Raw genomic sequence first — 53349 nt, 5'->3', positions numbered from 1 at the left:
TACTTTGCCCCAGGCATGGGGCTGAGGTCTAAGAAGCGGTAGGACCCTGGGCAAAGGCACCTTGGCGCATGCATGACGCTAAGGGGGCTGCTGGGCCTCTCTGGGGTTAGCGGTCAGCTCTGGCATGGATGTGACCAAACCCTCATGTAGGCGAGGTCAGGAAGCTGGAGGGCAGAGGTCAAAGTCAGGCAGTTCTTACGGAAGCTAAAGCCAAGGAGGAATGCTCAGGAGGCCAGGAACAGTTCACCCCTTGAGAGGAAAGCGCTCTGGATTCCCCCTTGTCTGCAGGATGCACTTGGCTACCCTGGGCTGGGGGAGGCAGCAGACACAGGCGCAGAAGCAAAGTAGGTTCGGGTTCCTGGGGACCCTAACCCTGGCCAACACCTGTCCTGTGGTGATTGGTTGGCCTCCCTGGTTCAGAAGGAAAGGAGTAGGGCTTGGCTTCTGGGCATGTGAGGCTCCCCTCCCGCCCTCGCAGCCCTGCATACCCACCTGCTGTGTCCCAGATTTGGAGGTTCAGGGGTTTGCCCTTCATTTGCAGATTAACGGTGACCCGCTCAAACACAGTGGGGGTGTAGCTCTGAGGAAGAAGGGGACAAGATGCAGGCTGTGAGGACAGCTTCTGAAGCAGGGTGGCCCGCACTGCCCAGGCCAGAGAGAGTCCACGAATGCCAGCAGCACAGCTCCGCTTTGGGAGTCTGACGGTGTGAGGGAGACAGTCTCCGGGAAGCAGGCTGTGGCCAGCAGGGTTGAGGCCTGGAGCTGCCGCTTCCTCCTAACTATTTGCCCCAGCAAGGCCCTGAACCTCCCCGGCCTTCTTGACGGTGAAGTGGGAATATTAAAAGCACCGAATGCAGGGTGCTGCTGTAGGGATTCAGTGAGAGGCTCTGTGCAGAGCCTGGCACAAAATAAGCACTCTACACATGCCAGCCACTGTTATTTTTATCTTTGTCCCCCTGGATGGGGGACTGTCCCATTTCTGAGTCTTCCTTCATTCTGTCCCCTCCTCCTAGAATGACATTAACCTACATTTGTTCGTTCGTTCATTCATTCATTCGTTCGTTCATACATTCATTCAGTAAACATCAGCACCTTCTCTAGCTCTGGATATTGGGGAACAAGTAATAAACAAGGCTCACTGTGTGCCCTGGGGAGCTTGTAGCTTTTGGTGGGGGGGAGGGTCCCTGCTTTGTCTCTCAACCTCTCAGGCCCCTGCCCCATGCCACGTCCCCCAGGATGCCTTTCTGGAACCGTTCCCACACCCTCTCTATTTCTGCCTTTCTTATTTGCCCTGCGGGCATCAGGAGGAAGTCACCCAGACCACATGCCCTTCCTGCCCAGGCCGAAAGCCTGACTGCATTCCTTCTCCATAAAGGCTGGGTGAATGGAAACAGGGTGGGTTTTGTGCACGGACAAAATGCAGAAATGAGAAGGGGAAGCTTTTACGGATAGGGTCTGAGCAACAGGTGAGGAGCTTGTCAAAACTCTACCACAACACAAGCCCTTGGCTGGAGTGGGAAGCTAGACCAGCTACGTCTTGGGTCCCCAAGCCTCACTCGCTTGCTCAGGGTTGGTTGGTGGGATCACAGCATAGGGAGACCCTGTCCTCCCCACTTCCAATGCCAGGTGGGGCCCCCAGCTGCCTGTGACTCAGGAGGACTTCAGGCCTGCCTGCCTGTCTGCCCACTGGCATTCTGAGTCAGGCCCTGGCTGCCTGGAGGGGCGGCCCCTTAGTGGTGGGTCAGTGCGGTCCTCCAGGCCACGTGGGAAGGCACAGGGGGAGGATGGAGAAAGGTGAGTCCCAAAGTGGGCAGATGGGGAAGTCGAGGATGACCCTGGGATAGGGGTTCAATCCGCCCTGGACCCTAGCCACCTGTCACTCTCTCTACTAGTAGGTACAGACGAGGGCTCCACCCACCTCCCCAGCACCCCCCTGCCCTGGCCCCCTCCCCTCAGGCCCTTTGTCTGGTGGGAGGCAGCGTGACTTGGTGGCTAGGAGCACTGGCTTTGGAATCAGATGTTCCCGGTTCAGGACTGGCTCTGGCCCTCACCGGCTGTGTGACTTTGGGCCCGTCCCCTCTCTGGTTAAAGAAGAGTGTCCCTTTTTAGTGTAGGGGAGACCGGCTGGCAGGTAAGGCCCAGCATAAATGCCCACTACTTAGAAAGCTGGTCGCCAGGGGCAATGTCCGCGCCAGCTGCCATCCATCCCTCTAGGTGATGCGCCCCTCCCCCACCTATCACCGTGGAGGGCACTGACACCTGCTTCCACTCACCCACTCACCTGTGGCAGGACCCCTCCTGATGTGACGTGGAGGGCAACCTGCCACAAAGCTCTTGGGAGACACGTGTCAGTACCTTGCAAATGCCTGTGGAGATGACAGCGTCGTGCACATTTTCTAGGCATCTACTACGCGTGGCCCTCCATGCGTACTGTCCCTGACCCTTGCATCCTTGGGAAGTGGGCACTATTCCCATTTTCCTGATGAGGACAGAGGAGGGAAGTGAATTGCCTGAGGTAACATACTAGACAGCTGGCTAAGGATGGAGTCAGGTCTTTCTGGCTCCAGAGGTCCCCGGTCATGTGCCTTTTCCTGAGGTCACCGACTCTCTGGCCCCTGGTGCCAGGAGTGGGTAGGAAAGCCCCATTCCAGGCTTCGTGGCTGGGTTGCTCCCGGGGCTTGGAACTGTCACAACCCTCCCCCCTACTCTGCAATGTCATCCTGGAGACTTTTACACCTTCTGTTGTGTTCTTTGAACCACCAGGCAGGGTCACTCTGACCATTAAGTGCCTAATCTTATCTGTTAAGCTGTCCTCAGCCAGGATGGCAGGGTGAGGCCTGAGCTAGACTAGGGCGGAGATGACTCAGGCTTGGATCTGTCCTCATGGGGCTCACAGACAGACAGACGGGTCATTATAGGACAGGAGAACGTAGGTCGAGAAGAGAGTCAGGGGTTTCACACCCATGAGAGTCCCTGTGTGGACCAGGAGGGGCTCAGCTGGTTCTGGAAGGTAGGGCTGGTGCTCTCTGCCCCCTCCCCTCCCCACTCCTCCATGGGACCCCTGGGCTTTGGAATGGTTGCTGAGCCAAATGTCAGCCGGGACTGGGCAGAGGCTGGTGCCCAGCCTGGACTTCCTCTGCCTCAGGAGCTCTCTCTACTCTGTTCCCCTGCCCCAAGGCTGGGCCACAGACAGACAAGAGTCACTGAGGCCCCTTTAAATCCCAGCCTACTCTCTGCTCTTTGGGGGACTCCAAGTCTTCTAGCTGCCGGCTCCCATAGCTTGGAGGGCTGCCAGGAGGAGGAGTTCAGGGGCAGGAGCAGAAGGCTGGTCTGGCAGGCAGAGCACTGGGGGCTATGAAGAGTATTCTGGTCAGGGGCGGGGAGGACTGGGCTCCTGACCTGCACTGCCACCACTGGGCTCCCTAAGGCAAGACTGTTGCTCTGGCTTCACTTTCCCCACCTGTAACATGAGGCCTTTCCAGCACTTGGACCTTGTAGTTCTCTTAAAAGGAAAGGTCTTTCTTGGGCCTGGAGACAGAGGGGTCCCTAAACAGATGAGGACAGGTCAGGTCCATCCCCCTGGTGACAAGCATGTCCTCCCTTCTCCTGGCCAGCTGCAGCCTATCCTTCAAAACGCACATTCCATCAACTTCCAGACGACCATTTCCACACCGCCACCTCTCTGGAATCAGGATGAGCCTTGCCATCAGGGATGTCTCAGAGCCCAAGATACTCCTCCCAGCTGGTCTCCTGGACCCTGGCTGGCCTGGTCCCTCTGCGGGCACTCTCCCCACCATGTCGTAATTGTTGGGTTCCCATGCGCAGCATGTGGGGGCCCAGAAACTTGTCCAACCCAACTTAAAAATGTGACTGGCCAGCGGAGGTGACGTCAGCTCCATAAACCACAAAGCAAAAGTTGGCTCGATGCTGCCACAGTGGAAAGGAAGGTCTGACACTTTTACCAGGCCTGGCCCCTCCTGCCTCCCCCCTTCGGACTCCCACGGCTTGAGCAAACCCAGGGGTTTGGAGGATGCTGGGACAGGCAGGAGGGAGAAGAAATGCTGGAAGCAAACCCCCGGACTCCCAGGAGAACTGGGCTGAGAGGTGGCACAGTGAGTGGGTCCAGCCCCTGTCCTGGTGCCTGTGAGTCCGCGTAGACAGTCAATGAGCATGCTAGGGAAGGACTGAGGGCCCACGTGCCCAGAGCGTCCAGGATGTGCCAGGTACACAGGGGCTGTCTCTCAGCCTTACCTTAATTCTGCCTCGCCACCACTCTTAAGTCTCCTGCCCTATGAGATTGTGTGAGGAAACAGAGGCTCAGAGAGGCTAAGCAAGTTACTGAGGGCCACACAGTTTGTTAGAGGACAGCTGAGGTGCCAAACAAGCTGCCCGACCTGAGTCTGGTATGCTTTGGCCCTCCAAGACAGAGCCCACGACACGTCCGTTGTACAGGCAAGAGCTGGTGGAGAAGAGATGACATCTGCCAACTTTCGGTGAGTCTTTCCTGTCGCCGGCTCAGAGGTGAGCCCTTGATCCGTACTAACTCACCCTTCACAGTGACCCTGGAAGGTGGGCACCATCCTTATTCCTCTGATGCGGTTAAAACGGGCACAGAGAGGGTAGGGGACTAGCCCAAGGGTGCACAGCTTTAGGTGGCAAAGTCGTAATTCGAACCCGGGCAAGGGTGGCTCCAGTGTCCTCAGTCCCTCCGAGCCATGCCGCGCCACCAAGTGCTCTCTTAGGATCTGCTGGGTACCCAGCTGGCCCGAGTCCGTCCCACGACACCTCTCCCAGGTAGGTGCCATTCTTGCCACTTGGCAGATGACACCACTGAGGCCCTCGCCGCCGATGGCGGAGCGAGAAACGCCTTGGCGCCCACACTCCGCTGGGAGACCCCTTGGGAGGCCGGGGTTGGGGGCGGGGAGCGCGCGAGGCGGGGTTGGGGGCCGCCACTCACCTCGGGGAAGGCCCCCTCAGTGAAGACCATCAGCAGCGACGTCTTCCCGCAGCCGCCGTCGCCCACCAGCACCACCTTGACGGACCGTGCGCCCGGCGGCGCCTCGGCGTCCGCGGTCTGGGCGGCCTTCATCGCGGGCCGGCGGGCTTCGGCGGGCTTCGGCTCGCGGCGCGCGGGGCGGCCGGCGGGGCAGGAATGTGGAAGGGGCGGGGCGGCGGGAGGAAGTGCGCGCCCGCGGCCGGGGGGCGGGGCGCGGGGCCAGGTGAGAGCCCGGAGGCGTGGCGAGCGGGCGCGCCGGCCCCTCGGGACGCCCTTCGGCAGCCCCTGCTGAGGGCGGGGGCGGGGGCGGGGCCCGGGGCCGCGGGAGGGGGCCTCCCCCACACTCTGCCTCCGTCCTCGGGAGGGCACCCGGGGCTGATGCGGAGAAGACAAGGAGCTGGACAGGGTGTGGGGGCGGTGTGGACGGGGAAAGACGAAGGCACCTGGCCCCCTTCCCCTGGGAGGAAAGCGGTGGGGGGCGGGGGTGGGGTGGGGGCGGGGGTCAGCCCGGTGGGCCTACCAGCTTTGCAGGGACCGGAGGTGGGGCACCGAACAGGAGCCAGTGACTTTGGATGAATGAATGAATGAATGAATGTGCATTTCCCCCAGGGCTCTGGAATCAGAGCACACCACAATCCTCCCTCCAGATATTGAAGGCCAGGTGGGAAGGGGGTGACCCGGCCATGCCCTAATGGGTCAGTTGCTGGTGCTGCCAGGCTGGCCTGCCCTGCCCTGCCGTAGCCAGCACCAGGAAGTTTCGATGCAGGTGGCTGACCACCTGTCTCACCCCTGGCTGTGGCATAATCTAAGGAAACTGAGGGAACCTTCCATCTATAAACTGCGTAGAGGAGCAGGGTCTCGTGCATGGTTGGTGCCATGTGTGAGTGATCCCTATTGTTTAACCACCACTGACGCCCAAGGGCCTGGGGACCCTGAACTGTTCAAGACGAAGTCCCTATTCTGAGAAGCCCATGCCTAGGATGGGAGACAGGGAGGATGTCGGTGTGATTAGAGCTACAACAGAGATGGGGACAGGCAGCAGGACAGAAGCAGGGAAGAGGGGCTCCTTATCCAGGTGGGGTGGGGGTCAGGAAACCCTTCTGAGAAGAGGGGGCTGAGTGTTGAGGGGGAGGGAGAAAGGCGTTCCAAACTGAGGGAGCGGTACATGCATAGTGTGGAGGCAAGAGAGAGGGGGCACCTTGGGGGGTTTGCAGACCTTCCCTGTGACGGAAGGTGAGGTCGGGCTGGGCAGCTGGTGTCAGGAGAAGCTGAGGTTCAAATGGGGCCTGGATAGTGGAGCACTCTGGATGCTGGGAATAAATACAGAACTGAAATGAAAACTCACTGTCCCCCGACTGCCCACCCCTGTTAGCAGCCAGAATTGAAATCTTTTGAAAATGGGCACAAGGGTCTCCCCAGGGTCTGGACTGACTGTTTTCAGTGAAGCTCAAAGGAACAGAGAGGGTAGAAGTCTTTGGGTTTCGCACCCCCTTCCCCACGCAGGTCGTGACGTCATCCCTTGTGGTGTACAAAACTGGGCAGGTGGAAAAGCACACGGAGCCCCCATTGGACCTCACTGTGGACCAAAGAGGCAGCTGGGGCAGGAGTCACTGTCTTCGTTGCACAGAGGTAGAGCCCAGACCCCTGGCGCTTATTCCAAGCTCACCCAGGGCCACAGGCAGCAGGTTGGATAGAGCCTCACCTGGATAGAGAGAGCATCTCATGAAATCCCCACCCTTTAGGTGCCCTTTCCTCCCCGAAACTGCCAAAGGGCTGAGCAGTGACTTGGTGCTGAGCTGGGTGTGTAGCTACGGAGCAGGGCTCCCCGCCCCAAGGAGTGGTTGGGAGGCGCCCAGTCCCCCAACGATCAGCTGTCAGCCTCGTCATCCCCACTGATGCTGTCATCAGGCTTTGGGTGGCAAGGCTAGGAGGCAGGTGGGGCCAGACTGGGGGTGGAGGGAGCTGAGAGTCAGGCAGAGGCGTTTGGCCTTGGTTGCTATAGGGATAATCATTCTAATGATATCCTTGACGTCTGTCATGCCTTACAGTTTCACTGAGCACTTCCTAATAATAACAGCGCCCATTAATGGATTGCTAACCCTGTGCAGGCACTGTCCCTTCGCAGGTGGGAATCCTTAGCCCCATTTGACAGATGAGGAACCTGGAGGCCAGAGAGGTTCACTTCCCGTTTGAGATTCACAGCTAGTAAGAGGTAGAACTTGAATTGGAACCCGAGTCTGGGCACGCAGCAGGGCTCTCTCCCGACATCATACCTGGTATGCAGTATTTCATTCAGCCATCAGACTGTGAGGTGGGCAGAGCAAGGGATCTGCTTTCTTCATTCTACAGATTCGGGAACTGAGGCTCAGAGAAAGGCAGTGGCTTGTCTCAGCCTAGCTAGACACAGTCAGGATTTGAACCCAGATCTCCTGATGTGAAGCCCCAGCCTTACCTCCACTTTATGCTCATGCTTCTGCAGGAGGGAGCTTAGTTACCGGGTAAGGGGAATCTGCTCTGGTTGGCCAGGGATTTCCCTGAATCTCAGACACTGCTGGGCCCTGGACAGCACCATTTTCCTGGGGCTTACTTTGGAGGTGGCCCAGGTCACAGTCTGCCTGGCTTACTGTTTACTGTTTTCGGGGGGGGGGGCTATCCTTGAAGGCCTGTGGGTGTCTCTGTCCCTTGAGACCCCACCAGTCCCAAGTCCAGAGCTCTTCTGCCACTCTGCACAGTGGGCAACTGCCTCGCAGACCCCAGAACATCAGAGGTGGCCAGGCTGGCCCTCGGCCTGCCATGGGATCCTCTCCTGGGGATGCAGGTGGCCAGGCAGGATCTTCCAGCCCCCAGCCTTGAGCACCTGAAGGCCAGAGACCAAGGCCAACCTCTGTACCCCTAGACAGCAGTGCCTGCCCCAGGCTGGCACCCAGCTGTGGCTCAAGATGCTATGTCCAATTGACTGCCTGGTTGGACAGAGGGGAAAGGAAGGAAAATGGGGCAGAGAGGAGAGGAAGGAAAGAAGGAAGATTGGTTGACTCAAAAGAATAGACAAACTTGGAGAAATGAAAACAGGAACAAATGATCGCATAGTTGAGTAAATACAGTGCATGACCTGACTGCAGGGTCAGCAGACAGGTGACCACCCTCCAGCCTCCATCTGCTCAAGCCCACCTGGCATCCCACCCCATCCACCCTGAGGCGGGGAGTTCCCTGGGGCCCCAGCCGAGTCTCTGCTGCCGCCATGTGGCCGCTCTGCTCCCTGCACCATCATCATGAGGGCTGTGGGCTCTGCCTGGAGTTCCTGCCTTGGGGCGTGGGGTGCGTATGGGTGGTTGAAGGAGAGGGAACGTGGGTGCCGGTGGTGGATGGAACTTCAGAGGTCCAGTTATGCGCCCTTGGGATGCCTTGGTGGGATCTTTGCTCCTCCCGCCTCCCTATGTGCCCTCCCCTCCCTTTCATCTCAAACACCAGATCCCAAGAGGTCTTGCCCGTGGCCACAACTCTTTCACCCAAAACCCTGGCCGCACGTTTACTGAGCATCTCCTGGGTGACATACACTTGGCACGTGTACATTTCATTCCATCCTATTATGTATTATTCTTATCCTTTGACAAAGGAGGAAACTGAGGCCTAAAGAGGACAGATAATTTGCCCAAGATCCCACAGCTGATACGTGGAGAAGCTGAGATTCTAACCAAGGCATTTGGGGCCTTAGAGCTCCTCCACACAGAATCCCCAAAAGTCAGAGGTGTGGGGAGCCTTTAGAGTTCTTCTTGTTAAGACAAGAAGGGGACGAGATGGGGGAAACTGAGGCTCTCAACAGGAAGGGACTTGTCCAAACTATGGCAGGTAGAACCCAGAAGTGCCTCTTCTCCCAAGGTCCCTTCTGTCTGGTCTCCCCCAGATCAGCTCAACTCCAGCTACCATTTAACTGGACTTCAGGGCTGGGGAGGCAGGACTCCTGCCCTTGCCTCCTCTCCCCACCTCCCCATTCTCGATCCTTCTGGGTGGAATGAGGTTGATAATGGGTGAGGGTGGGCAGAGGCTGAGGGGCCCTCGTGGCCCAATCTTAGTGTTTATTTAGCCTTTCTGTTTGTCCCTTTGGGTGTCTGCAGGCATAGATGACCGGGGCAGGAGAGAGGAAGTGAAGGTCTGAGCGGCAGTCGGCTGCGGATGATACAGTGGCTCGCCCTGCCCCTCCACACGCAGGTGTGGCCCAGCCGCTGCCGAGGTCAGGTCACTGACCTCCATACCTGTGCTTTTGGGTGCGGCTCGGCTGATCCCTGAAGGCTCCCAGATGGAGGGGGCCTGGGACACTGGGGGCAGGCCCACGGGCCTAGGGCTGGGAGGGGGAAGAATGGGTGGGGTGGGGGGTATAGGCAGAAAGAGAGGTCAGTAGTGCACTCTGGGCTGTGCGGAATGAACCTGAAACGGAGAAGCAGCTCAGACTGCCCCGCGCTGACCAAGAGCAGCGCTCGCCGGTGTCCCTGCGCATCACTTCCAAAGCCGCTCAGAAGCCTCTTCCTCCCTCCCTCTGACCTGCTCCTCTGACCAGTGGCTGTGTGACTGTGTGGCTCCCCGGACACATGCAACACCAAGTAGTTCCCCTGCCTGGGGGTCCCTCTCTCCTCCACCAGGTGCACTGTCCTCCCTACACTGCAAGGCTCATGCTTTCGTCTCCTCCAGCAAGAGGGGGAGTCCACGAGAGCTCTTCACAGGCTTCCTGGGGGCGGCTGGTAATCCCCACCCAGATCATCCTCCAGCACTTGCTGTGATCTTCCAGGGCAGGGGAGGGAGAAACCAGAGCAGCCTGGGATCTACAGGGGCTTCTCCGCTGCCCCTCAGCCCCACCTGGAGGACTTGGTGAAAGGGGACAGTGTAGCTTGATGGTTAAGAGCCTGAGCTGTGGAGCCAGGCAGCTGGAGCTTGAATGCCTGCTCTGAGACTTTCTGGCTGTGTGATCTTGGGCTAGTTGCCTAACTTCTCTGAGCTTCGGTTTCCATCTCTGCAAAAAAGGGGATGACCACAGTACAACGGTACCTCCCTCTAAGTAGGTAGGGTTGTGGCTGGTACCAGCACGTACTGACCTTGCACGACCCTCCTCCCCTCTAAGCCTTTCTTCTGGCTCCCTTCTCCCCAGCCTCCCCCAACTTTGCTCTAGCAAGGTTGACAAATTGGCCAAGTTTTTGCCCACTCCTGCCCTTTTGTGCATGTTGTTCTCTCTTCCAGGAATGCTTTTTAGGCCTTATCCACCTTTTTCAACCTTACACTTCTTTTTGCCCTGAAGACAACTCAGCGATACCACCAGGAAGCCCTCCGTGATATTCCCTAACGCTATCCTCCTCGCCAGACCTGACTCAGGGTCCCCCTCTTAGAGCTTCCCAAGCAGTCTGATGGCATTGGTCCCTGTGGTGGTCTCCTTTCCCTCTGGGCACCCAGCAGCAGGGTAATCTACTCAGAGTAACCCACGCAAGTCCCTGATTCCTGGAGAAGAGACCAAGGTGATTTGGGGCTGAGCAAGGCTCCCTGGAAGCCCCCTCCTTCCTGCCCCAGCTTTATTTTGGTTCTAGAATCATTCCAGTCAGCAGACTTGGTCCCCACCATGCCCATCTCGGGTACACAGTCAACATTTCATGCAGTTAGAGGGACAGAAAGAGGGGGAAGAGAAGGTGGGAGCAAATGGCCTATGCTGCGGAGCCACTGGGGCAGAAAAGAGTCTGGCGTCTCCCCGGCTCCAGAGGCTCACCAGCTGTGTCCCCGGACCCTGTGCTGGCCTGGGCCGTGCAGACCTCCTGGTATGGGCCACAGGCCTGGGCCACAGCTGTGTTAGGTGGGGAGAGCCACAGTTCTGACTCCAGCCCATGACCACTCTGGGCTCCCGCAGCATCACTGGAGATAACTGGTTGGGCCTGGGTCTCTATAGCTCATCAGGACCAGAGGCAGCCAGCCGGAGGGCCCATGTCCCGACCTGAGGGTGGCCCCTGGGAGCAGATGCCACAACACGCCCCGCTCCCCACCCCATCCTGATGAACCAGCAGGGGCACCCACCCCTCGGCCGCCTGCTTCTCTGGGGCTGCCTTTGGCGGATGGGAGGCGCCTCAGCCGGCGACATCTGGAAGGTATGCGCTCTTCCTCCAGCTGGGGTGGGGTAGTAGCCAAAGCCCTGTGGGGGCAAAACGGCCCAGCCCGTTTGCTTCTGGGCAGGACCCCTGTGGGGTGCTGGTCACAGAGCTCCTCCATCAGACTTCAAGCCATCAGCCTGGAGCTAGACACTCCTGAAGCCACAACTTACTTAGCTTCTGTCCCTGCTCCCTGGCTTTCCTCTCTCCCCTACAGTTTTCTCCAGAGGGCTCCCTGCCTCCCCCCACCCCCACCCTGCATAAACCCCTCGCCTGAGAATCTCAGGGTCTGCTTTTGGAACTCGACCTAGGACACCCAGTGCCACCTCCTTCCCCGTCTGGCATTCAAACCTGCCCCCACCCCACCCTCCATCCGGACACCCCTCCACTTCCCCTCAATGCCCCAGCTCAGGCAGCCCCTTTCCTCCAAGGCCCAGCTGGAGGGCCTCCTGCTACACCACGCACGGGCAGCCCACAAAAGCCTCTCCCATGGGCCCCCTGCAGTCTGTATTCTGGCCCTCCCACTGCCCTCCAGCTCCCTAGAGGCCGAGGCATCTCTCTTCCCAACAGGGCCTAGCCTGGAGGTACCCCAACAAACGCCGTGGAGCCAATGCCTAATTCAGCTGGGACCGAACACAAGGACCTGGCTCTGGGCCTCTTCAGACCGCTGGGCTTTGCAAGGGTCACGGTTCAAGGGAGCAGATTTCATAGAGCGTGATTCCAGAGCCAGTGTTTGCCGCACCCTGCAGGCCTCTGCTTGGCCTGGTCTCCTGGTCACTTCTCTTGCGCAGAGAAAGGCCCTCGTGTCCACTGCAGTAGGACAGTTTGTGATACGGAAGTTCATGTCCCTGCCTTGCTGAGGCTGGCTGCCTGCCTGGGACACATTTAGTTCTTTCCCTGCCCCTCAGGGCTCGGCTCCCATCTCATCCTAGCAGACCCCGGAGCCCTCCCAAGTCCACATTCAGCACTGAGCAGATCCCCAGGGCAGGGGTCTTGCCCTCCGGACATGCTAGGGGCTGTGTCCTGTTCATGTCACGACTGCTGGTGCCTAGCACAGCACCTGGCCCCCAAGACTCACTCGGTTCCTGCATGTGGCCGAGCTTGGCACTGGCCTCCCAGCAGCCTGTTGGGGATCTCAAAATGGGGGCACAAAGGGCCAGTGCCAGGCTGCCCGTTCCTGGGTCACAGCCCAGCCACAGCTGGTCCTCAGTGGGAGAAAATCCTGGGTCCCTAGACACCTGGCCAGGCCTGTTCCTCCACTGCAATCTGGGCAGACGGACCAAGATGGCTCACGGGGGCTCCAGTGGGGGACCCCAGCATTTATGGCTCCTGCTGGACTATGGAGGGGCATCAGAGCGGAGCTTGCGCCGGGCCCCAGGCAGCTCAGTGCCCACCCTGGCCCGTTTTCCAGCTGCTAGTTTCGCCGAACAGGGTGCCACATGGACACGGGCCTGCGCAGCGTGGCCAGCATCTGGTTCCAGTGCGTGGTGCCCATGCCACTGGCTGACGGCCCGATGATGACATGGCCCACGTTGTCCCCTCGGCCATCGCTGCTACTCTCAGCCACCGTCACACGGAGAGACAGGTCCTAGGGAGGAAGTGACATGGGTGCTGGGGACCGGGGGCAGTGCCGGAGGCCCTCTGTGGCTCCCAGGACCCTGTCTACAGGTGCCAGGCCCCAGCGGGCTGCCAGGAGTGGCTCCCTGAATCTGTACCCCTGATCTGCCTATGCCCACAGGCTTCTGCTGCTGCCTCCCGCCACAGTGGCGGCTCTGGACTGCCAGGTTCAGATGCTGGCCTCACCACCTCCCTTGCCGTGTCACCTTGGGTTCTTCCTACTTAGCCTCCCATCTGGAGGATGGTAATAATCATAGTTCCTACCTGTACCAGGAACAAAATGAGTTAAAATGTGTCGACTGCTTAGAATAGTGCCTGTACACAGAGCATCTCAGATGTCTGGTTATTCCTAATATGATCACATGTTGGACTCACAGCTGAGGAAGGAAAAAAATGTGCTTGAGATCGAAGTGGAGAGGTTGAAAACCAAACCCAGACTGACCCTCTCTCTCTTCTCCTCACCCCCGCTCTCCCTCCTCCTCCACCGCCGCCCTGGCCCGAAGAGGTCTCCCACCCTCGGAGGCTGTGGACTAGTGGCGCTACAGCCGCTCCGAGGGAAGTAGGGGACAGATGGACAGTCTGTCCCACGAGGGTGGCAGGACAAGGCAAGGACACCCAGCACCAACTCCAGACACTGGGATGTTTGCCTGGATTAGGAGCTTCCAGAGTAAGGCAGAGTTCTGGGCTTTCAAATTCAGATGGGGTGTCAGATTAGGTGGGTTCTGTACAGCCCCGTGACTCAGGGGCAGGTTTTGGCTCAGGGCACAAAAGGACGTTCTCACTGGCAGGAATGCCCCAGCATGGAAGGAGGTAGTGAGGGGAGGTGGTAAGCTCCCCATCCTCTGAGGCATGCAAGCAGGGCCACCGGTGTGGCACAGGCCATATCCTCTGTAATCCCCCACCCTTGGTCTGTGACATCTGTGCCAGGAGAGGGGTCTCCCTGGGGCCCATGACCTTCTGAAAGCCATGGAGGTGTGGGGAGCTCGGCAGGGTCTCTGCAGGTAGAGTCTCCAGAGACTTCGGGCCAGAACTGTGGGCCCTTGGGCTCCCCTGGCTCATCTCCAGGCCTTTGCAGCTCCTTCCACTGGGAACCGGCTTCCCCCAGATCTCGGCTTAGCTAACCCCTCTCGTAAAAGCCTCCCCGGGCCGCCAAAGTCTGGCATGCGCTTAGTGGATTAGGATTGTCTGGAGAGGCGCCTGGGTGGCTCAGTCAGTTAAGCATCTGACTTCAGCTCAGGTCATGATCTCATGGTTTGTGAGTTCGAGTCCTGCATCAGGTGAGTATGAGCCCCTCTTCGGGTGAGCCCTGCTTCCCTCTCTCTCTCTCTGCCCCTCATGGGATTCTCTCTGTCTCCCTCTACCTACCCTCGTTCACTTGTGCTCGCTCTCTCTCTCTCTCTCTCTCTCTCTCTCTCTCAAAAAAAAAAAAAGGATTGTCTGGGGATTTTCCACCTTCTCCTTGTGAGCAACAAGGAAGCAGTGCCTGTGTCCCAGCACTGACCACAGGGCTACTACCTAGTGGGTGCTCCATAAATGCCTCTCAACTAGAAAGGGGAGGGCTTGAGACAAACCAGCGCCACCTGCAGGAACCCTAAGAAGCTAGGCCGAGGGCCTGGAGTGGCCCCAGAGCCCAGGAGCCACCTGGCCTGGCCTCCACCCCTGAGCCATCCCCCCTCACCTGGAGCACGATGGCTGGCACCGAGAAGATCATGGCTTCGTTGAACACTGGGTTGGGGTCATCCCTCTTCACGGCTGTCTTCTTTTTGCTCATCTTCCTCCCATCCTGAAGCAGGTACACTTTGACGAAGGGGTCTGTGGGTGAGCAAGGGGTGGGGGTCAGGGCCAAGGCCACATCCACTTGGCATAGCTCTGCCTGGTCCTCGCAGCCCGCTGGCTCCAAGTGCCCCGAGCCTTCTCTGTTGCCATTATCTCCTACAGTCCTGCCATTGGGCCTTTATTTCTTTCCTATTTTACAGATGAGAAAACTGAGGCTCCTACACGAGTCAGGAGAAGAGCTGGGCCCTGGGCTCAGGCAGCCTGCCTCCCGGCCCACACAAGTGCTCCCTTCACGTGACGCTCTGGGGAGTGGGAAGGACCCACCGCTTCTCATTCTATAATGAGCACAGACGTCAGGCCTGAGTCACCCTGCGCCCGCTCAGTGGAGCCCGACTCTGAAATAATGAGTCCCTCTCTACTTGTCACCCTCCCCGCACTGGGTGTCCTTGCTGTACCTGCCTGGACCACGGATCCCCCGAGGCTCCCGCTAGGTCGTTCCCCCAGCCCTTGGTTTCTAGTTCTGCTCCTGTAGACTAGGGGCATCAGGTCCTGCCTGGCACCCACACCATCCTGGTGGCCCTGGCCCCCATGTGGGATCTGGGATACAGTCCAATTTCTGGGAGTGGAGCTTCTGTCATGAATTCTAGTCCTGGGAAGCGGGTGTCTGTCTACCGTGGTTTCTTCCCAGCACCCCAGGCACCTGCTCTCAGACTCCCATCTCCCCCACCATCCCGAACTCCTGAGCTCCTGGCTCCTGAGCTCGGCCAAAGCTGGGGGCGGAGGGGCCTGGTACGATGCCCCACACCTGCTGACGCCTCCCGCTGCCCTTGGCCTAGCAGCTGGGTCACAGCTCCCACCAGCCACATGAAGGAGCCAGCCAGCCAGCAGGGCCTTACCTGCCGTGGTCTTGTCGTTGGTCCAGATGAGATTCTTGGCCTTCACCACCACCACAGTGAGGCGCTCAGCCGTAGGGAGGTAGCTGAGGGACAGCAAGATCTCGCCCACAGCGTCGGCAGCCTGGAGGACAGGTGACCGGCTCAGAGGGCTTCCGAGGCCCCCCTGAGGACTTGAGAGGTCCAGGGAAAGGCAGGAACTTCCTTCTCCACTGAGAAGTTTTTACTCTTGCCCTTACATGAGGCACCAGGCTGGTGGGATTGAGAAAGGGACCCCACTGCCCGCTCCACGAGGCATGCGCCAGCCCTCCCTCCCACCAGGCCTGGGTCCTGCCTTGGAAGGAGGACCAGAGGTTGCCTGTGGCAACCAGATGCAGTCCCTCATTCCAGCCCAGGGAAAACATTCTGTAGTAGTAGCACACAGAGGTCCAAGTGGACTGGGGTTCGTATATCATTTGCTTAAATAGCAACGACAGAAGAGTGGTAAACAGTAATTAGGGCATTTTTGCTTCATGCAGTAAACAGTTTCTGTGAATGTGGCTCAGGCCTCTCTCTCTGTCATTTCCTAAAGAAGTCAGGGCTCGGGCTGTCGTGGAGGACAGTGGACTCCCCGCTCGGAGACGGGTGCGTGTGACGCTCTCTTCGTGGGTGGACTGACCTTGTTCTGGTCCTGTAGGTAGAGCCAGCCGCTGAAGGGCTGTAGCGGGAGGTCGAGCACGGAAAGCTTCAGCTCCACCACGCCCGTGCTGATGTTCCGCTCGTCCTCATCGATGCCAAACACGGAAAAACGCAGGCTCTTCTCCTCCAGGGCTGCAGGGTCCAGGGGAATGGAGAACTTCTCGTCAAAGAAGATGGAGTAGGCATTCCTCTGGATCTGCACAGAGAAAGGGACGTGGAGGGAGCTTCAGCTCTGGGGAGGAGGTGGCAGCCAGACGCCCGTGAGGCCATGGTGGGGAGAGAGCACCGGACAGAGAGTCCAGAGGCCTGGGCTCGAGTCCTGGCTCTGCTGTCCCACGACCTCAATGCCAATTCTTTCTTTGGTGGCTCAACCTTGGGGATTTTTTTTTTTTTTTAAGTAGGCTCCACCCCCGACGTGGGCCTTAAACCCCCAGCCCTGAGATTTAAGTGTCGCGTGCTCTACTGACTGAGCCAGCCGGCCACCCCAGCCCTGAGGATTTAAAAGCCCCCTGTCCTCCTCTCAGTGGCGGCCTGGCATTGGAAGCTTCCACACCCTGACACCAACTAATTCCCACCCTCAGTGCGCACGGCTCCACAGAACCCTCGCGATGCCCAGGAGAGACTGGTCTCCTCTTTGTCGTGTGTGTTCAGGTCCAGCCTTGGGCCAGGCGTGCAGTAAGTACAGGTAATTGTGGAGTCGAGAGCCGCTGATGTCCCGGCCCCCGCAGAGCCTGGCCCAGGATGGTCTGAATGTTGTGGGATGGATGGACGGATGGAGTGATCGGGCGAGGCTGGGAAGACTCCACTTCCAAGCCCCGTCCTGCCTGGTGGGTGCCTCTGGCCTCCTCCCAGGAAGCTGTGGGCAGACCCCCCCCCCCCCCGGGGAAGGTGTCCTGGTGGGCACGGCTCCCCTTTCCCATTGGGGGTTGCCTTAGTCACTGCCTGGCAATATTTAGAGAGGAGCTCTCATCTCTGGCACTTCGCCTGAGGCTGGGGGGCTGCCCAGCCTGGGGGCAGCCACCTACTTGCTGGGACTAGCTGGGCTAGGATGCTGAGAAGCCTGCCTTCCTGGGAATGAATCTGCCAGCACCTCCAGGCGCACTGAAGCACACTCTGGTCACTGCCTGGCTCGTGGGAAGGTTCCTCTTCCACTGCTCCCTGGGAGCCACGTTCCCCACCCAATTGCAAGATTGAGGACCTTCAAGGGCTCCTTCCCCTGTGGGATTAAGTCTACCTCCTGATCTTGACCTTGGCATTTAGGCTTTTCATGATCTGGCCCCATCTCTCCCTCCTCCTGCCACATGAGTCACTTTGTGACGAGCCCCCTCGTCCACAGGGGCTCGGGTTCCCGAACTATCCATTCTCTGTGTGTTATGTTTTATGAGCACACAGGTGACGGGAAATGGGAACCCCCGGGCCAGGTCCTGGGGATGTGTTGGGCAAAGCACTCTCCTGAACCTGTTTCCTCATCTGTAAGATGCCCTCGGTCCATCCCACTGGGGCTAATGAGAGAATCACGGATGGGTGGGCTCTGTGAACCAGACTCTCAGCACACATCAGGCTGTGGTGGCTGCTGTCTGCTAACGTCCCTTCTCACGAAAGGTGTTCAGAACCACCCAGGATCTTCTAGGCAGTCCAGGCCATAGGCAGCGTGGATCCGGGCTCAACAGGGACACTTCATGGTCCTGATACACAATCTGTTGATCACTTCCCAGGGACTGGGCTGAGGACTTTGCATATAGTAGCACACCCCTTCCTCAAGAATTATGTTGCTCATATGACAGATGGGGAAGCTGGGTCGCAGAGAGCTCACGGACTTATCCAAGGTCACGCTACTAGGAAGTGGGACACTGATATTTCAACCCAGAGGGTGAGGTTTTAGGGTCCTGCTCCTTACCACTCACCAACTGCCTCTCTTCGGCCCCACATGCACAGGGTTGTGGTCAGTTGTTGACCATCCTGGGGTGAGGGAGGCAGGGTGGGCTGGGAGAGGGATGATGGTGTCCACCCCCGAGGGACAGCCCGCTTCAACACTGTAGAGTGACGGGACACAGGTGACTCTTCAGAAAGCACTAGGTCCTACAGACCCTCAGGCTCCACCTGCTTTGGTTAGAGGCCGCTGGGTGTCAACCTTACCCACCTCAGAGGACTCCCCACCATGGCATCTGGGCCCCTGCTCCCCCTAATCCAGCCTGGAGTAGAATGTGTCTCATGAAGGCTTTGCTCCCTCTCTTGGCGAGACAGAGGGACCCATGGAGGGGTAGCCTGGTGGGGCAGGTGCTGGGTGCCTTCCCCACCCTGTTCTCACCCCCAGGAGCTGACCTCCATGGGCTGATCAACAGGCTCCTTCGGCCTCTGGCTTCTGGTGGGGTCTGGGGTCGGACAATGGGGGTCACTCCAGGGAAACCAGAGGACCCAGGGAGCTGGGGGTGCTCTTTCCCTAGGTCCTTCCCTGCGGTGCTGCTGTGGTCTGAGCATGTCCCCTGACCAAAGGGCACAGCGCCTATCAATGTGGCAGCCCCGCCACGCGCCTCTCCCCTTTGGCCTCCCCTTCCCCTCGCCCCTTCAGACGAGGGTGCCGCTCCATCCCTGAGGCCGCCCCACACCACTGTTAACAGTCCTGTTATTAACCTGTCCCCAAATTAGCCAACTTGGACATGTCACCCCTTTCCTACCCGGACCCCAGGCTGACCCGGGGGACAGGCATGGGAACGGACAATTGCCACCCACTGGATATACGTGGTAGGATTGCCGAGAACCGCGCACGGCGGGAGTCGTCAGGCTGGTGACACCTCCGGCTCTGGGATTAGCACCCAGAGCTGTCGCGTAGCACCCTCCTCACATCCGGCCCGGCCCCGCGGGCCTGGCGGCCTGGGGAGGGCTCCCCGAGAGCCCCACGCGTGCCTCCCCTGCCCCCACTCACCCGGGAAATGCCCACGATCTGCTCATCGGGCAGCAGGCTGACGCGCATGAAGCAGGACTCGAAACCGGCTTCTTCGCGCTCCAGGAGGTCCTTGCCCTGCAGCACGGCCACGTGGAGGGTGTGGGAGGCGGCATCGTAGTCCATGCTTACTTCCACCTGGCCCAGCGTGAAGTCCTGCCCGAAGGTGTTGCTCACGGAGGAGATGGAGTTCAGGGAGTCGGCCGACTGGGACTTGCGGAGGGTCCCGTAGGGGGCCAGGTCCAGCTCCCGGCCCATCAGCTCCAGGGGCCCCAGCTCGCTGATGCTCTCAAACGTGTCCTCGATGCTGAGGCTGCCTTTGCGACTGGGCGGTCCCCGAGTGCTGGCCCGCTGGGCATTCCAGGCAGGCACTCTCTGGGGGAGAGAAAACGGGACGTGGGAGCATGGCAGATGCAACAGGCTGTTGGTTGGTCTCGTAAGCCCTGTTCATTCAAGGCACCTCCTGTTCCCTGTGTGCAGAAACGGTGCCTGCCCTAGTCAGGAAGTTCTTTGTTTAATGCCATTTCACATCACTCACCTTTCTCTCCCGAACCCCGAGGAAAGAAAGCTTTTTCTCAAAACGCTTCGTGATATGGACTGAGTTCCACGCACAAAGATGTTCACTGCAGTGACGTTTGTAAGAAGGAAACGTAGTAGGGTGCCTGGGTGGCTCAGTCGGTTACGTGTCTGGCTTTGGCTCCGGTCATGATCTCACAGTTCGTGAGTTCGAGTCCTGCGTCGGGCTCTGTGCTGACAGAGCTTTGGATTCTGTCTCCTTCTCTTTCTGCCCCTCCCCCACTTACACTCTGTCTGTCTCTCTCTCTCAAAAATAAACAAAAACCTTAAAAATTTCAAAGGAAAAGTAGTTAGCAGGGAGAACGGGTAAGAATAACTAGACGATAGCTACTCAACAGATAACTGAGCAGCCTCCGAGGATGTTTACCAAAATGTTCACAACAGAAGGTTTTCGTGTTGGGTAACACTCATCCTAAAACTCAAATTTTCCTTTCACTAAGTTGACCTCGGGATTTGGGAAAACAAAAGTCTTTGTGCCACAAGCATCTCCCATGCTGTTTCATAGCCCTCATAGCCATCATTAAAAAAAAATGTTTTTTAACGTTTACTTATTTTTGAGAGAGAGTGACAGAGCGTGAGCAGAGAAGGGGCAGAGAGACAGGGAGACACAGACTCCAAAGCAGGCTCCAGGCTCTGAGCTGTCATCACAGAGCCCGAGGCAGGACTCAAACCCACGAACCGCGAGATCATGACCTAAGGTGAAATCGGACTTTTAACTGACGGAGCCACCCAGGTGCCCCCCATTACTATCATCTTAAAAATGGGCCACCAATTTGTCCCTGAATGGACAGCTGTGATTACCTTACAGACCCCCTACTGTTGGACATTTATGTTGTTTCTCATTTTTCACAAATATAAATAATGCAGAATCAAATAGCTTTCTTAAAATCCTAGCTCAGAGGACACAGTCCTTTCGAAAGCTGCTGACACATGTTGCCAAAATGCTCTTTGGGAAAGTTGTGCCAATTTACAGTCTCCGCCTCTCTCTCCCCTCCTCCCTCCCTCCCCCCCCCCCACCAATGGGAGATAGCCCCTTCACACCCCAAACGAATGAGCATGTGGGGCTGCTATCTGGTAAAAGATTCTGGCTGTGCTCTCTGGAACTCTATATGATACTAGAAAAATTCTCTGCCAAGTGTCTAATGATGAAGCATTCAGCAGTATATATTGAGAGCCCTAAAAGTGTTTGTAGTCCCTGACACAGTAATTCCACACCTGGGCATCCATTCAAAGTACATAACCCTAATGAAGACAAAGTTTTACATATACAACATTCACTGCATTATTTACAATGGCATTTAGTAAATCATGGCACGTACATAAAAAAGGAATCTGACGCTAAAATAATACTTATGACGGGGGCTCAACACTATGGGAAAATGCTTTCGGCTGGGAAATGAAAAGAGCAGGGTATAAAATTCTGTGTAGAAATGACACCCGTTGTATAAAAACCTATGCATGGAGAAAAGACTGGAGGATACATTAAAAATACCGGAGAGAAAGAAATCCAAATGTTAATAGTTAAAATACAGTTAACAGTTATTTGCCACTGGGTGGTGACATTTGGGGAGGGGTTTTGCTTGTTTTTTTCCTGTATTTTTCCCAGGATGGTTTTTAAAATTGAAAACTTTCAGTCCCTCACCGAGTATTCACTGATTTCACAGCACTGGGCTATGTTGGAAACGTGGAGGAGGACCAGGGTGTCTGTTCACAGGAGGAAATTAACCGGGAGAGAGCAAGGGAGCGGGGAGGGAGGGGAGGCCACCGCCGGGACAGAAGCCTCACCTTCTGCTTGGCCTCTGCGTAGGTCTCGCCATACTTCTGCTGAAGGTACCTATAGTCGTAGTTAGGGAACGGGGAGGGGCTGGGGAAGCTCCCCGATGTCCAGAGCTTCCACAGGCTCACGGCCGCAATTCCCAGCAGCGCCAGGGCCCCAGCGGTGTAGACACCCACCTCCCAGCCAGGAGGGCTCTTGATGACTGCAAGGGAAAGGCAGCCTCTCATTAGTAGGCTCTGGGGTCCCCCAGTGGTTACAGACTCCCACCCAAGAAGCAGACAGTTCAGCACTGACTTATTTATTCACTGAACAAATATTTATTGAGTGACTACTGTGTGCCAGGCTCAGTACTAGGTGCTAGGGGATCCAGCGTTGAATAAGACATATGTACCTTGAGATTTCTGCTTCTATCCCCTTTTCCACAGAAGCACCCATTCCTACCAGGGGTGGAATGGGGGTGGGGACACATGGCCAGACCAGACAAAGAGTTGTGAGCAACAGTTAAACGCTCCTTAGGCTTTCAACAAATGGGGTTCTTCTCGCTTCTTTTGAGTTCTCTGAGCTCATAGCCTTCCAGATAATCAAAGCAGCCTTTTGGGGTCTGGAGGAAGAGGGAAGGGGTTTGGGGAGAAAAGAAATGACCCCATTTTTGCTTTACCCTCATTTAGAAGAACCCAATGTCTAGCAACTGATAGATGGACAAAATGTAGTCCATCCACACAACGGAATATAATTTGGCAACATAAAGCTACTGATACCCGTTGCAATGTGGTTGAACCTTGAAAACATCATGCTAAGTGAAAGGCATCACAAAAACCCACATGTTGTATGATTCCATTTATTTATTTGTTTGTTTGTTTGTTTATTTATTTATTTATTTTTAATGTTTTTATTTTTGAGAGAGAGAGAGACTGAGAGCGAATGGGGGAGGAGCACAGAGAGAGGGAGACAGAATCCAAAGCAGGCTCCAGGCTCTGAGCTGTCAGCACAGAACCCAATGAGCGGCTCGAACTCGTGAACCACGAGATCATGACCTGAGCCAAAGCCAAACGCTTAACCGACTAAGCCACCCAGGGGCCCCATGTATGCTTCTATTTATTTGAAATGTCAAGACAAATCTGTACAGACAGAAAGTTGATTAGTGATTATCTGGGGCTGGGGGGACTGGGGTGGGGGCAACACAGAATACAGGGTTGCTTTGGAGGATGATGAATATATTCTAAAAGTTAATAGTGCTGATGAGTACACAAGGTGTTAGGTGCACTGAATTGTATGCCTAAAGTGGGTAAATTGTATGGTCTGTGAATTTTATCTCGATAAAGCTGCTACCAAAAAAAAAAAAAAAAAAAAGAATCTCAGCCAGAAGTGAGAGAGAGGTGGCTTTTAGGCTGTGCAGGACTTGGAGACAAATCCAAATGCTCAAATGTGCTTTCTTCATTGATAAGTAAATAACTTTCCCTGAGTCTCACTGTCCCCAGACATAGTAATTAACTGCCCCCTCAAGTGTGTTGGGTGAGCCCCCACTAGTAGAAGTGACCTTCTGTTGGCAAATAGAATTCTCGAAACCATTCTCCGTGCTGCCTCTATACTCAATTCAAATGGGGAAACGGGTGCACAAAGATAAACATTTACAAAAATAAATGACCTTTTGCCCAAGGTCAAAGAGGCAGGAAGGAATGGCACTGGGAGGCCAGCTGTGGCAGCCAGACTTCAGACCAGGCCGGAGTAACCACTGCCCCACCCAGCCTCGACCCAGCACGGTTCCCAGACTATGCAGGGTAGACAGAGGTGGGGAGGGCATTTCAGGGGTGAAGACTGACGACTGCACATCCACTGAACACCTATGGTGTGCGAGCACCCTGGTGAGGGAGTCAGCCCCAGCCCCAGGCCCCGTCCTTAAGCAGCTCACAGTCTAGGGATGAGGTAGGTAGGCAAATAAATACACAAAACAGAGTGATGAGAACAGCCCAGGAGGGCTTCCTGGAGGAGGGGCATCTGAACTGAGATACGAAGGAGGAGCAAGAAATGTACCAGGCCAAGGCACCAGGGACTGGGAGTTCAGGGCGAGCAGAGGAGGGGATGTACAGAGCCCAGAGCATTCAGTGTCCAGTGGGGGAGAGAGAGTGGGGCATTTGGGGCTGGGGAGCTCTCTGTCACCATGCCCCTAAAGCCCGGCTGCAAAGGTATCAGGAAGCAGTGGCAGCCCCTCTGGGAGTGGGAGGCCTCACCCTGCCCGTTCCCCTGAGCCCAGCCAACTCCAGTCAGAATCCACAATGCTAACTCATTGTAGGTTAGGGGCAGGGCAGAAGGGCAGGGCCCGGCCTGCAGCCTTGGCTCGTATCCAGCATGTAGCACCCTATGAGGTCTCTCCCTCCACTTGCTAGAGTAGGACAGCCGGGGCTGGGAGAGGCTAGTGAGCACACCCAGCCATTGGCCCAAGGCCACAGGGTAAGAAATGCGGAGCCTGGCCGCGGGTGCCCTGGCTCCTTGGGCAAGCCACCTAGCCACTCTGAACTTGAGCGTCCTCATCTGGAGAGTGGAGATGACCACGCACCCCAAGCAGCGGTCCCGCCCTGGGGAATTTATCTTGCGGAAGAAATCCCAGCAAATTTCATGTCTGCTGTGAGTCATCGAGACGGTATTTATAACAGCAGAAATGTGGAAACAGCCTGAAGGTCCAGCTGAGGGGCCAGTGGGGGCTGGTGGTGCTGCCCTTGGGAGGGAATATCACTGGCCTTTGAGAACTGAGGTCATTAGGATGTCACTGTGGCAGAGCAGGAAAACGTTTCCAGCATTGTTAAAAGAAAAAAAAATCAATCCATGACACGGTCTAACCACACAATTTTGACATAAAAATCACAGGCCCTATGGATAAAGGCTGGGTGGGGACCAGGGACAAATGAGAGAAGCTAGAAATCAGGATGGAGGGGCTGTGAGCAAGCCCTGTTTACTCCTGACTTCTTGACAGAATGTAATTTGTGGGCCAACCCAAACCACAACAGAGATCTACGGAGGGCCCCAGGCGAGCCCTGCCGAGGCATGAAAGTTCTCGGCGTCTGATGAATAACGGATGGCCTGGTAAACTGGAGAGTGAGACGTCCATGTGAACCTCAGGTGGCTCCCGGCAGGGCCTGGGTGGTCCCAGGGGCAGGGAAGCAGGTGGGCCTTGAGTTCTGAGGTCCTAGCAGATAACGGTCAAGGTGACCCGGCACGGTGGAGCCAGGCTCCCCTGAAAGCGAGGATCTGGGGGGAGGAAGGGCCTGAGGGCGTGCAGCCTGCATCCTGCTTGGCTGGGAAAGGGGGGCATTGAAAGGAAAAGCCCCAGGAAGGTGACACAAGATGATGACTGTTAATGCTCATTTATTTATTCCTTTTATTGACTACAGCCTCGGGGTGGCATGGGCAGAATTCCCAAGGGAAGTGAGGCCTCGGCTGAGACCAGAAATGAGGAGGAGGTGGAGGCGGCCGAGTGGCGTGGCGGTAATAATAGCTTCCTTTACTGTTTACTCTTTGCCAGGCCCCGTTCCAGCGCTTCATTGCATATTAACCCACGGAGACCCCGGAACAACCCTGTGAGGAAGGTTCTATTATTACCCTCATTGCCTAGATGAGGAAGCTGAGGGACAGAGGAGATATTCGCTGCCTGACAGTCTGGCTCCAGATCTGCACCTGTGACACCCCCGCACAGTCCCGGGAGCTTAGCCAGGCAGAGGCAGGGAAGTGCTCCGGGCAGAGGGAAGGGCATGTGCAAAGGCCTGCTTTGGGAGAGAGTTGTGTTCGCGCTGGGTTGGGCACTTTGTGTAAGTTAGGTCACCGAGTCCTCCCAGCAGTCCTTGAGGCAGGCCTCCTCACTGCCCCCCGGTTTACAGATGAGTAAGTGGAGGCTCAGAGAGGTTTCATCATTTGCCCAAGGCCATGCCAGGGCCTGGGCCAAGGCCTGGGAGCCTGTAGGTGAAAGTGCGGTCCCTGGTCTACCCTTCAGCTCAGCTCTGGGCTGGTAGGGGGCTGAGCCAGGGGAGCAGCTAGAGTGTTGGGGAGCACTGGCCTGGGAGTCAGAAGACCTGGGTTTGTGTCCTGCACTGAGCCTCCCTTCTCCCATCTATAAATGGAGAGGGGAACCCACGAGAAAACATGGCAAGTATGTCTCAGCTCTGACACCACCCACTATCAGCTGGAGAGCGGCTGCTATCTCGAGGCAGTTCCCAAGCTCAGCACCCACTGGGGCACACACAGGAAGGTCGGGGCTGCATCTCAGGTATTTGCCATCCCTGGACTGGGCCACCTCTGAGCTTATTGTCCTGTGGCTCTAACATCAACCTTCTTGGGTTTCTTCTCACTTGGCTACTCAACAGGCTCTAGGAATGGCCCTGGGGGAGCGGATTCTGCATCTCAGTTTCTCCTTAGGGAGCACGGGACATGGGCCTCCTGGGGGACTCCTCCAGTCAAATGTAGGGAGGTGGTTCCACAGGAAGGAGCCATTGGCACAGAAGGATGACGAGACCTTAGACTGGTCCCCGCCCCGTGTCCCCAAGGTTGTGTGGCCTCGGGCAAGTCACTGTCCTTACTGGTAAAATAGGGCCATTCCTGACGTCCCACTGATACCCCCTGCCCTAGGCCTGGTCGGGGAGCCCCGTGAGATGGCATGCTTCCACTGGGACTCACCGCTCAGGTGGTATTCTGCCACGTCCATGGCCATGATGACCACTGCAGCGCTGGGCCTGGAAGGGGAAAGAGAGTCAGCAGGGAGGGCTTTGGAGGGCCACCAACCCCAACCCTACGCCTCGACCTCCACGATGCCAATGGGCCTGTCATCCAGCGCTCAGACTCAGCTGTGAGGAGACCTCAGACAAAGGTAGGTGGTTTTTAAATAGCATTAAAAAAATTTTTTTTTTAATGTTTATTTATCTTTTGACAGACAGCATGAGCTGGGGAGGAGCACAGAGAGAGGGAGACAGAATCCAAAGCAGGCTCCGGGCTCTGAGCTGTCAGCACAGACCCCGACGTGGGGCTCGAACTCATGGACCGCGAGATCATGATCTGAGCTGAAGTTGGACGCTTAAGTGACTGAGCCACCCAGGCGCCCTTAAATACCATTAAAAAAAAAATGGACTTTAAAGCTCTTTTCAACCAGTCTAAGACCATCTTACTGTCAGGGTTGCCAGATAAACCACAAGATGCCCAGTGACATTTGAATTTGATTCATTTTTAGTACAAGTATGTCCCATATAATATTTAGGACATGCTTACGCTTAAAAAAAATATTCATTGTTTATCTGAAACTCCAAAGTTCCTGAGCATCCTGTATTTATATTATATCTGCTAAATCGGGCACCCCTACCTCATTTCCATCCTACCAACAACAGGCTGACCAGCAAGGAGGCTTTGATTCTTTGCTACTCATTAGCGTGGGCCCTCGAGGTGTTCACCAAGCCTTACTTCAAAAGCTTTTCTTTCAATTGGAAAGGAAAGGCTGCATTTCCACAATATTCTATTATCAGTCCTTCCACGACTCAGGATGGTTTCCTCCCCACCCCACCCTCCACTTCCAAGTTTTGTGAACGCGGAAGGTCTAGGTTGTTCTAGAAAGGTCCGGGCGTCATGCAAGCCATTACCGGAACCCAGGTGACTGCTCATAGTTTTATTACTGTCCTTGCTGAGAAGTAAATGTGTCTCACAGACATACTCGAAGGGACTGGAAAGGGGAGGCCGGGAGGAGCTATATCAGCCTCAGCTCCAGGGGCACAGAAGGACGGGACGGCCCCTGGCCCCGCAAAGGAGGCTGCAAACAGGTCACCCTGTGACAACTACAGAGTGCTTGCCCACCCAAGAGCCGCTGCTCTTCCGTTCCCAGGGGATGCCAACCCTGCATTGCTGGATCTTCTGGCTCTTTATGTTTTCATTTCATTTCATTTTTTAAAGATTTTATTTTTAAGTAATTTCTACACCCAGTGTGGGGCTCAAACTCACAACCCTGAGGTCAAGAGCCGCATGCTCCACTGACTGAGCCGGCCAGGCGTCCCAATCTTCTGGTATTCCTTCCTTCCTTCCTTCCTTCCTTCCTTCCTTCCGGATTTTTAAAGCAAAGCCAGATTCCTGGATTTTTTTAATGTGCAATTTCCTGATTTTTAAATGTAACCAATTCACACAAAAAATGCAAATACTGTTCAGGCACAGGACAAAATACTCCTGGGCTGTGGCTTGGCTAGCGTGTTTGCAACCCACTCGAGCATGCTGTGGGTTCCCTTTGGGACTGGGGTCAAATCAGAGGGTAAGCATTTCCCTGAATCCTGGGGTTCCCCCCAGTCTGTGGCTCTGGAACCAAGAAGTTAGGGTGCTTTGGTCTAGACAGAGTTATCTAGCACATATGGGAGTTGTCCAAAGTCCCTGGCAGGAGGCCTGGAGAACTGGGGCAGGACAGGGCCCTGGGGCCAAGTTCTGCAGGTGCTCAGACAGCTCCTTGCTACGCAGAGGATGACCCAGTGAGGTGTGGGTCCTTCATGGTGACAGGAGGGAAATGCTAACCAGGGAGGCTTCACTCATGCTGAGGAACAGAGGCTCATTCCTGGGACCTGGGCAGGAGACTGTGATGACAGTTAACCTCGCTGAGCACTCCTTACGCCTGAGAGAGCGATTCTAAGCACTAGTCAACACAGGCCATCTGGCTCCACACTCCTAACTTCTGTGCCTTACTGCGGAGGGGTATACAGTTTCAGAACTTTCCGAAGAACCTGCAGGACCAACTGGTCACTGTGAACAAGTCCAAGGTGGCCCTAGTTCTTGGCAGACCACGGTCTGGATACACCAACACGCACATGTCCCAGCCTACCTCTGCCTTGCTGGGAATCCAATAACGCCATCAGCTTTCTTTCTGCTCACTTGGCACAAGCCGACTTCGAGAATGAGGCTATGCTAGCGTGGGCTGAGTACACCGCGGTGGCCAGTGCACACGGCATGGGTCAGAACCCCGTATCTGCTGTATCAGACCTAGAGCAGTTGAGGGGTTCCCAGCCCTCTGGGGCTGGTCTAGCTCAGACCCCAGACTATATCACACTGCCACCTTCCCCCCTACACCCCTCATTGTAATACCCCTTCCCCGGGAGCTGTGATTTCACTGAAGATGTGAATGATTCTGAGCACACCCGAGCCCCAAGTGGTCCCGCAGTGGTCCCCAGTGGAGGGGCAGAAACCAGAGCACATCTGCCTGAATGGAGGGAGGAGAGAACTGGGGTGGGAGAGGGGTCAGGCAGCCTGAGCACAGCTCTGAATCTCAGATATGCCCCCTCACTAGCTCTGAGCCTCAGTCTTCCCATCTGGAGAATGGGGCTCACGGCTGCCCTATCAGGGTACCAGGAGGGTGGAATGAAAGGTTAGTGTAGTCTGGCTTGGTAAATATTAGCTGCTGTGGTTCTTGGCCTCACAATCAGCCCAAAGTATGTTTTATTTGTCTTAAAAATTGGGGAAATTCCCATTAAAAATTGATTTCTAAAAGAAAAAAAAAAGCTGGATTCACTGCTTCCCTTTAAAAGTATCTGAAGACAGTGGTCTGCATCCCCCTACCCCCGCAAAACAGCGGGGCTGGAGCTGAATGGGCTCTGCCCCTTCGGACACGTCTGGCACCTCCCATCCCTCCATTCATTTCCAGAACCTGCTGGCCCCTGGAGCATCTCTGCTCATGAACCTGGTAAGCAGGCCTTTGGATGAGCTATGGGAGGTTAAGAAAGGTCAAGTGATTTGCCCAAAGCCACAATGCCAGCAGTGGTAAAGCCATGTCCGCGGCCCGGACCAGTGCCTCTGCCATTAGTAGCCACAGCCCCCAAGGATTTCACGTATGTGTTTCCATCACCTCCCCCAAGACCCCCATGGGACATATCCTATTATTGACCTGGTTCCACAGAGGAGGAAAATGAGGCTCAGAGAAGGGCAGTGAATTTGCCCAAGGTCACCCAACCAGCAAGCAGGGAGCTGAGCCTGAACTAGATCTCGCTCTGTAGCAAGTGCCCTTCCTAATGGCTTTACTCACCATCCCCGAGTGCCCCTGACCCCATCTCACTGACTACCACCTCAGCAGGCTCCCACTGGCAGCCTGGGGGTCTACCAGGCAGAGGGGCTGTGGCTCTGGCTCGCCACAGGACGCTGACAAGGCGCATCGGGAGGCCAGGGCGGACCGCGACCGGAGTCTCCCGAGTTTCTGACACACGGGAAATGGGCCACAACAGGGACGAGCCAGGGCTGCCCCAATCTCACACCCGAGCCCCGCGGATCCACGGCCCCTTCTCTGGCATCTTTCCCCACCTAGTCTATTCGTTCTGGCCCCAATCTCCCAAACTCGAAACTGCATGAAGTTTGCTCACTGGAAAGAGCTCTAGATTCGAATCCAGGCTTAATCAGACCGACCCGGCAATACCTACCTACTGCTGTAAGCATAGACATGATATATGCCAAATGCTCAGCACGGTGTCTAGCCTGTACTAAGCACACGATACAGACCTGATGACTGACTGGGTAAGTGGATCCCCGTTTTATAGATGAGGAAGCTGCAGCCCCAGGTCACTCAGCATTTAGTAGCAACACTGGGATTGGCGCCAGGGTGTGATGGATCTGGGCCTGGGCTCTTGGCCGTGATGCCACCTCCTGACCCAGCCTTTTGGGGGTGGAGGTGGGTGGGAGGAACTGTCACTGGCCTCATCGGAATTGGACCACAGTCGAGGCCCCCTCCTGGGCTGGTCAGAGAAATGGCTTTCCAGGAATTTTGTGCCTCTTCGGGGAAGACGGGCCCCATGTCTCTGTTCCCCCCACCCCGTTTCCTTGCTCACTGTGTCCCCACATCACGTCTGTGGCCAGCAAGGTGTTGACTGCCCCCCCCCCCCATGGTCATCAGGTAATAGGATGTGGGCACAGGGCAGCCCTCAACCTCCCAGGCTGCAAGCCTCTTTAGGATCTTTAGGTTTGAGATCTTTTCAAGTGCTCCCCCCATCCCTGAAATAATCACATCCTGCTACCATCCCCCCAAAGCCCGCAGAAACCACAGTGCAGACCAGCTAGGGTGGTGGTGGCTGGCATTTATTGGGCATCTATCATGTGCCAAGTACTGTACCAAGGACTCGCCATGTTTTATTTCAGCAAATCCTCGCTGCCTCTCCCTGAGGGGGCTGCTACTCTGCCCATTGTACTGGTAGGAAAACCGATACTTACCCAGTGTCACCAGAGCTGACAAGAGACAGAGTCCAAACTTGAACCCTAGCCTGGGAACCTCCACGCTCCCAAGCTGCTAGGTGGAAAGTTTTGGATTTCAGAGCGGAGAGGGCAGGGGGTTTGGGCACTTGGCTTGACTCTTCTCCAGACTGGTGAGTTAACTTGGCTGGAACTCCTGTCTGCCCTGAGCCTCGGTTTCCCCATTTCTAGTAAGAAGCACATTTGCTGCTGCTCTCCACACCTGCCCCTGCCCCTGCCCCCAGCTTGGAGAAGGGGCTGACGCTCCAGGAGCAGCTTTCCCAGTCACTCTGGAGTGGCCTCACTGACTGAGCAGCGTGGCACACAGTTCTTCTGCAGCCCTGGAAAAGGGTCACCAGGATGGCTGGCTCAGGGCTCCTCCACCCACAGGCCTGGCTCCAGGTCCCCATGTCCGGCCCTACTCTACCCCCTCTTCAACCCAAATCTATAGCCCAGGGCCCAAGACAGGGCAAACTTCCTCTTCCAAAGAGCAGCGGCATCAAGGCTTTCCCAGGAGCCCCCGGAAAGCCCCCACGCAGGCCAGTGACACTGGTCCGGGCTGGGGATCCTCTCCCAAGCTCCGAGGGCCTCCTGGCGATGGGGTGCGACATGCCTCTCCGGATCAGAGCATTTCCCGAAGACCCAGCACCCCTGCCGCGGGAACCCCTAGGGTATCTGGGGAGCGGTGTGCGGGGGTGGTCTGACCCGGGAGAGTCGCGAGCGGGTGTGCCCCAGGGGCGGTGGGGACAGTCAGGATGTTGAGTGTGAAAGTGAGGGGCGCTCGTGCGGCGCGGGCGCCGGGGAGGCGTGTAAAAGGCCGGGCGAGTCGCGTGTGTGCACACGCGGGACGGGCGTGCGGGGCGCGATGCGATGCGCAGTGCGCGGAGTGGCCGGGCCGGGGAAGGGCGCCCGGCGTGCGCTGTGCCCGGCGTACGTGTGCAAGCGCGGCGCGGGTGTGCAGACGCGCAGAGTGCGCGGAGGCCGGGGTCCGCGGCGCGGGGAAGGGTGCGCTACGCGCGTCCGCGCGCCGGACCGCTTCCCGGTGGGAGTCGGGGGCGGCCGGGTGCTACTCACCCCGGCTCCGCGGAGGGGCCGCTTCTACGCTCCGGCTCCGGCTCCTGGCTCGCGGCTCCCGGCCGGCCTCCCGCAGCGCGCACGCACCGGCGCCAAGCCCGGCCGTCGCCGGCAACGCCACCCCTGCAGTGTCGCCCGGCGCCCGCCTCGGAGCAGCGCGGCGCGGGCCGGGGGCTCGGCCGGGCCGGGGAGGCAGACGGGAGCTGCGCCGCAGTCCGGGCACGCTCCCAGGAGCCCGCCGCGCGCTCCCTCGCGCTCGCCCGCCCCCCTCCCGCTCCCTCTTTAATTTAAAGCGACAACCCCGAGCGCTCTCTCCGCTCCCGCGAGCTGCGCACCGCTTCCGGGGTCTGAGCCGAAGATCCCCAAGCGCGCCCCGCAGTCCGGCGGGGTCGCCCGAGGCCGAGCCCAGCCCCTCACTCCCAGGCCAGGGGACGAGGGTGGGGTGGGGATGTGCTCACCAGCTGCTCGGAGAGGCAGGCGATGCGCTGGACGCAGGCCCGGGTTCTAGCCCCAGCCTGCAGCACGCTGGGCTATCCTGGTCCCTTTCTGGGCCTCAGTTTCTTTTTCCGTTAAACGGGCCTGATGCTGCGCACCTGCTAGAAACCGGTAAGAAAACAGGTGGTAGATGGAGCCGCGGGAGGTTTCCCCTTTCCTGAATGCATAATTACCCCTCCCACCGTAATTGGGCTGTGGGGCAGGCCAACATCATCTCACTTAATCTTCACAAAGATCTAATGGGTTCGTGGTCACTCCGTTTTGACATGAAGAAACAGGCTCAAAGAGATCCAATGACCTTCCCAAGGCCACAGAGCCAAAGATCAGAGCCAAGACTTGAATCTACGTCTGTGTGACTTCAAAGCCCATGCTCTTAACCGGTTAGAGGTCGCGCTTTCTCTCCCAAAGGGATGAATGAATCATTCAGGAGATATTTATGACGCCCCCGCTGGACTCTAGGCAGAGTGCCAGGTGTGGGCGATCTTCCATGTTCCTGGAACAGGGGGACAGGTCCCACCCTACCCTCGCAGTCTGGCAGGGAGGCACGCACTCATCAGGGGCTGCGCGCTTGGGGGGGGGGGGGCAGGTGCCACAATGCCAGTGCTGTGGGCACAGTGATCAAGAGAGCAGGCTTGGTGAGCACCTGGGAAGTCCTCTGGGGAGTGGGGGGGGGGGGGCGCTGGAGGATCTGGGATGAGGTGAAAGGAGAAAGGATCTCAGACCCGGAGTGATGTAGGAAACAAAGGCAAAAGAAAAAATTTACATTTCCTAACTACCAACAACCCACAGAAAAGTCCTTGAAACAGACAGAGTGACCTTCCTTTGGGAGCTCAGCTGCCTCGATGTTGACACTTTGCTGAGGGCAAAAGGCAATCTCAGCTCAACATTATTCTGACCCCCAAGATCCTGTAAGTCTGCTTATAAAAATTCCTTTGGAAGGGCGCCTGGTGGCTCAGTCAGTTAAGCCTCCAACTCTTGATTTCGGCTCAGGTCATGATCTCACAATCTGTGGTATCAAGCCCTGTGCCAGGCTCTGGGTTGACAGCTCGGGGCCTGCTTGGGATTCTTTTTCTGCCCCTCCCCTGCGTGCCTGCTCACGTGCTCTCTCTCTCTCTCTCTCAAAATAAATAAACATTAAAAAAAATTCCTTTGGAAACTTCCTTTATCTCTACCATCCAAATATATGTTAGCAAAATCATCCTCCAAGCATATGGCCCACTGATGTACATCTGAAGGGTCTCATGACCAAGGTTTTATTAGACAGTAATAAATGACCTTTCCCTAACAACAGCTAGCCCCTCAAGGTCCTGGAAACCTTGCTTCCAAATTCCTTAGAGACTTCTGCTGACCCTAACCCCCTCCCAACTTGAAAGTATATAATCAGTCGCTCCTCACAACCCCAGTGCAGCTCTGTGTGCCCACAGGTCCCGTCCCCATGCTTTAATAAAACCACCTTTTTGCACCGAAGACATCTCAAGAATTCTTTCTTGACCGTTCACTCTGAACACCATTTCCACAGCAGGTAGCAAGTGTGTAAAGACAGCAGTGGTTCCTGGATCATCTACCCTCTGGGACTTCAGGGCTGAGAGCAACCTGTGGGCACTCCTCCCAGTAGGAGCTGGGTCTATGCCTGGCCTTATGGGGGAGTGGGCTTCCTTGGCCTGCAAGGCCTGACCCTGGGAAGCCAGGGGTGCAATTTCACTTATATCCACAGGAGGCGCCCTTGGTTTTTGCTTATTTTCTGGGTCTGGAAGAAAACAGAGGCAGGGCATTACTTATGACCTTGGAGGTAGGTACCAGGCACTGGGCCGTGGGCTTTCACTGCCATTTCTCATTTAACTTAATCTTCACATTCAGCTGCAGCTTTGGAATGATTGAGCCCATTTTCCATGTGAGATCACCCAAGCCTGAGGAATGACAGGGTTCCCGTTTGGGCGGGTGTGGTGAGTTAGATAGATTCATCAAGCCCATTTCTGGGCTTCTATGGGAGCCGCAGAAAGCTGACGTTGAGGCTGGTCTGGTTCTGGTGTCAGCCCTCCAGGCTGATGCAGGAAGTGCCCTGAACTTGGTAAGAAATCTTGTAAATTTCATGCTAAACTCTTCCTCGGGCAGAAAAGCGTATGCACTGTGCACCGATGTCAGGAACCACAAGTGCCTGTCAACAGGTGTGTGAATGCATGGGGGGGGGGGGGTATAGTCACATGGCCGACATGTAGCAAAGGGAGAGAAAAACTACCACCACCTGCAACAAGGTGGATGAATTTCACCCGCAGGTGGTGGTGAATGGTGCTTATCGTGTCAAGTGAAATAAGCCAGACACAAAAGAACACATGCGGTATAATTCCATTTACTTATTCCATTTATATATTTAAGAAAACCAGGCAAAACTACTCTCTGTTGTTGGCAGTCAGGATGGCGGTTACCATGAGGGTGGTGGCTGGGAGGGCCTAAGGGGATTCTGGGAGGCTCCTCATGTTCTGCTTTGTTGTTGTTGTTGTTGTTTTCAAGTTTACTTACTTATTTATTTTAAGAGAGAGAGAGAGAGCACAAGCGGGAGGAGGGGCAGAGAGAAGGAAAGACAAAAATCCCAAGCAGGCTCTGCGCCATCGGTACAGAGCCCGATTTGGGGCTGGAACTCACAAACTGTTGAGATCATGACCTAAGCCGAGGTCAAGAGTCAGACGCTTAACCAGCTGCGCCACCCAGGCGCCCCTCATGTTCTGGTTTTGATCTTGGTGTTGGCTCCTGCGTGTGTTCATTTTGTGAAAATTCCCAGCATTGGACACTTGCAGTTTGCATGCATTTCTGCATGCATGATCCACTTCTGTCTACAAAAACAAAAGCACCTCCTGTGCCTGCCCACCACACTGGAATAAAAGCCAGACTCCTTTCTGTGGTCCGTAAGGCCCTGCTGGTCTCTCCGACCTGTCCTATCGTCCTCCTCCTCACCCACCGATCTCCCGCCTCTCAGGCCTTCTGGTGTTCCTGACACCTGCCAAACCATTTTCCACCTCAGGGATTCTCGCTTGCTGGTTCCTCTGCCTGGAAAGCTCTTTCCCTGCTCGTGCTCCCTCTATCCCCTCAACATCACCCTCAAGCAGTCACCTCTACAGAGAGGCCCTTCTGACTACCCCACAGAGAATCCTCCACCCACAGTCATTTCCTTCAAAACACCAGCCGTGATCTGCAATTATTTCATGTATTTGTTTACAGTTAATTTTCTGCCTCCCCCACTAGACTAACAGTCGCAAACACACGGCACAGTTACTGTTTGCCAAGTGTTCCTCTAACATTGTATTAAGGCATTGAGTCCCCACCCCAACCCCATGGGGAGACACTACTTTTAGGCCTATTTTACAGTTGAGGCAACTGGGGCTCAGAGAGGTTATGAGGTTACATGTAACTTGCTCATGGTCACACAGCTGAAAAGCAGCAAAGCTGGGGTTTGAACCCAGGGAGCCTGGCCCCGGAGTCTCTGCTTCAACTCTACACTTTGACAATGTTGCCTATCTTCTTCCTTGTAACCTAGCTGGGATGGTGCCTGGCATACAGTAGGTACTCAATCAATGTTTGCTATGTGGATAGTAAATGAACGAATGAGAGAATGAAGGGTTAGTGGAAAGTGGGGGGGAGGGGCTTGGATCCCAGAGTGGCTGTTGAGGAGAGGAGGTGTGCGATGGTATTTGGAGTCCCAACAGCAAGCTAACCAGGGAACTGAGAGCAGTTGGAGGTTCTGATACAGTTGGAACTAACTGCAAGCCGTGGTCAAGGCCAAGGCCTTACCTGGGTCTGGGCTCAGGCACATCTCCTGCCGAAGTTGAGCCCACTTTCAGCTTCCCCTACAGACGCTGCAAGGCACAGAGGTCTGGGGCTTTGGTGTCCCCTCAATCCTACAGTCCACACTCTGAAGGCCCTGGCTCTGGAATCGTGGGTCTCCACTGTGGATGTCCTGGGTGTCACATTTGCTCCCATTCGGCTATTCCCAAGAGTCCCACAGCTGTTCGGACTCCCTCTCACCCCACCCCCAGAAGCCAGGACCACCCCAGAAGAAACTCCCAGTTCTACCTGTGAGTTCTGGAAAGTTCTCTGTGCTTGGTCTCAGTTTTCCCATTCCCTTCCATAAACTGGGATCATCTGTCCCGATATCACCAACTGTTGTGAGGATTACATGGTGTAACAGCCAAGAAAATACTTTGCTTGAATCCCAGTTCGGTAGGATCACTTCAAGAAAATATGGGGGCAGGTAACAGCGGCGGCTCCCATTGGCTGAGGGCTTGCTGTATGCCACTCATGCGCCCCTTTGCTGCCCCTCCAGCCTTGTGAGGCTCATCCCCGTCTTGCGGATGAAGGCACTGAGCTCAGAGAAGGGAAGCCACTTGCACATAATGGGAATTCACGTTTACATCTGCCTGACCTCAGAGCTCATGCCCAGGGGCATTAGGGCTGAGCCCGTCCAAAAATGAAAGAGTCGGGCCCTCGGAGGTGACAGGTCTCAAGATGCAGGGCAAGGAGTGGCCAGCCAGGGCCTGGACAATGTAGAGACGTGCTGGGTTCCCTGCCAGGACCCCCAAACCGGCTGGCTGGATTCATGCCTCCCGTTTTCTCATTCACTCTGTCACCCTCTAAGGCTGATGGGGGAAACAGGCAGAGCGCAGGAGAGGAGTCATGCCATGAGTTAACGGTGGATGGGGGTCGTGGCACTCTGTCTCCACCCCCACCTCCAAAGCCCAGGCCCTGTAGGGTGCCCGGTGCCTCCCCCACCCCTTTCCCAGGCTACCCACCCCTGGTGCCCTCTTGGCCACACCCTGCTCCTTCCGTGGCATCTCCCACCTCAACCTCCTCGTTGCCTTGGCGGACTACAGTGCTGGTCTGAGGTGCGAAGGCGAGCTGGGGACACCATTAGGGGCCCCAAGTGCTTAGAGCTAGGGGGACCCACTCGGCATTGGGCGGGCACCGAGGCTTCTTAACCCCTCGGCCCCAGTGGCCCCTGGGTCTGGGCAGGGTGTCGCCACAGACGGTAGCTGGGAGCCAGGATGGTGGGGGATGTGGAGATGTGCAGAGTAAGCGGCAGCAGAGGAGGGGCAGAGCTGGCGGCGGGGGCGGGGGGGGGCAGGGTGCTGAACAGCAGGGGAAGATCACGGCCCCCACAGCCGTGTTAGTGATTTTCAAACTTTATGCCCAGAACCCTTTCTTTATGAAACAAATCAAAGGGATCTGTTCCCATTGAAGCCAGAGCTTCCTCTCCATCCTGGGGCTCTGGGAAGCATAATCTGAGGTTCAGTTCACTGAGGTCTATTTTGGGGGTGCCCAGGTTGTAGCTGAATAATGGCCCTCTGAAGATGACCATATTCTCATCCCCCAAACCGTGAATATTACCTCCCGTTGTAAAAGGGAAGTTGCGTGTGTGATTAAGTTAAGGGTCTTGCGATGAGAGTATCCTGGATTATCACCGGGAGCCCAGCGTGATCGCAGGGGCCTTTATAGGAGTGAGGCAGGAGGGCCGGAGTCAGAGAATAGGCAAGCGACAAAAGGCCAAGTGATGCCGGGCCATGAGCCAAGGAATGAGGACAGCTTCTAGAAACAGGAGAAAAGCAAGGAAATGGATTCTCCTCTCAAGCTTCCAGAAGGAACTAATCCTGCTGAGATCTTGATTCTAGCCCTGTAAGACCCAGTTCAGATTCCTGACCTCGAGACTGCAGGAGAATAAATTTAAGCCTCGATTGTGCAGTAATTTTTTATTTTGTGTGGCAAAAGGAAGCTAATGCACCCAGGAGGGTCTTGAGTAACCAGCTTCAGGAAGGCCAGAAGCAGGCGCGGGGAATGGGGGGGGTGGGGGTGCACTGCCTTCTGCAGAGACGTCTGGGAAGAGGGCTGGCTTGAGGGTGAATCAGTTCCCAAGCTTCTGGTGGCTCTAGTATTCCGCCATATTCTGGGATCATGTCGCTCAGCATAGCAAGTGTGGCTTATGCCCTGGCCAGGGACTCCCTGTCTTCTCCTCTATCTGCTGCTTTCCTGGACCCAGGAAAGGTAGGGCCAGCCAACGGGTCTCCTGAAAGGAGGCAGACAGGGCCCTGCCCCCGGGGCTTATACTCTAGTGAGGAAGATAAGAGGTGAACAAGCAAGGTAACAAGATACTTAACGGATTTTGATAACTTGACCAGTAAGCAGGGTGACGTGACAGAGAGTGGCTAGGTGGTCAAGGAAGGCTTCTGAGGAGGTGACATTTGAGCTAGACCTACAACGATAGGACTCTGGGGCGGTCCAGGCAGAGGAAACATTGAGTGTCAAGGCCCTGGGGCAGCGGGGAGCCTTGTGCGATCAGAGGGCCTGGCAGGTTTAGGCAATGGCGATAAAAGTCCCCTCAGAAGGAGCAGGGACCACCATGATCTAATGTCAGTTTTCGTGACTTCTTCTCTGGCTACTCTGGGGAACAGGGATAGAGGGCAAGAGTTTGGAAGCTATTGCAGGATTCAAGCAGAGAAGGTGAGAGCTTGGAACCGAGTTTTTGTTTATTTTTTAAATATTTATTTTTGAGAGAGAGTGGAGGGGCAGAGAGAGAGAGGGAGACAGAGGATCCGAAGACAGAGGGAGACAGAGGGCTCAAACTCCTGCTCTGTGAGATCATGACCTGAGCCAAAGTCGGATGCTTAACTGGCTGAGCCGGAACCGACTTTTGTCAGGAAGAGGAGAGGACAGATTTAGGGTCTATCTTGGGGGCACAACAACCAGTTAGGAAGAGAAGGTGCTGTCATTCCTTCTACGCCATCCATGAGGCTCATAAAATAGAGTGTAGTTCCGGAACAAGCTTGCCTCGGGGAGGTTCTGTGATGCCCCTTTTTGATAATATGTGCCACTTAGAGACTCTGTCTTCCCCGTTTAAAGAAACACTAGTCTAGCCTCTGAAATGGCTGCAAAGTTATTTACATTTTTCCAAAAGCTTCTCTAGAAAATGCCAAAGAAGTGCATAACGCCCAGCAAAAATCCCTTCTTCCCGTCTTCTCTTACCCATGCCTGCTGCTCCCCAAATCTCTCTCTACCTGGCTCCAGACTGCTGAGTGCTCTGCTTGGGGCTCTCGCACCGCCTGCCCTCACCCTGCCTTTTGGTGCAGATGATGTTTCTCTCCAGCCACGAGCTCCTCAGCTTCCCAGTGAAATCCAGCCAGGCCTCCCCTGCTTTCTCCAGCCCCCCTCCTCCCCATCCTTGCACAGTTTTTTTCCGCTCACGTACAGGGAGGAACTTTATAAAGATCCAAACGCGAAGGGATTCCAGTAGTGAAAGCCACAACAGCTGGGATCTGTCAGGCCTGTTTCAAACCCTCTTTATATTTTCACGATCTCATTTAATCCCACCAGGTTGATGCTATAATGAACTCTTTTTGCTGACAGAGGACCCAGGTCCAGTGAAGCTGAAATCACGGTCCATGTCGAGCCCCCGTACCAGGCCCCAGATCCTGGATGCTGCCTCTTTCCAAGAAGCCCCTTAACTTCCCTTTGTTCCTAGCTGGGGATCGCATCGTACCCGAGGGCACCCACCCTGCCTGATCCTGCATGCCTCCCTCATCCTCGTCAGGGTAAGGATGTGTCTCCAGCACAGCTCCTCGGAGAATTCCCCACTTGGGTGCAGAGAGCATGAGGCCAAGGGGCCGGGACCCAGGTTGGGGAGGGCCTGGAGATGTGTGTTTGGGGGCAGGGACTCGATCTCCCCAGCTCCACTGTTGTAACACTCCGCTCAGGGGACGATGAGTCTCTGCACCCACAGGACACCCAGGCTGCCTCATTCATGCGCAGTCCAGAGCCTCTTGGTTGAGGGAGCTGCCACTGACGTTAGGGCAGAGGAAATTCAAGTGAAAGTGTAACTCTGGATGTAAGGCGAGGTGGGGGGCCCTCTCCAGCCACCCAGGACGTGCCCACAGAGACCTGTCTGCCGGCCACTCTCCCCTGCTGGGTATCTGTCTGTCCGTCTGCCTCTGTGGCTTGGAGGCCCAAGTTTGCTGTGACTCTTCCCACCTCCCTCTTGAGGCCCACGTTCACCGGCTGGGACTGTCCTTGCATTACTCCTGCCCCTGTTTTAGGCATTCCCAGCTGCCAGGAAACACCACTGTAGGAGGTGTTCCCAGATGCCTGTGGAGGGCAAGACAGGAAGCTTAGGCCCATCTGTGTCCTCAGACGCCCATGACAAACCTTGTTGCTGCCTCCATTTGAATGGAAACAGCTGTGTGACCAGCCCAGCACCCACCCCTTTCCTTCCCCTCAGCCTTTATTCTCCAGCCTGGGTCTCACCCACAAGGCTCCAGGTTCCCACCAGGTCCCAGGTGCCAGGGACATGCCTCGCTCACAGCCCGGCCTCGGTGCCCAGGCAGAAGGCAGGCTGGCAGGGGGCCCTTCTCTAGCCATCTCCAGAGAAGCTGGTGCTGGGGAGGTAGGGAAGCTAGCCCGTGGTGTCTGTGGCCCCCCATTCCATCCACTCAGCCCCCCAACCTCCCAGGTATCTGCTCTGGGCACACTGTTTGGATTCCCAGTCACTGAGTTCATCAGTAATGTCCTCCCAACAAGCACTGTCTATGGGGATGCAGAGGTGAAGGCGACACTGTTCCTGATCCCTGAATGCTCCTAGGCTGGTGGGAGAGTGTAGCTGCATGAACTGTGCAACCCCCCCCCCCACACTGCCCCCCAAAGATATGTCCGAGTCCTAACCCCCAGCACCTGTGAATGTAACCTTTTTTAGGAATCAGGTCTTTGCTGAGATAATTTAGGATCTCAAGGTGAGATTGCCTTGGATATAGAGTGAGCCCTAAATCCGATGGCTGGGGGCCTCTTAAGGGAAGACCACAGACACAGAGACACAGAGAGAAGGCCGTGTGAAGACGAGGCAGAGGGTGGATGTAGAAAGCCCAAGCGAAAAAAGGGTTGCTGGTCACGACCAGAAGCAGGGAGAGAGGCTTGGAAGAGAGTCTCCCTCAAGCCTCCAGAGGGAACCGAACCAGCCCTAACAACACGCCGATTTCAGACTTCTGGCCTCTAGAACTGTGAGAGGATAGACTTCTGTTGTTTTAAGCTGCCAAGCTTGTGGTCATTTGTTATAGCAGCCCCTAATACAGATGGCACGAACCCCAACCTGTGCCAGGGCACCGAGCAGAGTGTCACGGGAGTCTGGGGGCGGAAAGGCCCAGAGAAAGCTTCTCAGCCAAGGCCGCACCTAACATGGGCCTGGAACCACGCAGGGAAGAGAAGGGTCGGGAGGACCTCATACTTGAGGGTCCAAGGCAGGACCATCTGGTGTGCTCAGCGTCCAGCTAAATGGCTGATGGGGCCTCGCCCCAGGGAGGGAGATTGTGGGCCAGGAGCCCAGGGGGAGTGAAGGGGATGAACCCAAGGCCTGAAGGCCTTGAATGGCAGGGTTGGGGCAAAGAGGAGAGAGGTAGGAATCTTGGCTGAAAACCAGAAAGGTCTGGATGGCTCACTCAGCTCCGGAAGGGCTGTAGGGAGAAGAGGGAGGTGTGATCCAACTGCGCCTTGAACACCACCTGTCAGAAGAAGCTTTGGGAAGCAGATGTCAGCTCAGCAGAAACAAGAACTTGCTCACGGTCAGAGTCTCCCAAAGCGAAAGCATCCCCAAGAGGCACCAAGCTCCCACCAAAGGAGAACATAAATAAGAGACCTCAGCACTGGATGGGGTTTGTTACAGGTGATCCGTAAGGGCCTCTTTCCGTCCCGAGACCCTATACTTTGCCTGGCTGGGCCTCTCTCCCCTCCCCGGCAGCCAGCCTTGGGTCTCTCCCTACCCCACCCAGTGACTTGATTACCCTGACCTATTCTGGCTCAAGCCACCCACACCCCCTTTCCTGCCAGACTCTGGAGCCTGTCACCTGGGAGACATAGATCTCATCCCCTGAGGCCCAGAACTCAAGAATAACAAGTAGATTCTTGCTGCCACTTCCCAAAAGAAAGGCTGACTCGGGGCGCCTGGGTGGCTCAGTCGGTTGGGCGGCCGACTTCGGCTCAGGTCACGATCTCGCGGTCCGTGAGTTCGAGCCCCGAGTCGGGCTCTGTGCTGACAGCTCAGAGCCTGGAGCCTGTTTCAGATTCTGTGTCTCCCTCTCTCTGACCCTCCCCCGTTCATGCTCTGTCTCTCTCTGTCTCAAAAATAAATGAGCATTAAAAAAACATTTTTTTTAATTAAAAAAAAAAAGGCTGACTCTCCTGGACCTCAAAGCCCCAACTTCTGTCCCAAGGGTCCCTTCTCCTTGGGGAACAACCACTTCAGCCCCCTTTTAGCATGTGCCTACGTCACACTAAGAATCTTCCATCTGCTAACCTTCTCCACAACCTTCAGAGGCAGCATGTATGGTTCAGAGCACCAGAGTCACCATGTGACCGTGGGTTGAGTTTCTTGACCTTTTCTACGCCTCAGTTTCCTCAAACTGCCAAACAACCATAACTGCCTCCTTAGACAAGTTAGAATCTGGAGTGTGGCTCTTGTAAGTGATGGCTCTTATCATTTTTGTGGCCCATGGTGCTGATTTCAAGGCTCTTTTGCCCCATTCCCCTGCTGGCATTTTAAGCGCCTACATTTTCAGATGAAGGCTGGTCTGAGGGCCCATGAATGAGACAGACCCTACCCTCTTGAAGTTCACAGTCTGACAGAGGAGGCTAACTTGTAACCAAGAAGGACAAGACAATGTGATAAGGGAGTACAGAGCATGGTGGGAATGTAAAGGAGTGTGGCTCACCCAATCTGAGGGGGAAGGGGTTCCCAGAGGGCTTCCTGGAGGAGGGGACCTTTAAGCCAAGACCTGAAAGATGACCAGGCATTGGCTAGGCAAAGCGGGTGGGATAAGGCATGCCGAACAGAGGAAACTGGGCTGAAAAGAAGGAAGCTCAGTTTGCTGGGCTGTAAGCTCCATGAAAGCAGGGAGGGGGTCTGATGTGATCAACCTTGCATGTTCAGCACTTGGAATGTGCCCAGTAAATATGTGTTGAGGGAATGAAATTCAATTGGGGAGGGGAAAGGAGCAAGATGGGGCTGTGGAAGTCGAGAGGGGCCACGTCGGGCCTTGTGGGCTCCAGTAATGTGGACTTTAGCTCAAAGGCTTAAATGCACATTGCAAGGAATCTTTTTGCTGGGATGAGAGGGATAAGTGGCTGCGGGGCAGATCTGGAATTTTCTGCCACCCAGCACTAGCACCTGGCTTCAGCTCCAAGGCTCCAGCCTACTGGCCCATCCAGTCCTGGGGTCTCCTTCCCTGGACCTGGGCTTTCCCTTGCCTTCTCCTGCCCTTGACCCCTGGCTGGCACTCTTCCAGGTGCCTCACCTTTCCCTTGATCATGGACGGCCCCAGACTCTGAGTCTCTGTCTTTACCAGTAGTCCAGCTGCTGAGGCAACTGGCGGCTGGGTCTCCCTCTGCCTTTTGCAGTTGGTTTCTTGCCACTAGGGACCCTACCTAAGAACCTCACTTTTCCCACCTATACAATGGGCACTCCTCATCTTTGCCATCTCACAGGCTTGCTGTGAGGAGCCATGAGATGAGGGGGCAGCCCCCAAGAAGTGTGGGGCACGAGGTCAGGCCGGTCCTGCAGGCCCAGGCTCCCTCCATCTCCAGACCCTGCTGGAGGAGGAACAGTGTCATGAGAAGACAGTCAAGGCACATTTCTTAAGCACCTGCTATGTGCCTGGGCCAGACTGGGAGACAAGTCCCTTACACCTAATGAGAGTGTTGATTTCACAGGAGGTTTGTCACCAAGGGTGGGATTGTGACAGGGGACACTGTGAGGTTCAGAGCATGAGGCTCCCAGAGGGCCGAGGGGCTGGGGGGAGTTCTGTGGGAAGCTCTTCAAAGACAGCCCAGTGCCTCCAACGCAGTTTGAAAGGGCCTACAACACCTGATACCTGGGGGAAATTATTGCCCTCAAGTGAAGAAAAGAAAAGCAGAGTTAACATTTGATCGAGCACAAATATTTTGTCAACTAGTAAACTGCACCTCAACGTAGCGTGGTAAAGAATCCTATTTACTGTGACCTGAGGACACAGTTGGCATGACGGGTTGTGGGATGCTGCCTTCAGGAGGAGAACCTGAGGCTTTAGGAAAGTCTTAAGTGACCTTGGCCCCCAAGTCCTTTCCCTACTTCATCAGGCCTGGGGTTCCCTTGGCTCAGCATGTTTGGGGGTGAGACCAAAAAATGTGTGGCACCATCACCAACAGACCCTGTTAAAACAGGACAGAAGAATCACAGGGATGCACCTCCCAAACTCTCCCCAGACCCTGAGCCATAGCTGAGGCCATCTTCCCCCAGAATGCCCAGAGAGGGGCGTCAGGGCCTCGTAGGCAAGAGCAGGATGCGAGGCAGTCACAGAAAGCATTTAGAGGTGGTGGCAGGTGTCACCGGCACCTGGCGGCAGGTGGCAGGTGTCACCGGCAGGGTGCTGGGCAAGCAGCTAACACAGAGCCAGAACAGTCCTGGTAAGACAAAGGGCATGAGCCCAGGAAGGAGTCTAGGAGACCTAGGGTTCAGGGGGGCTGGCACCGCCCACCTCCTGCTACATCACAATGCCTACTGTCTAGACTGTGACTCCTCCCTTGCCTCTAACCTGTCCTATCCACCCCTTAGGACCCAGCAGGACAAAGGTGGAGCCTGGACTTGGGCAAGGTGACTAGCTCAGAAATCATGCCCCCCCTCCCCCTCGATGGAGCCTGGGATAGAGTTGGCCTGGAGGCTTCCAAGGGGGAGAAATGAACGAGTGAAGATTCTTCTTCTGGGTAATTCTTAAGACTGCTTTTTCTTTTTCTAGCCTGGGAGGTGGCAAAATATTTTCTCTTAATGTCTTGGGAAGCCAGAAATCAGGTCAGATATTTTTGTAGTATTTTCTCACTTGTACCTTCAGTTTTTTGTCTAGCCCTCCCTGTCCCTCGGGCCATACATTTTAAACTTCAGTCATAATGCCTTAGTAACTATTCCCCACATGCACCAAATCTTTCTTGCCTCCAGGTTTCTGCTCAATGCAATTCCTTTGGCCTGGAATGCCTTTTACCTGTTTCTCTCCATATAAAACTCCTCTTCATCCTTCAAAACCCTCTCCTGCAATGCCTTTCATAACTGTTCCACCAGGTCAGAGATATGGCAACAACCTAAGCATCTGTCAGTTGACGAATGGATAAAGAAGATGTAGAAGACAGGTACAATGGAATATTATTCAGCCATGAGGAAGAAGGAAATTTTGCCATTTGTGACAACACGGATGAACCTTGAGGACACTACGCTAAAGACAAATACCATATGATCTCACTTATGCATGGAATTAAAATAGCCAGACTGGGTGCCTGAGTGGCTCAGTCGGTTAAGCCTCTGACTCTTGATTTTGGCTCAAGTCATGATCCCACGATGCATGGGATTGAGCCCCGTGTGGGGCTCTGTGCTGACAGCATGGAGCCTGCTTGGGATTCTCTCTCTCCTTCTCTCTCTGTCCCCCTCACAAATAAACAAACAGACAAATAAGCAAATATTTAAATAAGCTTGTAAAAAAAAAATTAGCCAGACTCAGAGATGCAGAGAATAGAGTGGTGCTTACCAGGGCGGGGGAATGGGGAGTGGGGAGATAGATGTTGGTCAAAGGGTATAAATTTCCAGTTATGGATGAATAACTTCTGGGGACCTAATGTACAGCATGGTGATTACAGTCAATACTACTGTATTATACACTTGGAAAGTTGCCATGAGAGAAAAATCTTAAATGTTCTCACTCCAAAAAAGAAAGAGTAATCATGTGATGCGATAGACGTATTGGTTAGCACTATGGATCATTTTTCAATACTTAAGTATATTAAATCAATGCATTGTATACCTTAAATGTACACAATGTTCTATGTCGATCGTATCTCCATAAATCTGGAAAAAAGGAGTTATTTTTTTTTTAATTTTTTTTTCAACGTTTATTTATTTTTGGGACAGAGAGAGACAGAGCATGAACGGGGGAGGGGCAGAGAGAGAGAGGGAGACACAGAATCTGAAACAGGCTCCAGGCTCCGAGCCATCAGCCCTGAGCCTGACGCGGGGCTCGAACTCACGGACTGCGAGATCGTGACCTGGCTGAAGTCGGACGCTTAACCGACTGCGCCACCCAGGCGCCCCAAGGAGTTATTTTTAAAGAAAGACTGGTTTCTGACAAATTATAAATGAGATCTGATGAAGGAATTCATGTATTTGACGCTCCTGCAATTTGTACTTAACTGTGGTTTTGGCTTTTACCTGGTAAGAGAATAAATCAAATGATTTTCCACTAAAATATACATATATATATATATATATATATGTATACACACACACACACACACACACACACAAGGAAGACAGAAATGTGACCAAGGATGGGGCACTTGGTGGTGCCCAGTTGGTTGAGTGTCTGACTTCAGCTCAGGTCATGATCTCATGGTTTATGGGTTTGGGTCCAGAGTCGGGCTTGGCGCCGACAGCCAGAGCCTGCTTTGGATTCTCTGTCTCCCTCTCTCTTTGCCCCTCCCTCGCTAGAGCTCGCTCTCTCTCTCTCTCTTCTCTCTATCCCTCTCTCAAAAACAAATAAACATTGAAAAAAAACTGTGACCAAAAGCAAACACTAGCAGGTAGCAGAGGGGGTATTTGAACAAACCACTAAGGAGTAGTAGCGGTCGTAATAGCAGTGATAAGAAGGGAAAATAGGAGGAGGAAGGAGCTGATGAATGAACAGATGACGATGACTAAAAGGACAGACAGGAGAAAATCAAATGAAGAGACGCTTCTTCAGTATCGGAAAGGAAGTGTTCTCCCTCTGAAATGAAGAGAAACCCTGTGATCCAAATCCAGTCTTTTAATAAATACACTTTCTTCTCCCACTTCCTCTTATTGCCTCTCACTCGGGAACTGAGAACTCTCTGTGTAAAAATAGCAAACCTGAAGGAGTGTGAAGGAAGCTCTCCACAGAGCACCCACCAGGAACCCCACTCTCACACCATGTCACCTACTTCCTATTTCCTGCTCATCCTTGGAAACCCAGCTCACGCCCCCTTCTCTGGAAAGCCTTTTCCAACCTCCCCCCCCCCCGCCCCCCAGTAACAGAAACCCACTCAGGCCAGCTGAAGCAGAAGAGGGGGGATGTCTCAGAAAGATCTAGCTTCTCAAGATGCCCCGGCAATGCAGCCAGATGTCCATAAAGGACAAGGAGCAGGGACAGAGAGGCCATCACGAACCCCAGTGGCTTCCCTCTGCGGCCCTGCTCCCTTCTTCCTTCTCTGCAGCCCCTTCATGGGGGAGAAGGGCCACCCAAAGCCCCCCAGTTAGCATCATCTGGAATCCCAACCTGTGCTACCTTCTCTGGAGAGAACTCTGATTGGCTGGTGTGGATCAGGTGATCAGCCTTGCCCCAACCCGGTGTGGCCAGTTGTGCTGTCTCATGGTCCACACCTGGCTTGAAGGGCCTGCTGTTGAGGGGAGGGGGAAAGGGATGTTGACGTTGCCCGAAAGGTGCCCCCTGCCTCCTGCTGGCTCATTTCTCACCCTCACTCTCCTTGCAGAATTAATCTCTGCCTGTGCTAACTGCACATTCTTTGTGTTGTTTTTTTTTTTTTAATTTTTTTTTTCAACGTTTATTTTTGGGACAGAGAGAGACAGAGCATGAACCCGGGAGGGCAGAGAGAGAGGGAGACACAGAATCGGAAACAGGCTCCAGGCTCTGAGCCATCAGCCCAGAGCCTGACGCAGGGCTCGAACTCGCGGACCGCGAGATCGTGACCTGGCTGAAGTCGGACGCTTAACCGACTGCGCCACCCAGGCTCCCCTGTGTTTTTTTTTTTTAATTTTTTTTTATGTTTATTGAGAGAGCATGAGCGGGGGAGGGGCAGAGAGAGAACTGGAGACACAGAATCCGAAGCTGGCTCCAGGCTCTGAGCTGTCAGCACAGAACCTGATGTGGGGCTCGAACTCATAAGCTGTGAGGTCATGACCTGAGCTGAAGTCAGGTGCTCAACCAGCTGAGCCACCCAGGCGCCCCTGCAGTCATGATAATCTTTAAGAAATACATTCATTAATTTTATGTATTTATGTATGTATGTATGTATGTATTTATTATTTTTAATGTTTATTTATTTTCAAGACAGAGAGGGAAAGCAAGCAAGCAGGGGAGGGGAAGAGAGAGAGGGAGACACAGAGTCCCAAGTAGGCTCCAGGCTCCGAGCTGTCAGCCCAGAGCCTGACGTGGGGCTCGAACTCACAAACCGCAAGATCATGACCTGAGCCGAAGTCGGACGCCTAACCGACTGAGCCACCCAGGCGCCCCAGTTTTTTTTTTTAAATCACAGAAGCTATATCACTGTACCAAGCATCAAACAAACGGCTGTGCTTTAAGATTTGAAACACAAAAATTGGTATGAAAAGCCAGAACCTTCGAACTCTGTAATAAGTGGGCTCAGCTCCCTTTGCCACAATTCTGCTTAATAGCAGCAAAATCCCTGACAGGGCCAACTTAGCACTGGGCACTATACATCTACATTTAAATTTTGTGGTCTTCGAGAAGGTTTTTCTTACATTTTTGACCGTGGCTAAAGGCAGGAAATTCATTGCACTTTGAAACCCAGTGCGCCTGGGATAGGGAAACTAAAGGGACCCCACGAAAACCTGCTTTCTTCCCCCTCCTTTTCCTGCTTCTGTTCTTGCCAGGACCTACCTTCCCTCCTCACACATGCTTTAGAGAACACATAACATACCTCTTCCTTGTAGAGGTCAAGGGTTTAATGATTTCTTTGGATTCTTCCAGCACAACAGATAACATCTAAGGAGTAACCGGGCGGGGTGGTCATTAACATTTTCCAAGACCACTGACTCCCAGAGACCCCCTAGCTCCAGGACCTAAGTGACCTGCGAAGGACACCTAAACACCTGTCTGTGTTCTTGGATGCCTGAGAAGACTCGTGCACCAGACCACTGTCCTCGGTAAAACCCCCAGGCCCCAAACGCAGATGAGACTCACTCTTACTTCCTTTCCGAGGGTCCCAGGCACTATGCTTCTATCTGTACTCTCTTTATGTCCTCAATAAACTCACTTCTTCTCAGCTTACATTTGATTTCTATCCTGCGTGAAGCCTCAGGGACCCTCTTGGCTGGTCCTGTGGGACGCCCCCTAAAGGACAGCATATTTATCAGGTGTTTACTTAGGTATTTGCATATGCATACATGCACACAGATTTCTGTGTATACATACATATTTTTGCTGTTAATTTTACTGTTTAGAGGCAGCTTGCCTGGGTTCAAATCCCCACTCTGCTCTTCACTACTTGTGCAACCTTGGGAAAGTTGCTTAAGCTCCCTGTGACTCCATTTCCTCATCTGTAACATGGGAATAACAAGAGTAATTGACACATAGAATTGTGAAAATGACATTGAGGCAGAGGCTAGCACACGATGAACGAACGCTATGCAGTGTTTCCTGTGAATATCGCATTATATGTGCAAAAGGTCAACCTCGCGCTTTTGCTCTGTTGCAGAGTATTTTATTTTATGGGAGCATCGTAGGCTATCGACGGACCAAGGCTGTTTCTAATTTTGGGTTTTGCTAATAATGCTGCAACAGGTACACCAGGCGCATGTATTTTTTTTTTTTTTAATTATAGCCAAATTATCTCCAGAGATTATACCAGTTCATACTCTGGCAGACCCTGACTCTTCCCCTGTGCTCTCATTGATACTGGACACCCCCAGTTTCTCATCAGGTGAGAAGATGGTGATTCATTCCTCTGGTTATATAAGGCATCCTCACGTGAGTACTGACCTGTTCCTTTCCTCTCTGTGAATTTCTCCATTTCCTTCCTTTGCCCGTGTATATGAGTTCCTATGTATCCTGGCTACAAATCTCGTTTTGGACATTTACATGTTTTCTCCCATGCTGTCTCATCTTTGTTATCTTTTGATACTTGTTAACATAAAATAGTTTTAGGCTTACAGAGAATTCGTGAAGGTCGAACAGAGAGTTCCCATGGACTCCACACCCAGGTTTCTCTATTAACATCTTAGTGTTAATTAGCATGGCACAATTGTCACAATTAATTAACCAATATTTACACATTATTATTAACTAGAGTGCAAACTTTTTCAGATTTCCTTAGTTTCTTTTCTTTAAAAAAATTATTTTTTCTTTTTTTTTATTTTTATTTTTATTTTTTTAAAATAATGAACAACCTTAGGTAGTTTTTTTTTTTTTAAACGTTTATTTTATTTTTGGGACAGAGAGAGACAGAGCATGGACGGGGGAGGGGCAGAGAGAGAGGGAGACACAGAATCGGAAACAGGCTCCAGGCTCCGAGCCATCAGCCCAGAGCCCGACGCGGGGCTCGAACTCACGGACCGCGAGATCGTGACCTGGCTGAAGTCGGACGCTTAACCGACTGCGCCACCCAGGCGCCCCTAAAAAACATTATTTTAACGTTTATTTATTTTTGAGCGACAGAGCTCAGGTGAGGGAGGGGCAGAGAGAGAGGGAGACACAGAATCCGAAGCAGGCTCCAAGCTGTCAGCACAGAGCCCGATGTGGGGCTCCAACTCAAGAACCGTGAGATCATGACCTGAACCGGACGCTTAACCGACTGAGCCACCCAGGTGCCCCCCGCAAAAATGTTTAGTTTTAAAAGAGAGTGACATGGGGCGCCTGGGTGGCTCAGTCGGTTGAGCGTCCGACTTCACCTCAGGTCATGATCTCGCAGCTCGTGAGTTCGAGCCCCGCGTCGGGCTCTGGTGCTGACAGCTCAGAGCCTGGAGCCTGCTTCGGATTCTGTGTCTCCCTCTTTCTCTGTCCCAACCCACTCGCATTCTGTGTCTGTCTCTCACAAAAATAAATAAACATTTAAAAAAATTTTTTTAAAAGAGAGTGACAGACTGTGAGCGGGAGAGGGGCAGAGAGAGAGGGAGACACAGAATCCGAAGCAGGCTCCAGGCTCTGAGATGTTCAGCACAGAGCCCGACGCGGGGCTCGAACCCACAAACTGTGAGATCATGACCTGAGCTGAAGTCGGACGCTTAACCGACTGAGCCACGTAGGTGCCCCTAAGCCATGTCCTTCTGTCCCAGGATCCATCCAGGATGCCACATTACATTTAGTCCCCGTGCCTTCTTGGTTGGGCTCCTCTTGACTGTGACAGTTTCTAAGACTTTCTGTGTGTGTGTGTGTGTGTGTGTGTGTGTTTAAATGACCTTGGCAGCTTTGAGGAGGACTGGTCAGTATTTTGTAGAATGTCTCTCGATTAGGATACGTCCATTTCCTCATGACTAGATAGGGTCTATAGGCTTTTGAGGGGAAGGCCACAGAAATAAAGTACCATTTTTGTCACATCCCCTATCATTGTTGATGTGGACTCCGTTGGGGTATATTTGGCAGGCTTTCCACCGTCAAGTTACTCCTTTATTCCTCTGTTTCTTGTGTGTTAATTATATGGTGTCTTTTTACATGGAAGGTTTATGTGTTCAATCTCTTTTGAGCTGGAAGGACCTTCATCAAGGAACAGCATCAGCGGCACCCGCGGCTTTGATGTGCTGCGTGCTCCTGGAGCACCTCACCCCACGTACCAACTTCCGCACGTGCCTCACCCCCCTCTGAGGACAACCCATAACGTTGGTCCCCTTATCGCTTCCATTTCACAGAGGGAAAGTAGAATCTTCCTGCCACTAAGCCACACCAGAGCCAGCGAGTGGCAAAGTCAGGATTCGTGCCTGGGTGTGTCTGACACTGGACATAACTGCTTAAGTGTAGAAACCAAGGTGCAGAGGGAGGGTGCTCATCCGAGTCCCTCCAGCCAGTTGGTGGCTTTGCCCAGGCCCTTCCACGGCCAGGCCACCTCTGATCCCAATGAGTCAGCAGCAATTGCTCAGCCACTGGGCCTGCCCTGCCCTGCCCTCAGCCCCACCCCAAGCTGCCCACTCCTGACCCGCCTCCAGTTCATGTCCTCTGGCGGCTGTGGTTTTTAGCACCCCCAGGGGAAGAGACCCAGACTGCCCAGCAAATAAACACCGCCCACAGATTTCCAAATATACGGAGGTAAGTGTTCCCTCCCACCTCAGCTGGGCCTGGCTGGAACTCCAAGCATCCCGCCTGGCCTCTGCACCTCCTGGGGTCGGGTTCTGGGTCTCCAGTCCTCCTAAGAGCAGCCCGTGTCCTCTGCTGTGCGGAAACCTGCACCTGGGGGCGCCTTCAGCATCATCAACAATGGTAACGGCAGTTTTAGCTCACGGACACGTCGGCTTCCATGCACTGTCGGCTCGTCACGTTTTGCGAAACGATTGTGCCCAAAGTCTTCAAACTCATCTTTAAAAAAAAAAAATTTTTTTAACGTTTATTTATTTTTGAGACAGAGAGAGACAGAGCATGAACGAGGGAGGGTCAGAGAGAGAGGGAGACACAGAATCTGAAACAGGCTCCAGGCTCTGAGCCGTCAGCCCAGAGCCCGACGCGGGGCTCGAACTCATAGACCGTGAGATCATGACCTGAGCCGAAGTCGGCCGCTTAACCGACTGAGCTACCCAGGCGCCCCTCAAACTCATCTTGACACCAGTGTCTTTGTCATCAGACAGAGCCCTTTGTGGGTCCTCTGCCAGGCCTGTTGCTGTCGCCCCGTACCCCCCAGCCTCACGCCCTGGGGGGTGAATTGGGCTGCAGAGCTGTGCATGGATGTGAACTGCCTCCACAGAGTCACCGCTTACAGAGAGGATTGCTTCTCCAAAGCTCTTGATTGTGCAGAATTTTGAATATAAAATTAGGCGGTCTCCACCCCCCACCCCCCACCCCCCACCCCCAGCTTCAGCTCAGGGCTGATTCGGCTTCATCTACATTCCCATCCATATCCCTCACCTTTAAAATTTTTTAAATATCCATTTATTTTTGAGAGAGAGAGAGAGAGAGAGAGAGAGAGAGACAGCATGAGTGGGGGAGGGGCAGAGAGAGCGGGAGCCACAGACTCTGAAACAGGCTCCAGGCTCTGAGCTGTCGGCACAGAGCCCGACACGGGGCTAGAACCCACGAACCGTGAGTTCATGACCTGAGCCAAAGTCGGATGCTTAACCGACTGAGCCACCCAGGAGCCCCCATATCCCTCATCTTTGAAGCAAATCCCAGATAGTGCATCATTTCATCCACAATAGGCAAGAATAATCTAAAGGCTGAGGTGAGGAGTTTTCTGTTAATATAATTGTAATA

The 53349-nt window shown here is 54.7% G+C and overlaps 2 protein-coding genes and 1 long non-coding RNA gene across 3 annotated transcripts in view; 1 reads left to right on the top strand and 2 right to left on the bottom strand.

Moving 5' to 3' along the window:
- RHOD (ras homolog family member D) overlaps positions 1 to 5150 on the bottom strand; it is a 9257-nt gene extending 4107 nt beyond the window's left edge. Inside the window, exons 1-2 of the mRNA XM_043581754.1 lie at positions 4958 to 5150; positions 493 to 580 (exon numbers count right to left, since the gene is read on the bottom strand). Coding sequence (XP_043437689.1) covers positions 493 to 580; positions 4958 to 5089 — 220 coding nt within the window. The 5' untranslated portion in view covers positions 5090 to 5150. The remainder of the gene's footprint in view (positions 1 to 492; positions 581 to 4957) is intronic.
- Positions 5151 to 10494: 5344 nt separating this feature from the next.
- SYT12 (synaptotagmin 12) lies at positions 10495 to 31805 on the bottom strand. The gene is made up of 8 exons (XM_043581752.1): positions 31655 to 31805; positions 26033 to 26088; positions 21379 to 21572; positions 19000 to 19392; positions 16057 to 16272; positions 15402 to 15522; positions 14408 to 14541; positions 10495 to 12700 (listed from the first exon to the last, which is right to left on the bottom strand). Exons 2-8 carry the CDS (start codon positions 26064 to 26066, stop codon positions 12527 to 12529), a joined length of 1266 nt encoding a protein of 421 aa, XP_043437687.1. The 5' UTR covers positions 26067 to 26088; positions 31655 to 31805; the 3' UTR covers positions 10495 to 12526.
- Positions 31806 to 44716: 12911 nt separating this feature from the next.
- LOC122482854 lies at positions 44717 to 45495 on the top strand. The gene is made up of 2 exons (XR_006297229.1): positions 44717 to 44905; positions 45255 to 45495. It is a non-coding gene; the product is annotated as an uncharacterized LOC122482854 (long non-coding RNA).
- Positions 45496 to 53349: the final 7854 nt, after the last annotated feature.

The sequence above is a fragment of the Prionailurus bengalensis genome, chromosome D1 (genome assembly GCF_016509475.1).
Source record: "Prionailurus bengalensis isolate Pbe53 chromosome D1, Fcat_Pben_1.1_paternal_pri, whole genome shotgun sequence".
Classification (NCBI taxonomy): Eukaryota; Metazoa; Chordata; class Mammalia; order Carnivora; family Felidae; genus Prionailurus; species Prionailurus bengalensis.
The sequence above is the reverse complement of the archived record's forward strand: the minus strand, read 5'-3'. Positions and strand labels throughout refer to the sequence as shown.

Coding starts and splice junctions, on each gene's coding strand:
- SYT12 (XM_043581752.1), bottom strand. CDS start 26,066: ATGGCCATGGACGTGGCAGAATACCACCTGAGCG. Junction 21,573..26,032: donor GGCAGAATACCACCTGAGCG/GTGAGTCCCAGT, acceptor TTTCCCTTGCAG/TCATCAAGAGCCCTCCTGGC. Junction 15,523..16,056: donor ACCTACAGGACCAGAACAAG/GTCAGTCCACCC, acceptor CCTGTCCTCCAG/GCTGCCGACGCTGTGGGCGA.